This window comes from Streptopelia decaocto (assembly GCF_964273445.1).
Source record: "Streptopelia decaocto genome assembly, chromosome: 5".
NCBI lineage: Eukaryota > Metazoa > Chordata > Aves > Columbiformes > Columbidae > Streptopelia > Streptopelia decaocto.
Window position 1 is genome coordinate 59,830,932 of NC_138659.1, and position 71,385 is coordinate 59,902,316.

The following is a 71,385-nucleotide window of genomic DNA, read 5'->3' on the forward strand; positions in this document are numbered from 1 at the left end:
CAATTCCTTTGGAAATAATTGGAACAAGAGCATCATGGCTCACAAACACTGAAATACCCATTTTGAAATGAGCCATAACTGGCATAAATAGTGTATTTTACTCAGGAAACAAGAAGTCCAAAAACTTCACTGCACATTTTACTTGCTAAAGGAAATGGCACAAAAGACATTCTTGTTGCCTTCCCTATAGCTGAGTATTTTGAGAGAAGGGATGATATACAAGTATTTATTGAGTTCTCATTGTCTGTGAGTACCTTGTCTTTTGACTTTTAAAGAATTTGCTTCAGCTTTTATATTAAAAAGTGAGAGTTTTACACCTGTTCACAATTCTTGGAGAACTGCCTGCCTCACAATCCTGAGGCAGCTGTCCTTGGACATGTGATTTTGTTTGCACTAATAATACATAGATATATCCCCCATATCACAACAATTATGCAAACTTAAAACTTTATGTAAGTTACCTACTCTATGACAGGAAAACAGGAGAGAGCTTTAAGTCAGCTCCCACATACGCCTATTAACCTGTGAGCCTGGTTTGCGACATCAGCGTGGTCAGTGCCAGACAACGTTGACACGCAGCTATCTCAGCCCTCTAGACGTGACTTTATTGTCAGCAGTATCCAGAGATGGAAAACTCCCATGAACACCACATTCATATTTCATCTCAGGAAAGGCGCTCTAAATTTTTACTTTATAAGGCTTTCTCTAGCCTCAGGTAAATGACATAATTTGTTTCTTAATAACAGGCAGGAAGTGTATTTTTAAATCCTGCTTGCGAATGCTGCAGTTCAGTAGGGAAGGAGGTGCGCTCAGTAGAATGGTTATGTGTTCTACAACAAAACAATAACCAGTGATGCTGCTGAAGTGCTGATGGACACTATTTACTCATGTCTACATTCAGAGCAAATGTGAAACCCCCAGGAGTCCAGGGAGAAGGTAAGATATGCAGCTCCATCTGTGATTACCTGCCCACTGGATGACTTGTTTGGTACCTCAGTTTAATTCACCATGTCCACCCAAGGCCTACAGACTATGAGTAAATGCCCCCAGACTAGCTCGTCTGCACTAGCAAATAAACTGTGCCTGCTTCTCCAGCTTCACTAGTTTCAGCAGTACAGATAAATGTGAGCAACCCAAGAGTTACATGTGCACAGCATGAAATGAACTTTTGGATTCAGTATGTGAGAAAATGAAAAAAACTCTTCGAGTTCCACTACAATCCAAACACCTTTAACAAAAAAATATGCTCAGACCATCACAGATGTCAAGCTGTACCACAGACTAGTTTGGGCAAGAGCTTAGAATTAAAAGGCTTGAATTTTCTTAAAATAATGATCAATCAATTCTCCAGCAAAGACAAGAACACTGAAGGTCTGTTTATTGTTTCCTTTGTCTGGTACAGTCTCGTAAAGACTTAAACTGTAATTTTTGGCATGACTATGTCAGAGAAAATCCCACAAGCTGACACAAAAATAAGAGACAGCCTTATGCCATTCCCTTTTATTAGCACTGTGCCTCACCCTCTTGGTTAATCACACATGCAGCAGCAAGAACTAGAAGCCCATCTCAGCTGGCTCTTACATTATCTTTTGCAATGGCAAATCACAGTGCCTCTCAGCTACAATAAATTATGTCAGTATTTTGTTTTCAAGACAGGTACCTTGAAAATTGAAGTAAAAAATAATGGCTAGTCTAAGCAAGCCCCAGATGTAAAGCAGAAAAGGCAAAAAAAATTTACTTCTGCTTTAGCTCCATGATGGTGCCATTCTAGTGACTTCATTGTAAAATGGACACTTGCACCATTATGAGCACAGAATCTATCTCCCAAGGACAGGTTTTGTTGTAGCAAACTCGTTTTACTCCAGGAATCTTGTCTATAAAGCCCTTCCCTTGATATGTTTACATGGCTATAAGCAAGTCAGAACATATTTCTGAGGAGTGAATTGCAGCCAGCAAAAACACAGCCCTAGGCCCATGCTGAAGTGGGTAGGATTTAAAAATTTCTGCAGCAGTTAGTGGTTAGGCACATAAAAACACTCCACCCTCCTGCCTCAGGCAAAAGAGAATATGTAGACAGTGCAGAGTGTACTTCATGCGTCAAGATGCATCATTTGGCTCTAAACAAGATCAACAGATTTCGGAAAAATGAGAGAAGGGGGTGATGCATATGTGCCTTAAGACTTGTATGTTGACTAACATCTCAGTCACTCGTTAGCAATGGCTAGGGACAAAAGGCCTGGCTGTTGTGCCCAGCAAGCTGTTAAATAGAAGTTTTGTGGTGCTCCTGGCATTCTGGAAATGAATAACCCATAAAGGTCAAATGGAGTCTCTAAACCCAAAGTCAGTAACCTCTACTATTACTCTCCATTTTGGCTTTGCTACTACAGATGATGCCCATGGGGGAATAGAACATGTTCTTGTCCTGTCAGTGCTGATGTGTGAGCCCCAGTGCTATAAGATTAATGAAAGAGACAATATACAGATAATATCTTCCAATTGTGCAGACACACTGGTGTAAACTAAAAAAAAAATAAAATCTAATCACTGAAATGTCATCACAAAAACACACCAAAAAAAACAACCAGGAAGCACATTTTCCTTTTGGTTGTTTGGGGAAATATGTTTCTCTGAAGGGAAGCAATATGCTCAGCAAATAGAGCTCAGTAATTTTATTACCCAGTGCACAGTTTCTTACACATTTTTTAATTTTATTTTGCTTGCTCCAAGCTATTCTGATCATAAAAAGGAATTTAAAAAAATCAAACAATAGCATTATAGTGCTTAATAAAGCTTGTATTGCAATGAACTTGCTAGCTGTCTGCACATACCAGTGAGCTTAACTGAACTTTGTATGAGACACGCTCCACAGCGTGCCATAAACATGCCAGTATCAATAATACATGGATAATCTCTTTTCCTCAAGGGAAAAAGATGTGCACCTTTTCAGAGGAAGGTTTTAGTCTCACTGCTGTTTGCCATCATTATGTTGCAGGTAAAATAATATCCAGCACTATTGGGCTTCTGCAGTAAAGGTACTGGATAGTCACTGGATGGTGAATGATGACATTCTAGTTCCCACCTCTGTCAGGGGCCTCGTGCCAGATCTTGGACAAGTCATTTTTTTGCAATGCTACATGTAAGCACCAAGTAAACCAACAATTAAACATGGTAAACGTACCTAAACACTTCATACCTGAAACAGGATCTCTTCCTAGAGTGATTACCCATCAGTGATATTTCCTTTTCTCTATGTGTAGCACATTAAACTCATAAACACAATGTGCGGAACCATCTTTCTATGTCCACAGTCTCAAGCAGACTGTAATCCTCACTTAGGGTGGGGCACGTGGGCGTTGCTCTAATAAAGTAGCAAAAATAATGCACAGGATGACTTTTTCATGTGTTATGCTCCTGTAAAATCTTCCTGGAATCTCAGCTGGCAAATGATCTAAAATCTCAAACTTTCTGTTGTTCTTGTGCAACTCAACCGTTAACATGTCTGTACAACAGAGCGTGAGTAATTTAAAGCAGGGACCAACCTTGAGACAGAAGGAAATAGTTGTGAATCTGGAGACATGCCATCTCAAAGCTCCAGTGTATGTAAGATCCAACCCACTTGATAAATCTGCAGCAGAAGTTCTATTAGCACTTTTACTGTTGCACTCAGGAGTCCATTTTTAGTATATTAAAACAGTAAAATATTTATGACATTAACTGCAGGTATTAAAACAAACAAGCAAGCCAGCCTCAACAACCGTTGAGGTATTGTGTGAGTTTTTTCACTAGATGGGTATAATTGATCATACAATTTAGTCACAGGATCTAACTTCCCACATTTGCTACTGAGAATATTATTTCTGAAGCAATTTCGCCCATACATAGTCAACTCCTATGTAAGGAGTAACCTAGAGACCCTAAATTCTCAGATTTCCTAAAGTGACTTTAGACGGGCTTTGAATGCTTAGATACTTTTTACTGTAGGAGAGAAAAAGGTTGCTATAATCCTTGCAAAATTCTATTTGAAGTGAGTTAATCTATGTAGACTTATGGTCAAAAGCACAGCAGCTGCTAACACGTTATCACACCTACACTCAGTGCTTACTCACCTCTTAGCCCAAGAGTGTATCTTGTCTCAGTACAGACTGGAGTCACACAAGGCGAAGAGAAAATTGCGCATTCTCATCTGTCGTTGCAAGGAGGAACCAGACAAGAAAACTAACGTGTTTCTGCTGCACAAATCGAAGGTGTGATCAAGCAGGAGCATGCAGGTGCGTGTATTCCATGTGCAGCACTGAGCGCAGCTGCGAGGCCTCGGTGCGCAGGACGGAGCGGTTCACCGCGGACAGCACTGGAGGAACCACCGGCACATCACCCACATGCGGTGGGCTGGGAGTTGCCACCGGTACAGCTTCCACAGCTCATTTTCTCAGTCCTGACAGTTATATTGGAAAAGCATTTTGTACAACTCAACTCTGAGAAACATAAATCCACGTGGGGAAATCAGGTCTGCAACACAGAAGGGAAGTTTGCCAACAAAGACCTGAAAATCGTGCTTGATACCACAGCGCCTTTGAGTGCCAAGGCCCTCCCTAATCCTGCTCTAGCCTGTGTGACTGCAGCTATGGCTGAGGCTGCTCCTTGTCACCATCACAATCTATCTGCCATTTCTTCCAGTCAAGTTTCTTGATTTTCACTTCTTTTGTCTTCCCTCACAACCAAGACAACACTGTTCAGCCTGCACTTTTCCCAGTGTGCACCTTGGGTACAGTTTTTCCCCTTTTGTGAGGAGACAGTACCTGAGGTAGAGACACCTGGTGGCTTGAGGTGCAGAGCTGTGGTTCCCTTGGCTGTGCCAAAAGGCTGAGCCTGCCCTGCCACTCATGGTGGGGAGAGCCCCACGTCGAGGCTGGAGCCTCCTCCTCAGCATAGGCACCAAGATAGCAAAGCCCCCAGCCATAGGGTGACATGCTGGCCTAAGGGACACCCAACAGCAAAAGAAGCACGTACGAGGTTCTCAGAGACGCCCCGCACCCCGGACTCCACAAGCCCTGCTCTGTCCCACACCTTTGCGCCCGAGCCCGCACCGGCCGCCCACAGGAACAAGCTTCGCGGGCCCACCCACACCACAACGCATCCCCAGCGTTTCCTGCTGTGCGCAGGCGCAAATCAGCCTGCGCCGGCCGGGCACGCCGCGGCGCATGCGCACTACTGACGCGCCACTCGCCCCGCCCCTTTCCCCGGAAGCGGGAGATTGAAGCGCCGGGCCCGGCGGTCCCCGGAGGGGTTTGTCGACTCGGCCCCTTGTCCTGATCCCTGCGGGGAGCGGGCTCTGCTCCCCACGGCTCAGTGATACCGGGGCAGAGAGCTCCTCAGGGCTGCCGCGTTCCTTGACTCCCACCCTGGGTCCTGGCCCGGCTGGCTCCTAGGGGCGGGCCAGGCCTCGTTAGGGCCGGGGCCTCAGCCCCGTGAGAGGCCGCCCCTCGCTCCGCGGCTGCGGGCAGCCTTGGGCTGGGGCTGTGCTGCGGGGCTCTCCTGTGCTCCGTTTCTGGGGTGCTGAAGGGCTGTGCAGGGTGCGGCACCTCAGAAAGCTCCCCAGTCTGTGGCTCTGCTTCTGAGCTGCCCGCCCTTCTTGCTGCTTCTCTGGAGGGTGGAAAAGTGGGTAGGGGAAAATGATTACCGAGTGTTAATGGAGCCTTTAGCTGGTGGGAGGAGAGTGTTAAAGGAGTGAGTGCTGTGACGCAGTGTAGCTACAAGCAGGAAAACTGAGGTAGGGGACTGAGCATCAGGGACTTTACCCAAGTGCAAAATCAAGTAAGTACTGAAGTGCAAAATGGTCTTTTCCCCTTCTAGCCCAAGTTTTCCTTACTTGCTGGATAGAATTATTTTTCTATGTGATTGAAAATGTGAAGGATTGTTAGGCTGAGATCTTGGGGAAGGATTTTAAGAGTGCAGGGGAACTTTGTGAATGTGGTGCCAAAAAGAGACTTAAAAGTAACAGCATCATTGAACCACTGAAAAAAGTATTAGTTGTAGTCATCCTCATCTGAAGACAATTGGCATTAGAATGTAGAGAGTCACAGGATTTTTTTTTTTTTAAGTTGAGCAAGTCTGTTGAAGCTAGCTCTTAGGCTTCAAATTATTTTGCTGCTTACTAAGATTTGTTACATATTTGTGAGGTACTGCATACATGGGCATGATGTAGCTTTTTCTAGGCTCTTGTTTACATGAAGAAATAATAGTGGTAACTTGCATGATATTTAACAGGTGCTGTGAGTTTCCCATTTAAGTAATAGATTGCCAAAATACTCAATTAACTAGACATCCTTTACTAAAGTCTGTTTTTTTAGTAGACTACTCTGTTGAATTTTGAACAACTACAGGGAATATTGACTTGTGAAATAAATGAGGACCTGTGTCCTTTGGTCGAGAGCCAGGCAGACCAGGGTTCCTGGGTTAGTAAAGCTGTGGCATAGCAAGGCTTTGGTATGTTTAAATCTCTGAAGAGGAAGCCTCTTATACCAGTCTTGTGTTGCCTAAAGACTTGTTTGCAGGATTTTACTTTTAAGAGGCTTCTGTTTTGAAACTCCTAATTGCAATTTGCAGGTAAGCAGAGGTGTAGCTGACAGTTTTCCAGCTACATTTTGGTCATTAGCAGGTGGTTCACAAGTGCTACACTAAGTTAAACATTGCCAAATCAATTTGAGGTTGGTACATGCTGAGAGGTGTGACTTATTTTAATTGAGGCACTTTTCTGAGCAAACTGGGGATGCCTACTTTTAGTCTAAAATTCTGCTTGTATGAGTAATTACTTTTTTTAAGCAGCATCCCCAGAAGGATCAAATGAGAGAGATGGAGGAACCATTGTTTGATAAATTGACGTCTTTATGCAATACTCCAAAGGATTCTGGGACAACAGCTCCACAGGTGACTGGTTCTGGGAAACAGGTATGAAAAATTATTTGTTTTTCCAGTAATGTGACTCTTCATAGTAACAAAAATGCTTGTGAAATCATCAGGTAGTTGGAAGTTACTAAGATACTATTTGCTGGAAAGCTAAAAATAGGTAGCTTGTTGTCCAGGTACTTGGTATACTTTGCTCTGAATATGCAGATGTTTGTTGTAAATAAAAAGTGATGGAGCAATATACGCCAAATGCCATACTAAAAAATATAAATACTATGTAGTGTTTGTGGCAGTTTTTCTTGCTTTGTTTTTTCATCTGTCATCTTCAGTTTTCTCAAATCCTAGTTCTCTGGGTTGCTGTGTATGCAAAGGAACTTTTTGTGACTTCTGCTTGCACTGGAACAAAGTACACTGCTTTTGGTTTGTATATTCTCCGTCATGCTGAGCTCTGCTTTGGTGTCCATCCCAGCATGCAGGAGTTATGGTGATGCTGTCACATTTGGCATCTGGATCTATGCTGGGTAGGGCTAGTTGGCAAGTGTTCATTAAGTAATCCCTCTCTCCCATATTTTAGCTTATTTTCACAGGTAAAGATGTTAGACACGGGTTGTAAAACAAATTGGTAACTTCTTTTGAAGAAAAAAGATAACTTTTTAGTTGCTTATCAGTGAAGGATCTCAAAGCATGAACAAGTCAAAATTATATAGATAATTTCTAATACTCTCAAGTAGAATACAGAAGTTTTATACTAGTGGTGCTGATGTAGAAAGTGTATGTGTGGTGGGATGGAACAGAAAAAAAGAAGTCTCTTATTTCCATCAAACTAGAGGGGAAAATTGAACATGATGCAATAAAATCAGCCAAGTTGAAGTATGCATTATATCTTCTGCACAAAGACTAGACAAGTATGTTTGCCTCAGTGGAATACAGAATTTCCTCCTAGAAAATGTGGAGGTATGTCTTTCTATATCTTGCAGCTGTGTGTGCAAACACAGGTGAAAGGAAGAAGTTAACTTTGTTAGGGTTGTGAAAGCTACAGTGAGAATTGTGAAGTCTGGCTTTACAATGATCTTTACATATATGACATGTAAATAATAACCAGGGTAAACAGTTTTTTTAGAATTTGATCAAAAGATCAGATGTGATCTTTCTGGCATTTTTGTTTGGTTTTTTTCAGCCAATGAGTGCAGCTCTGAGGGAGCGATTAAGGAAAACAAGGCGTTCATTTAATGCTAATTTTACAGTGGCAAAACGGCTCAAAATAGACACTGAAGAAAAAGACTGTGCTGATGCTGACAAAGGGTGCCTGCCAAAGACAAGTACAGACTGTTCCAGATTACAAGATATTTCTGAAAACCTGGAAAGAAATTGCACTGGACATACATGTTTCAAAAGTCCCTTACAGGAAAATGATCTCTGTGGATCAGCAGAGAATTGTCCTGTGCTACAGGCTGATCATAGTCACCAACAGTCCCTGGGAGAGAAAATTAGGCTGGAGAAACGAGTGCAAGAGAAGGAAGAACTACTTCGAAGGCTCAAAATGGTTAAGATGTACCGATCTAAGGTGAGGTGAATCTCTGAAAAAAAAAATTTAAGTCGTTCTTTGAAGTAGAATTAATGCTGTATTCCTAATTTGTTGATTTAAGCAACAATACTGACTTTTTCTTGTGTGGCGTTTGCGTGTTATCTCAGTTTAAGGTGTTTTATAAAAATAGATCTGCAGTGTATCAAAACCCCCTACATTTCAGCAAATGACAATTTTTTTTTTTACTTTTTGTCCCAATTTCAGAACAACCTGTCTGAACTACAAGCTTTGATAGTGAAATGGAGAAGTAGTACCCAGCTGATGCTGTATGAACTACAGTCAGCCTTTTCTGCAGATGGCAAGAAAGTGAGCCTCACTCAGCTAATAGATACTTTTGGGTTAGAAGACCAATTATTGCACTACAACAGAGCAGAAGAAGATTTTGTAGATGCATAATCTGCAGGTGCAAAGCTTTCAATTACACACATGCATAAGCAGAGCTGATCAGACAGTGAACTTCATGCTTTGAGGTTAGGAGGTTTTCTCAGGAATTATTTGTAAAGCTATGTACTTAGATACAGCAGGCACTGTGAAAGGCATTGCTTAATGGAAAAGATAGAACTCAGGCTGTTTTGAAAAATCTGGCTTGATAACTTGATCAGTGATTTGTTATTTAATAAAAATAAAATTAAATCAAGTCATACTCTAACAAGTCAAATGCAGTTTGTTCTTTGACTAGTCTTTGTGTGGTTACTTGTCTTGAAATAATTAACTCAGTTGTTATTTCTGTTGATGTTGAGAGGGGGAAGAATTTAGTTCTTTGTTCATCAATATATCCCCAATTTACACACATCTTCCTGCTGCCAGTCAGCTAATGACAGCATTTTGCGAGTTAAGTGAAGATAACCAATTTTCATGTAGTTAATATTCTGAAACTTGCAATGAGTTGTCCTCAGTAGCTTTAATTATTACCGAGGGAAATGTGCCATAACCCACTCATGTTCAGATACTGGTCCAGACAGTTGTCTTCAGGAAAGGCAAGAAAATTGCAACGAACATCTGTTTACTACTTCATGTGTGAGTCAAGGTGTTTGCTCTCTTCAAATAAATAAGAAAAACAAAGCCTTTTTTAAGGGGAGTGCTTCAACTACAGCATCATAAAGCTGAATAGAACTTCAGCATTTCATTTATCCTGCAATAAATGTTGTATCTTTAAAATGTTGTTTTTATCTTAACTTGCTTATTTTCTCATCATGGCCTATGCATATAATGTGGGGACTTCTGCTTTTATTCTCCTCAAAATCATTGCTCATAAAGTGTAACAATATACAAATCTTAACTACTCTACAACTCACACTGCTATGAATATTATCTTATATGCAATCACATTCCTCATTGGTTGTAACCTGTTTTGTTTACAGGTGCCATTTCCTTAATAAGGGAGTAATTTCTTACATATCTCAAGGGAAAAGAAATCTAAGATCATACAGACCCTTTTAACATCAACAGGGCTCATTAGACTTAAATCTGTACCCACAGCTTGCTCTTAAGAATACTGAATGTTGCTGTCCACAATGAATTAATGAAGAACAGCCTTCATTGCAAATCACTTTTTGAGATTTAAGATATTATTTCTTCCGCCTCTTTACATTAATAAAAAAAGATAATGGTGAAAGGGGTGGTTTTCTTCACTGAGATCCCCAGCAAATTTGGAATGCTGCTAGTTCTAGGGAAGTTTAAGCAGGAAAAAAAATCCTGCAAGAAGAATGGGGATGTAATTAGAATCCTTACAGGCCTCAGTTAGAGACAATAAAACAAAAATTGAGGTAATCATAAGAGAAGTAGTTTTCCTTACAAGTGTAGAATTTTGTTAAACTAATGTATCAAAGCTATTAATGCTCTTACAAGGGCATGAGTTTAGATTTTATGTGAATTTATGAAAGGAGAAGAATTAACACACACCATTGAAGACAGAAATAAAAATCATTTAGAATGCATGAGGAAGTAGATCCTACTCCAGCAGCAGTTAATGTTATCAAGGGTTCTTTATCTATCTTTCTAAGCTGTCTTGGAGAGATCTGGCAGGAGACCAGACTTCCTATCAATGTGAAGGGCTGGGAGATAGCAGCAAGTATTTCAGGAGACCAGATGTTTCAAAGCTGGTTTTCCTGTAGTTCTGCCAGTGGCATCAGCCACAGCTACTGGTGGCTGTGGGTAATTATGCCATCCTGAGCAGCAGCAGCTTTCAAGACAGGGCCAGGTACCACACATGGTCATGCATGAGCATACCTTCATCTTGTCAGCAGCCTACAGCTGTGCCTTTGCAGGTGTAAATATATTGTAAAAAGCAAAATGAAGTCAAAACCACAGACATTAATTTAGCAGTTGTAAATTCATGGATTTCTAGCAGCACTTCACCTTCAAAATGTTCTACAATTGCATATTGCAGACTAAGGATATACAAATACACCTGTTCTTCTCTCAGTCTACAATTTCTTGTACCCTTTGTTTTCTGTAATGAGCTATATGGTTCATATAATCAAAACAGCAGAAACATATCTCATGAACTGAAATATAATGGGGATAAGACTAGGTATAAAATATACAATATAGACAAACATGCATCTTTCAAACTGAAGTTATCTTTAAAGAAATTACAGAAGAAATCATTTGTGGAAAGAAAAGTTCAGGAAGAAAAGCTCTTTTTCTTTGAGAAGACCATGGTATTACAAATCTACCTGAAGTCTGATTTTTAAAGATCAGGGAATGTTCTCAATCTCAGTCTTTGAGCTTCTGCCTGAAGTATTTTGAACTCTTCTTCCTGTTTCTGTATAATACCACGTAGGTGTTTCTCCTTCAAAATCTCTTGGTGACGCTGCTTTGCCATCTTTTCAGAAACATGCTTTGTGTCTGCATAAAACAAAATAAAAGGGTTAGCCTGTACCTGTAGGGGATGCATAGTCTATATCAGACCTGTCCTGAGGTTATTGCAAGTTCTCTACAGAATAGGCAGGTGTTTTTAAAAAGGCTCACAGCTGTGTTTAAGAGTCTTTATAGTATTGAATAAAGAAAAAAAAAATATATCAAAAAGGCACTGGGCATGCTTTCTTTTATTTCTAGCAAGTACCCACTGTTTTGAAAATCTGTAACTCTTTTACTAGTGGAAACATCTCTACAGTTTACCCAACAGTGAATACCCTTTTCCACTTCATGTTACTTTGTTCATTTGAATGCGTGGAAAGAAGTTGAACAGTTCTGTGAATGAAAACATGCTGCCTAATGAAGATATTAATGACTCTAATAGTAGTTTCAGCAATTTAGTCAATTAATTTTGGTTACAAGAGCAACAATTTCTAGGTATGCTCTTACATAAATGATGTTAAATTGCTGTGGTAGAAAGGGCAGCGCTAATTGTGCGCATACAGTAATGAACAGGCGCTCCTTGCCCCATAGCTGATGGAGAACTGGAACTTCAGGCCTTGCAGATATTTTCTGAGTGTTTTTTACTTGTGACTTAAAGTGCATTACTGTGACTCACTGGCTGCCTTAAAGATCCACCTCCTTTCTGAAACAGAGACAAGCATTTCTTTCAGCTCCAGGCTGAGCTTGTAGTTTTCTTGTTCTTTTAAACGGATGCATTTCTCCAGCTCTTTCATTCTTTTCTGACGTTTCTTCACCTTCTTCTTGTGCAGCTGTCCGTTTCCAAATGAATAAAGCAAACATGTGAGTTTATACAAAAGCTGTTCAGACAAACTTTTGATGGAAACCTATAATCTTAAGCGCTGCATGGTAGCTCAATAAGCTTTTATGTATTTTGATGTGACTAGTAGCACATTCTAGCTTTACTTCATATAGTGTCTTTCACACACACTGTATTTCAGTTTGCTTTAGGGAATTCTAATATAGGTAGACAAGAAACAAAGGGAGAGAGATATATTAAAGATAAAATTTGAAAAGCAAAGGGAAGAAAGAAAGTCAATGAAATCAGTGAGTTGAGAATTCTCTCTTGTTCGCCATGAGCTGCTGAAGGAAGGCTGGTTGTGCTGAAGCTGTTGGACTGTAAGAGGACAAGGTAAATGTTAAAGCTTGAAGAGGAAGAGGAGGCTGATGCCAGATAGAAAGACCTGGAGAAAACCCAGTGGAATCACTTAAAAGCAAGGATGATAATAACTTTAATGTTGAAACAGATGACAGAGGCAGCAAATCATATTGTTGTGTCTGTGTTATTTTGAATATAGGGGAGGAGTGTTATTATGAACAGGCTGGTTCTCCTGGAGAGAAATATTAAGCAGTGAGGACTGGAAGAATCCTTCATTAGAAATGGAAGAGTGACTTCTATAGGCGATGCTGCGCAAGAAGTGATAACCAGATCTGCATTCAGGTGTCTAGGAAGGAAAGCATTTGATTCCAGTAACAGAGCAAATAGATTTCTCTCCATAGGGTTGACCTATGCAGCAATATATATGATATATGTATGATGACCACCTCCAAAGACTTCAGAGAACCACTGCTGTAGACAGTTCTGCACAGGTTGAAGAAACTATTAAAAGTCAGATGAATAAATACATGGATATATAGATCCATCCACAAGTGCTGTTATGGCTACGCTCCAACAGGCCCTGGGGTAGCTGAAGAGTTAGCACGCCTATGTCAGGTGCAGTTATTCCTTACAAACACCTCTTGCTAATGAAAGAGAGGAGTTGCATTTAAACTAAGGATGTGCCTTTCAAATGTAGGGGTTCACTTAGGTTTTACCTGATCCATGATGTCAAGAGTCTGCTCCATCACTGAAATGTGGTGGGCGATGCGGCTATTGTAGTTCAACACAGTTAGGAACTGAAGAATTGAAACCAGAAAGAAACCATCTTATTAATTCTGTTTGTTCTCAGCAATTCCACGCTTCTGTAAATACGATCATACTATGTAAAACTCAGAAAACTAGAATTCTGCACAGTGGAAAGGCTTACTACTGATCATAAATGGACATTGTAAAGATCTTCTTGGATGCTGTGTGAATACTAGACTGTACAGCTGTTAAAAATAATGTTATCTGTTATGTGTTAATGGAAAAAAAGACTAAGCAAATTTGTTGTGAGGTTGTAAAAAAACCCAAGCTATACTTTTCCTTTTAAGGTAGTCTAAACTAACACAGCTGGAGGCCAAAGAATTATAGAGTCTGTCTTTAGGCCACAGAAGAAAGCAATTATTTTCTGTCAAGTGGCTTCTGGGTAATTCTTACTTCTTTTATTGTTCTGATATCTGCATACTAATTCAGGTTTCAGATAATTTATTAAAGATATTTTTCTTGGGCTCACTGCAACTAAAATATCTCTTTATCAAATAAAAAATGGTAAAACAGGCTGTATTACCCATAATGGGCAGTAGACAGGTTTCTGTAGACTCGTCTTTCCAGAGTATTGTCCCATCAAAGTGAAAGCTAAAATTTTGTGGACAGCTCTAGTTAGAAGAGGAGAAACAGGAAAGAGCCAGCAGGCTCCTTGCCTACAGCACCAAACAGCTTTCACTTACTACTTCACTAACAGCCCTCGTTCCAGGTGTTCTCAGGTCTTTGCCCACATGCATTCATCTAAGCCATCTTTCTTTCTGTTCCTATTGTTGGGGTCTCAGTTGCCTTGTCTCTCCTACTAACCCCACATTTCTACTCAAAAAGTGAAGGCAAGCCCCTCAGAATATTCAAATTCTGATTAAACTGGTATATGACTTTGCTATTGGCAAGTCTAACTCTCTGAAGGGCAACAGTTCTGCTCATCAGATTAAATGAAGTTTAAGAACTAACATTTAACAGCAACACTGGTGATAAGTTTGCTAGAAGAACTTTTCAGTGTGTTGCACATCACCTCTTTGGAAAGCTGTTTTGTGGGTGCTAGTTACAGAAGTCCCTTGGCTGTGATGCAGCAATGAACAAATAGTTTGGAGAGCAGCAAAACAAATGAAGCCTAAGCAAAACATGTGTTTTGGATTTTCTTTTGATATTTTGATTGAATTGCAATATCTTTACTTGCTTTCCAACATTCTTCATTTCCTTGGTGCTTCCCCACACTGCAATATCTCTAGCCTACCCATCCTTCAACATCCCTTACTCCAAACCTTTATGCCACTCATCCCATCACCACAAAACCATCAGCTTTTCTTGCAGTCCTCTACATGCTATACAGCAATACCCTCAGGCTTCCCCTACAACCTCTCTTCTTCCTCCTCTCTTGTCTCACTGGTACCCTGGGCTCTCCCACAACCTTTACTTGTCTTCTCTGCTTTGCCAGCTGGGCTTGTTCAAAGCTCTGTGGGTGCTGACTTGCAGGCCAGCTGCTGCCTCTTGCCTGCAAACAATTCCCTGTCCTTCTGCTGCTGGGCCAACAAATGGCAGTGAGCGGGGCTCGGTGAGGCTCCTGTAGGAATGCTCCATCTTTGTATACTGAGCAAAAGTTACAGTATTTCTGTGAGATAGCAGATGGAGGCACCTCAGGCCTTTCACTTAAAAGGAAGTTATGGTGCTTTATTTACTAGATCTCTTCCTTGTGGCTGCAAAATCCTGATTCCTTACCCCCAGTGCCAATTTTGAAACACTAAGAGTTAAGGCTAATTATGGTTTTGTTTCCACCCGAACATTCCAAACAAATTCACTGATCAATCTCAACAGTAAAACTTCCCTTTGAAAGCTGAATTGTTGACCTATTAGGCATCAGGTTTCTTCATAGTAGTAAGAGCCTTAGGAGTTATAAACAGTCTTACAGGTATGGGCAGTAAAATTTTCTGTGATCGAAATATAAATTGGAGAAAGTCACTCACCAGCTGGCGGTCTTTTGTAATAGATAGTGTTACGATATCCTGAGCCTTCTGCTTCAGATCTTCTATCTGCATTCTCATTTTCTTGTGTTCCCATTCCAGTTTAAATATCCCTTTCGAGAAGTCTTTATATTCCACCATGCTAGCAATTTTTTTTTCTCCTTGATACTGAAAAAGTAGATTAATCTTCATTAACACACTTTACAGATTATGGAATAATTATTTGCAACCAGATGAGCAAGCTTCCAAAGTTACATTTTTAGTAAGGAAAACATGCTATATGTCTCTTTCCAGACTTTGCTCCAGATGTTTATCTTTTGTGGAATTTTGTTCCCTTTAATGCTCAGTGTCACAGCCTTGAGTCATAGAAGGAGATGAAGAAAATTACGAGTAACCTCTCTCTCCATCTTTCTGTCTTTATAAGAATGCAAAGGCATTTTAACTCTACAGAATTTAAACTTACTCTGTATAAGTCATTCTGCAGCTGTTGCTGAAGGCTTTGTGCAGCAGCAGTAACAAGCAATCTTTGTACAGCTAGAATGCCTACGAAAAGAACTTTTAATAAGAATATGAAGAACTGTTTTAAGTAGGATCACCAATTTCACCTTACATAAAAAGTGTATTAGTTTTTTAAATCTTAATATAAGTTACTGTTCAAGTGCTTCTTAACTATAAGTAAGTTTGCCTTCAGGGAATTTTTGGAATGGTGCCCAGGATATTAGCATTTTCTATTTCCAGTGTGTATGTAAGTGATGGTGTGTCTAAAAACTGTTGCCATTTTATTGATCTGAATTGCATTGATCAAACATCAAGAATGCACTCTGAATTGCAATCTTTGCATCACGATAAGAGACATTACAGAATTCTTAGTTTCTAGATTACAATTGAGCCTACTGATGTGTAGTAATGAATTGAAACTAGATGTCAAACTGGAGAAAAAACAGAGCCCCTGAAGGACAATACATGTGTGTAAAAAGCTTACATTTTCTTCAGATAATGTAAATTACCATGATAGCGCAATTCAGTTCTTCAACAACGCTCCTCTTAATGAGAATGGCATCACTGTACTCTGGGATCTCAGTACTTTCCAGTTCCACCTGTCCTTGTTTTAGCAAAAACTGGATAATCAAATTCAACTGAAATTTCATCTTCTCCTCCTGCAGCCTAAAATGGCAGAAAACAACAAAAAATATTTAGTGATTTCAACAGGATTATATGAATCCTTCCATGATTCTGAAAATGTTTTTATTTATCACTGGTAAGTAGTATATTCACGTCGGCGTTACTCTTTGACAGCCTGTCTCCTATGTGCACACAAAGTGGCTACAGAATTTGCAACTTATTTCCATACATGAAGTTTTCAGCCACTGGGTTCAGTTTAACACACTGTAGCAGATGCTCTGAGACAAAGTATCCTTGCTGAAGAGAAATCTTGGTAAATGAAAAGCAAATGGAGAAGACTGCCAGCCAACACCCCTTTTCTTGTTCAGTTTATTCTAGGGTTTGCTCCTGGATGGCAATGAATGTGAAAATTATATAATGTACATGAAAAAATGAAATATTGCAGGTCCAAGCAGCTCAGTGAAATCAGGTGTCAGGTGACCATGCAGCACATTGCAATTAGGACTGATCACTCTATCTTAGGCCTACAAAAGCCAAATTTAACTGAGCAAGCTAGTGCAAGTATGGCCTCAAAGGCTTTGGGATATTCACTGTATGATGTAGCTTATGGGGCAGTCAGTTTGAATTGAACTGATGTTGTTACTTAAGATGGTAGATTAAGAGCTGCTTTTGCCTGCACACATGCTGCAATAACACCTCATTTCAACAATCCCATAGGTCTCTTTGATGAATCCTAGATAAAAGAGTGTTGGAGAACATAGCTGTGTAATTCTGTATGTAACTTCGGGTCCTGGGTTGGTGAAGTATTAAAATGTAGCTGAACATAAGAAAAGAAACAAAATTACCACGTGAGTTCTTCGAAAATGTCTTCTATTTCTGACTCAATCCTCTCATTGTCATCCATTCTTCTCCGGAGAAAGCCCTGCATCTCTGTCAGTGTTAGAGCCTTCCATTTCACCTAAGCAAGCAACATCGTGACATTCTGAACTTTTTCAACTTCACCAGTATGTCAGGACAAGCATCTTCAAGAACCGAGAAGACAAGTTCTTAAGAAGACATATGTCTGCAAAAATATGCAGCTTGGTATTTTGAAAATCCCAGTAGAGCACATTAGATGTAGAAGTTACAATCCTTACTCTCTGCTCAGAAATTTATTAATTTATGCATAGTTTATTCACATGAAGGGAAATAATATTTCCTTCTCTCTAGGTCAAAGGTCACATATCCCTGTCTCTGGATGATTCAGATTTACACCTTCATGCTTTTAAACTGAACAAATCTCTTGCTAGGACTTTCCAGCAACAGCCTTTGTCAAGAACTGCTCTTGATGGTCTAGAAAATTATAAGAATGCTTTGGTGCAAAGGTAGAATTCTAATGGGTGAGAATTACTCCAACAGATCATGGAAATCGAATACCTTAATAGTTTTTTGGTATGGATAGAGAAAAGGAAAATAATCCTTTTTTTTTTTTTTAAATGAAACTGTGTCAAGGTCACAATCATTCTGATCAAATCCACCCACATTCATATGCTATTTTTTCCTCTGAAGGAAAACTAGACCTGGTTGCTATTGATAACTTTTCTATTATTCTGAATTGAATGTGTTAAGAAACAACCTTCAAACTTAAGTGCAGCTTATGTATGCTGCATTGTCAGCTCACCACTAGCTTGACCCTAAGCTTGAACTCCACAGAAGTTTAAGACCTGAAAATATCAAGAAGTATACTGGCAAAATAAAGAATTTTACATACCAGCTCCTCACTCTCCATTTTATTTCGTCTAGCTAGACAAAAATTTTCCCATATAGATGGGTCTAAGCCATTAGGCATGTGCTCAGGGCTATCCAGTTCATCCATGGCTTTCATTAAAGTGGTAAGTCTATCTTTGTAATCTTCAGCTGATTTTGAACAATCCCTGTATGGGTTAGCACTGTCAAGGAGCATTCGTGTCCTTGGGATCCTAGTGCACATACATAGTACAAACAGTATTTCTTTTTTATTTTTTCTTGCACAAGAGAAGCTCACAAACAACTAAGAACATTTCATACACTCAGCCTCTTACAAAGAGCAAATAGGTAAGACTGCATCTTACACAAAACAAGAAAATATGTTTTTGAGACCGGATGTTTAGTTAGATTGCATTTAAAATAGATAGTGTAGGATGAAAAAGGAAATGTAAGTAGTCAAAATAGCAGTTGTTAGTATGATAGGAAATCAACCATTGTTAACTAAAAAAAAAAAAAAAAGCAGTCTACTAATTATAAAAATAATTTAGACTACTGAAATAAATAGCATTTTCATTCTTGACACACAAGCAATATTACTATTTAAAGAGATGGAATCAGGAGGGATCTTACTTTGGTCGATGTCTGTAAAGCTGGTAAAGTTCATCAAGGAGACTGGCAGGTACATCAGCAAACTCCTTAGCAAAACCATATTCCACATTCTAGGAGGGAAACAGAAGATTTCCTTGTTACCACAATGTTATTTTTAAAAAAGCATCAACCTGCCCATGTCTTAGAAATACAGAATATGGTGTTTTTCCAACTGCTCCCAAGCATCACAGCAATCTGGACTATTTCATAAATTCTTCTATGCGCATACTCTCCTTTACTGCTTCATCTCAGTGATCAGAACTCAGAACTCTTCCCATGCTTACAGTGAAGTATTTTCTTCTTATTATCAAGTAAAGCCTTTGACACAGTCTCCCACAGCATCCTCACAGCTAAGTTGAGGAGGTGTGGTCTAGACAATAGAGTAGTGAGGTGGGTTGCAAACTGGCTTAAGGAGAGAAGCCAGAGAGTGATAGTCAATGGTGCAGAGTCTAGTTGGAGGCCAGTATCTAGTGGAGTGCCTCAGGGGTCAGTACTGGGACCAATATTATTCAATATATTCATTAACGATTTGGACGAGGGAATAGAGTGTACTGTCAGCAAGTTTGCTGATGACACTAAGCTGGGAGGAGTGGCTGACACGCCAGAAGGCTGTGCTGCCATCCAGCGGGACCTGCACAGGCTGGAGAGTTGGGCGGGGAATAACCTAATGAAATTTAACAAGGGCAAGTGTAGAGTCCTGCATCTGGGCAGGAACAACCCCAGGTTCCAGTATAGGTTGGGAAATAACATGTTAGAGAGCAGTGTAGGGGAAAGGGACCTGGGGGTCCTGGTGGACAACAGGATGACCATGAGCCAGCACTGTGCCCTTGTGGCCAGGAAGGCCAATGGCATCCTGGGGTGTATTAGAAGGGGGGTGGTTAGTAGATCGAGAGAGGTCCTCCTTCCCCTCTACTCCGCCCTGGTGAGACCACACCTGGAATATTGTGTCCAGTTCTGGGCCCCTCAGTTCAAGAAGGACAGGGAACTGCTGGAGAGGGTCCAGCGTAGGGCAACGAAGATGATTAAGGGAGTGGAGCACCTCCCTTATGAAGAAAGGCTGAGGGAGCTGGGTCTCTTTAGTTTGGAGAAGAGGAGACTGAGGGGTGACCTTATTAATGTTTATAAATATATAAAGGGTGAGTGCCATGAGGATGGAGCCAGGCTCTTCTCGGTGGCAAACAATGATAGGACAAGGGGTAATGGGATCAAGCTGGAACACAAGAGGTTCCACTTAAATTTGAGAAAAAACTTCTTCTCAGTAAGGGTGACAGAGCACTGGAACAGGCTGCCCAAGGGGGTTGTGGAGTCTCCTTCTCTGGAGACATTAAAAACCCACCTGGACATGTTCCTGTGCGACCTCACCTAGGCGTTCCTGCTCCAGCAGGAGGATTGGACTAGATGATCTTTTGAGGTCCCTTCCAATCCCAAACATACTGTGATACTGTGAAGACACAGCATTAGCTTTTGAATTTCTGAACGTCCTTGTGTTTGCTGAGAGTCTCACCTTCTCTTCATCTATCGCATTTTCATAGGTGTCTATGTAAGCCTCCATTTTATTTTCTGTAGCCTGGATTGTTCCTGCAGTCTTGACCTACAGAAAAACCAAAAGATTTCAGGAGTGAAAGTCAGTCGGCAAAAGCACTGAATGGCAATTTATATACATGGATGAAGCTGACACTTTCTTATTTCTAGAGAAAACCTTGTGAGCTTTTTTTTTACTAACAATATAAAGCCTCCTTCAAGTGGTTACTTGTAGATATTGCTAAAAGGTGAGCAGATACAAAATTAAACTAGGTCACTGCTTAAGAAAGTAAGAAATCTGTGTAAGAAATAGCTTATTCAAGTGATTATAACTCTTCCTTTTAATATTTGAATGCAAGAACCTATGTTGATACTTGTTTTCTGTTGCAGAGATTTCCTTTCATGTCAGCACAGGTAAGACCAGTCAAATGTTCTCAAATGCTGTTCAAGACCAGGCAAAAATTCTCAGATGCTGTTCAGTGGATGGTTCTTCACTTTAGAATGCAGTTTCTCTGTTGCCATGACATAGTTCTGCTATGTGTCAGAATAATAAGCTTATCTGTTTTATCAAGGCTGTTAAATGCTTATACTCTGCTAGGAAGTCCATTTCGTTGTGTTTGACAAGAAAAAAAAAGTCAGTGACCATGTAAATTGTCAGAAAATCAATTATGGCAAAATTTTGATTTGGAAAGAGCAGCTTCCACAAGAAAATATACTGTAAATATTACACTTTTCCTAAGAAAAGCATTCTAAAGAATAACTTGCTTTTTCTTTCTGCTTTTTCGTCAGGAAATCATGAAGTCCAGCTTCTCTAGTGTCCAACTCTTCATCCAACAGTAAAGCATAAACAAGATTGAGTATTTTGAGTTCTTCCTGTGAAAAGATTGTAATAGAAAATCTTACCGTTCCTCCTGCACAGAGGCAGAAAAAAAATTAATGTTCTTTGCAATACCTGATAGAGGACCATCTCTAATTTCACTTTCCTTTCAGAGAGTTTGCACACAGTCTTATCAAATTGTTGCGTTGTTTCCTGGATGGAATCTTTAAGTTTCTTCAATTCATTTTGCAGTGCCTGGGGAAAGGAAGGGCAAAAGCAGCAATATTATATCTGGAGGAACAAAGAAGCTCTGATATAGTATATAAGATACTGGAGAAAGCACAATATTCAGCCAAAAGGTCCCAGAAATTATTTGTTTGGAAGGAGAGTGCTGCCAGGCTACCAAGTTATGTTGTCCAATTACCATTTTGAAGCATAAATATAATGGTATTATTTGTGTATGGCATCAGCCACTCTCGGAATAGAAGCTGAAAAAAAAATTAGGAATACTAGTACATTTGTGAAGGAAAGTTACCTTTGGTCATATATCACAAATTTTGACACATATTGATTGGTATAAGTAGAGATTGCCTTACTTTACTAAGTTAGGACTTATTTTATGTGCTACTTGATCTTTGTTCTTCATTTGTTCTTCATATATTCTATTTATTAGTATTCATTTTTAGAAGTATCTCCTGAGAAAGATCAGAAGCTTTGGTCATGAGCACTGTGAACAAAACCACTCATTTTAATTTACCATCCTATACTTTTCTTTTTCTTCATTCAGCTCTTTGACTTTTTCCTCATGTTTTGCAAGTATTTTCTTTTCTTCATCCGTCAAAAGATGCTCAGGCTTGGATATAAAAGCAGGTGGAGGAATATCCTGGAAGTATTAAAGACAAATATGATTCAAAAGCCATATTATGTCTCCATCAGCACACTAACAAACTACAGCACACACCAAACTCAGTGAAAGGTATTTCTTAGTGCCAAGTAAGATAAGTAATGTAAATGAGCCTTAAGTCTAAGTAACATATATGTTCTGTTTCTCTAGTCTGTTGGTTGCACCAGTAGTTTTCATGTATGTATACTGTGCTTTTCTCTTTCACTTGCTTACAGGAGTTCACTGCTCCATCTTGTAAAATATGAGTATTTTGTACTCAAACATACTACTATTGGTACAAGATGTATCACATTTTCTCTTTCAGAACCCCAAATCTTACTCCATGCTAATGTACACTTCTAAGTGGGGTCCTAATTTTCCAAAATGGATCAATTCCAGGGACAGTGCTTGGGTCTGCCCTATCCTTTTTCTGTGACACTCCTTGACATTCTTTCCTTCCTCTACTACTGTACTATCTATCTTTGCTGAGTTAAATGGAACACAGTGTTCTTCTGTAAGATCGCAGCTATGGATAATAGACCCTTCCCCCAGCAATACAGTTCTACAATTCTCTAGTTGAATTTCACGTTTCCTTGAAAGCCCACAAACTACTTCAATTATATGGCAGAAACACAGCTCACCAGTTTCAAGATGTCCTCCTTTTTGACTTCTAGTACTCCACCCATCATGTCATCAAGAGCACGCAGTCTGTCATTGTCCTGGGAACGACCACAAAAATATTTTAGGGTGCAAAAGGAATTGTAGTAAATGGAAGTTTTGGGAATTATAATAGGGTAGTTCACCTCTACATCACCCATTTGATTATAAAGCATGTCACTAGGAGATTAAGGCTCTTCAGTGATGTATGTGAAATATGCTAAAAGCCTCAGAGATTTTTTTTTCTGGTGGACGATGTTCATATGCCAAATAACTTACTAAAACTGCCATTCCAGATGCTGCCATTCTGGCAGGTTTGGAAAGAATACACAGGCATAGACTACTTCTGGTCAGTTGGCAGGCTAGGATGAAGGAAGTGGTAGCATTACTGTCTTATTGCGCATCTCTTTTGAGGCCAGAACCATCTTAGGCTTTTCACAGATGCATTTTAAAGCCAGAGGAAAGCACTATGATCTTTTGGTTTGATTCCTGAAGAACAGAGGTCATTCAGTCAACAAATACATATCAAGCACAAGGCCCTTAGTTAAGCAGTAGAATGTATTTAGAAACGTATCTAGTCCCCAGTCACCTGATATGGTCTTTTTAATTGTCACTAAGCACGTTTTTTAAAATTGTGAGCCTAACACTAAATCTTTTCTTCCCCCTGCTGGTCTGTGCAGTTCTGATTGTAAACGGTAATAAGAGAGAAAAGGCACACATCATAATTACCTACCATCTTAAATCTATTCTCCCACACTACATGACTGGAATATTCCAGTGCAGCGTTTCAATAAGCCTAACAGGCAATAAATAAAATAAATAAATTTGCCTAATAGGCAAAGGCCTATGCAGTAAAAAGAGTACTATAAGTACCTTATCAGCAAAGCGTCTTTCCATTTCAAGCTTAGCCATCATTTCTGCTTTCTCTCTCTCTTTTTGAGTCAAGTATTTTTCAGCTTTAATCTGAGGGAAGAAAATGACATTCATATCAGGATTCATTTCTCCAAATGTGATCACACATGGACTACGAACATTTGGAAAGATGGTGTAATACTAATTCTTAATGCTTTTAGTATCTCTGCCCTATGATAATATTTCTCAAGTAAAAATTTTCTTTTTAAAAGCTCCAAAAGCTATATTTTAAAATACTAAAATACAAACTACCATCATTTTGGTTGATGATGGCTGTGTTTTGTGCATACCTTTTCTGACAGTGGAATAACTCAGACTAGTGGTAGAGAAGAGAGAAACGGGGAAAGACTGTCCAAAAAAGCAGATAAGATCAGTGGAATATATTACGTAATAAATATGGTGTTTCTTTATAAATTAGCAATTGAATTTATAAGTACAGTACTAAGTATGCTTTGGTACCTAGATACTTTGAAACTACTTAGTTTCAAAATGGTGCTCATAGAAAACAGAGAAATGCTCATCTATGGAAATACTCCCTGCAAGCCTGGTTTGAATCTTACAGTCAGGAACAAGGGAAATTTCTACCTAATTTATGGACAATTAAAAACTTTTAACAATAAATGAAGATTGTATACATTTTATTCATTTCAGATTGACTTATATAGAGCTTCTACCTATTATAAAAAGGAAAGAGAAGCAAAAGAGTCAAAAAGATGATTTTAAGTACACAGACACATCAGTTTTAAGGCTTTTCAGTACTGACACAGTGTCTGGAAATGAAAAGAATTTGAGAACTGTATCTGAGTGGGTGAAAGAGAAGGATTTATTTTTCAGACACCTCTGAATCCTGAACTGTGAGTGCTCGCTCTGGCATCTCGTCATCTGTAAGAGCTGGCTCCCACAATTCCACTTGGAGCTCAAGTTGGGCCAAGATTTCTTGGATCCTCAGGTTTCTTTCTTTTACTCGTGCGATCTCCTGCTCCTTCTGTCGTACAACTCTGTCAAATTCCTTGTTAAAAGCAGTTTTCAATTTGTAAATTATGTCCTGAAATACCAAAAAAGGAAACAGAAATATTGTGCAACTCTCCATTGTATAGCGTGAGCATGCCCAAAATCTAACAGTGGCTGTGGCTGCTGTGACAACCAACAGTGTCACCGCAGTAATACAAATTTAAGAACATATCACCTGCAATAATATTATCTGATTGACTTTCTGCTCTCTGGTCTGCAAGTCCCATTGCTGGTACAGGACAGATGTGTCTCCACCATACTGAGAGCTCAGACTTCCAACCAGGCAGTAAGATGCACTATCATCAGCCATCTCATGATTTTTCTCCTGAACCTGAATATCACAAACACGATAACTGTGTTAATTTTGTACACAATCCAGTGGCACACGGATGAAAAAATTCTAGATGTTATAGTCTGCAATTAAGTTCAGTGATCAAAATAATACAATAAAATAATACCCACAGAGGTTATGGAATCTTCCATCCTTGGAGATATTACAAACCTGATTGGACACAGCCCTGAATAAAGTGCTCTAGGAGTGTTGGACTAGATGACATCCAAAGGGCTCTTCTAATCTCAGCTATTCTATGATTCTTTAATACTAATACATTTGTTCTGAGTAAAACCACCACATTTCATGTTTATTTATCTTAAAAAATATTTTGACAATTTCTACAGCAAGAAAATGCACCTTAGAAATATACCTATGTAAACAATGGTTAAGACGCCAACTCAGAACATCCTGTTTTGAAGTGCCTTTGTGCTGTAATTCAGAGAGACTGTACCTTAGGACCAACTGTGTCCATCTTCTTTAACCGGAGAACTTTCTCCACAGTTTCCAGCTCTTCTTCACTACGTTCCTTCAGTGGATAATTCTTCACTTCACAAGCTGTATGGAAGCACTGTTCAATTTTTTTTTTTAAAAAGAATAAAACCACAAAGCTCTTCAGAATGCATCTATCAATTCATTTGTTCAATACCTGAATGCTAAATAGTTATAAAAGCTTCTTAAAATCAAGAATAAAATTGAGGATCAGTTAATAGAGACAATATAGTAAAAATACAAGGGTAAGACAAAAAACATTTGTCTTTATGGTAGTGAATTTTTTTTTTCTAACATTCAATGGATATGGCCTCTTTATCCACAGAATTCAACTAGAACTAGAACTAGATTTTTTGTAAAATGACTTGGTCTTTCACCACCCTGGAAATAATCCAGTACCATCAGTTTGAGTGATCTCCCTCTGTTTAAAACAGGCAAAATGAGGGTTAAATTTTGCCTTTATGCTCTGTGTAGCAGAAGTCATACTGACTGCACACAGAAGAAAAACATTTACATTTCCTTTTAGCAACACTGCAGAAAGATAGTCTCTGAAAAAAATGAATTAAAGAGTTACCTATTTGCTTATCAGCACTCTTATCCATCTTAGAAGGTAAAATCAGCCAGGCTCAGATAAAAAGAACAGAATAAAAGATGTGCATGAGCCCTGGGAAGAAGTACCATACCATAAGCAAATCAGAAATGTGTTAAACTTCTATTTATTTTGCCTCTGTGCCTTAAGGAATCAATAAACTACTGCAGAAAATGAGTTAGAAAGCAGAGGTTACCTTAACTGCACGTCCTTTTACACACATTGCATCCCAGCATTCCTGTTTGATGACATCCTGCAAATAGCGGTTGGCTAAATTCTCCATCTCAATCTGCTTCCTCACCTTTCAAGACACAGAAAAGAAAGTAACAAGATATTGTGGAAAACAGGAAGATATGGGCAATTTGTATTGAGTTATTGAAATAAACCTAACAGATGAAATGAATTACCAATATTTCATCACCTTAGACTATTGCACCTATCTTCTCCAAAAACTATATTGCATATTACTACTGCTACTGAAAGGCATCATTGTATATGTGAAGAAAAGCATTATAGAACTTAAGAAATATTTCCAAGGCCACAGTGTCGGACTTATAGTTTCTGGCATAGATCATGTTCCAATCAGCAACGTTTACATCAGCAGCTTCACCTGCTTCAGAAAGTGACTTAAAATACTTTTAACTTTTCCTATTTCTCAGCAGTGAACAGCAACTTTGAGATCATCCTCTGTTCTTCAATCATTTTTTCTCCTTTTTACTGCTAGTTTTAAAATGTTCTCTCCTCATTCTGTCATACCCTGGCCACTTCTTCTTCAGCCTTTGCTTGTGCTCTTTCCTGTTCTTCTGTATCCAGGTTGAATTCCCGCTGCTCCAGTTTCTCAATGTCTGGCACCTGTTCATTTTCATGCATCATTTTCTGAATCTGTTTTTTTAAAAATAAGGAATTAAAAGTAATTTGAATGTGAATAGAGGAAGTCCTATTTTTAACACTGTAGAACTTGATATCAGATAACATTATTTTAATTGCCTCCACTTTTAACCACATCATGGTAATTGATAGAATGTGCTGCCTGTAGCTAGTGACAGAGAGTACTATGTGAATATAGTTCATCTTTCTCTTAAAGTTGATTTGGATGTTATATGTGAAGTTGTGCATCCTTTCTAAGAATGTGTAGTGCACAATTCTTTATTCTCTGGTTCTGAAAGCTTCATTAAGTTGTTATCACTTAGTCATTATCTACCTCATACAGTTCAACAAAGGGAAGCACAAAATCCTGCAACTGGTGGGGAATAGCCCCATGTACCAGGACATGCTGGGTGCTCAGCAAGTGGAAAACAACTTTGCAGAAAAGTAGCTGTGGTCCTGGTGGACACCAAATCGAACATGAGCCAGCAACACATCCTTGAGGCAAAAAAGGCAAATGGTGTCCTGGGCTATACTAACAGTGTTGCCAGCAGGTTGAGGGAGGTACTGGAGAGAGTCCAATAGAGGTGATTACAGGATTGGAGCATCTCTTGTACAAGGAAAGGCTGAGAGAATTGGGACTGTTCTAAAAAAGAAATTACTTGCGGGGCATCTCATCAATGTATATACATACTTGTAGAGAGGGTGCGCAGAGGGCAGAGCCAGGCTCTTTTCAGTGGTGCCCAGTGACAGGACCAGAGGCAATGGACACAAACTGAAACACAAGAGGTTCTGCCCAAACATCACGAAATGCTTTTTTTGCTGTGAAGGTGACTGAGTACTGGAACAGGTTGCCCAAAGAGGTCATGGAATCTCCATCCTTGGACCTAACCAAAATCTGGCTGGACATGGCCCTGGGCAGACCGGTCTAGGTGACTGCTTTATCCTCTGGCAGACAGCAGTTTTATGGAAGGAAACAGAAGGAAGAGGAAAGGACAGTAATTTCTATAATGGAAGGTTGTTAGACAGGCAGAAACTAGCTTGCTGAGGGTATCGATTGTTCAACGTATAAAAGTGGCACAAAATATTTATATGGAGCAAAGGAAACCAAGACCTAGACAGTAGTTCCTGACGGGTTCAGTGTACAGTCCCTGAAGAAACGCATCTCTTTATTATCTGTCTGCTCAGAGTTTATGACAAAAATGTAACTGAGTGCTAGAGCTGATAGCCATAAAGGAAGTGTACTTATAATCAAAACTGGTAAGCAAAGCCACTACCCTTGTAAGAAACTCACAGTTTTACGCAGCTCTTTAATTCCCATTTGGAGCTCGCTCTTCTGGTTAGCAAATCTCTGAGTCTCTTCTCTAATGACCTGACATAAAACAAATATATGGTTGAAAGACAAAAATAAACGAGAAGAAAAGATTGAAATAATCTAAAGGAAAATTATCTGTACAGAAAACAAAACTCAAAGGGATTAATAACAGAAACAGACAATCCTAATTCAATAAGATGATTCTTAGAATTGCTCAAGAGAAAAAAAGATTGTACAATCAGGTCACATTGTAAACTACTTGTACAGCAATAGAGCTTAAAAGAAATAAAATATTGAAGAAGTAATTACAAGTGAAATGATTACAGACACAACAAACCGGGTAAAACCTACTGCCAGAATAAGATTTGTCATTGTCACTAGGCATTTCCTGTGGGACGTTTAAAGACACAAGTAAACTAACATCTATCACTCATTCTGGAAGCAGTGAAAATTTCTTTGCCGCTACAGCCTTGGCAATTCATCTCGTAGGGAAAACTTTGCAATTAGTCTGCACCTCTGGAATTTGCTTTCTAAAGTTTACAACTTTAAGTAGGATGATGGCTGTTGATTGAAAGGAAGGGGTGTATAATTCTGACATTGGATGGAATGCATCCTCTAAAAGTCAGATGCAGTCTCTCAGGACATTAATGAGAAGCTTAAAAAAACTGACAATGTTGCTACCCTTCAACCTTTATTCCTAGCTGTCATGTGGTACTTGTGTGTATGCACAGTCACATGAATTTGCCAAAAAATCCCAACAGAGACACCAAAGTGTGAGTGTCAGCATGAAAGCAGAAACAGGAATACATGTCTGGGAGGAGGATGGAGATGATGCCACTTTCAGTGGCAGTACGTCTTAGATTGACTTGGGCCACTTGTGAAACTGCATCCTAATTTAGAAAGTCACTCCTGAGATCACCCAGAAAGCAATGGTATTTTGCTTTGTCCTATCATTGAACCCCAAAAGCTGGACAAAATACCAGGGTCTGGCTCATATCAGAAAGGATATGCTAACATCCGTAAAAAAAAATCATCTATGCTAACATTAACACAGCCATTTCCAGGCTCACAAAGCACTAAATCCCCTTCTCTGTGGACAAACCTTTGATAGACTTTGACTTATAAAAACTTTGGTTACACAACATATTCTCCTCAACCTTAACCTGAAATAAACCTCAAGGGTTTTGTAATTAATGTCATATTGTTAACTATTGATTTATCAGTGCTGCAGAATTTGTTATTCTGGCCCTTGGGCAAAAGAAAGCACCTGCTTTGTATCTGATAATAATCTGTGCAACTTTTTGACATTTAGAACAAAAGAGTCTTTATAAGTTTCTAAAGGAAGACAATTTCTCTGGCTTTTTTTTTTTTTTTTTAAGTTTATTCCTTGTGCAGAAGTGGTCTTTTGGTCTTTAGAGCTCCTATTGTGCCAGGTACCTGCAGAGATGTGTTTATAACCTTGACCTAGGATTTCTAAAAGTCTAGATCACAATGTCTTAAAGAGAGGTCCAAATATCAGAGAAGCTTTAGAAAATAGATTTCTTTACAGCATATAATTTGGCACCCCAAATCACTACTGACTCCTGAAAACTCCGGCTTTGATTAATACTTGTTCTACGAAAGTACCTTCTTTATTTTCTGACCTAGCCATGTCATTTCATCGGTACTGTCTGAATCCAAACTGGGGATGTTTCCATCTTCTGTCACATCTACACTGGAAGATTCCTCCTGAAATTAAGGATATAAACATCCATCTCAGGTACTTAGAGAGAATGAAAGAGAGACAGAAGTAAAATAAAAAATGGACACACATTAGAAGTAACACCACCACCATCAAATTCCAGAGACTGTTTCAACATTTCTATTCCCTAACCAGTCCACAGATTTGATCCTGCAAACTCTTGCTCTTATGCAAAGCCTTTGACCCAAAAGGGTTGACTGTAATCACTGGTTTGCTTTTTCAACAGAAATATATACAAGAAGTAACACACAATGTATAGCACTAACATCCCACTGGGAATGACACATAACTTCCCATGAGGAGAAACTGACTTTTCACAGAGTTTTCTGTGGCTGAAGAAACCAAGTGAAATTGAAGATGTGAATGTTATCTTCCCAAAACTATTGCATTTCTTTGATAATACTATTCCACAAATGGATAACTAAGCATATTCAGCCTATTCTCAGGGCTATTCTAGTTGTATAGAAGGATCAGTGTTTGTTTTGAGGACAGTTTTTATGATGTGTAATTTTAGGATAATGATCAAATATTCTTTCCCCATGAAAATAGAGAAAACACCTTAAATTTCTCTTCTGGAAGTGATCCTGATGTGGATTCTGGTTCAGACTGCCACTCTTCCATAGATTGTAAAGCAACATTTTCATTTGAAATAGACGTGTTCAGTATAGCAAGAAGAGATTGCCAGTGAAAATCAGCTTCCTTAACTTCAGTTTTCTTCATCTTCCTAGTAAACAGAAAGGGAACTAATGTATTTTTTGTGTATTATGGTAAAGGATGAAGTATGAAATATTATTATACAATTATAAGTTGTTTAAAAATGTTTATATTTTTACTTATGATTCAATATTGTTTGAATTCTAGAATTCCATAATTAAATGAGGCTTTTACAGAATTAGAAATTCTGAAATATGGGCTACCCAGATTTGAGATACTGCTCTGGCAGAGCCATCTTCAATCTATGCATCTACCTAAGTATTTGTTCTACCATAGAAAAGCTGTCGTTTCAAGTGCCTCTTACTCCTAATGTCTTCTAAGAGCTGTCCAGAGCCATAGTTCAATTCCCATTAAAGCTGTAAAGTCTCCAAATCACTGCGTTAAAGTAGTGTCTCATGAGATTACATCCCTTACATCCCCAGAGAGCCCCTTCCAGGTGGTTTATATAGGGTCATGAGAAGCTCACTGTGGGTAATACTTATCAGAAGATATTCCTTAATCCTGTATTTGCAACCACACCAAAAAAACAGGTCTTTTCATGAGCTGGGGGGGCTGCTTCTAAAGACGAGAGGAATTATTTTATCTCTATCCAATTCTTCTCCTTACTTTGGGACTAATAAAAAGGAAGTCTAAAATCACAAGTATGTGCAAAAATTAGTCTGTCAGGATACAAGAATTTACACCACCAATATAAATCTGCCACTTTATACATACTTCCATTGCAGACACACAAGGGCACCATCAGTTTTGCCATTAACGAGGATAAACTTGCCATCCAGTGAAAATGCCATGGATCTGATTCCCCCTCCTTGATATGAGTGACAATGTTTTTGAGCAAGTATGTCCTAGAAAAGTCATAGAAGCAGCATCAGCAAATATGTTGTTCTAATGGAATATGTTTGTAAATTATGGTTCTTTGTTGTTTGATAAAAGTCAATCCAAAATGTCAGTCCAAAGCACATAAAAGACTAGAATTTATGAGTTTATAATTTTTGACTACAGATGTGGAAATTTTCTAGTAAGTTGATTTTTCAGGAGATAAAGAAAAATAGTAAAATTATCTACCCTAAGATTTACCAGACAAGAAAGTAAGTTGTTTGTATGATCATATACATGTTCATTATAAAAACAATTGTACTGTATTATGTCAGTTAATGTTCAACATACATTTTTCTGGAACACCTTACATTCAAGTGAAGACAAGCTTACAGTGGAAGAAAGTAGCTTTCACACCTCTTTCTCACATAAACAAAACAAAGCCTGTGCCTTGATGCCTACCTACCATAGTAGAAGTATGATAGATGATCAAAACACCATTGTTTGCTGCTGAAGCCAGCCACTGGCTGTTGGGTGATAAACAGAGGAACCCTGATCCAAACTGATTGCTCGGAGTCCTTTTTGTTGATGAGAATACTGACAGATCTTTTGACATATTCTGCCAAACAAATAAAACATTAGCAGCAGTTCAGATGATAGAAATATCTATGCCTTTTTGAGAAGAATAATGATAGCTTTGTGGGTTATCACATGCAATTTAAAATGTTGTTGGATTACTGAGCTCAGAAGCAGTACCGTTGCTATGCTGCTGATTTGCAGCTTATCTCCTCAAAAGGGTCTGTATTCAGTATGTTAGGGCCTGGAGTTTCCTGGCTTAAAAACTGTGAGACTTGTCAAGGAGAAGTGTTCCCCTCTGGAATCCATGTTCTTCCCTGACTTGACTCTTTAACTGAGGAAGACCTATGAGCTGCAGAGCTCCAGTTGCTCAGCAGGCAATGACAATGGCTTCCTGAAGTCTCCATTACTTCATTGAGAGGCAGAACTGGGTTTGCAGTTTTGTTTGAGAGTCATGGGCTCACATTGGCTCAGTTCTTTCAATAGCTGGATATTCAGGTTTCTCAGCAGACTGCACAAAAACACAGCTCCAATACAGAAGCTTCATGTGAAGTGCCTGCAAGCTGCATGAGTTTTAAGAACCAATATTCGGCTTTCTCTGTAATAGAACAAGGAGACTGCTTTTACCAGGTTTCTGAGCAGGTGGTAGGATGCTGAAAGTTGATGTTTATGGATGGAGTAGATATTTTTAGTGCAGAGAGGAATTTTTTTAACATAATGTCCTGCTATATTCACTTCATTTACAGCCTTTGTTTGCTGGTATTAAACCACTACCCAAAATAAAGCAGTTTCAGAGAATTACCTCTTCAGAGAGATGGTATTTACAGATGAAAGGTGCACAGGTACAGTAGCCATACACAATGTTATCCTTCAATCTGACTGCTGAGCTTAAAGGGCAATCCAAATCATATTGCTTCCTTTTAATGGCATTAGCATTAAGTATTCCGTGTTCATTAACACACTTATCATTATCTAAAAGATTAAAAGAGAAACAAGGAGGAAGAGGCATCACTACCACTAATGCAGGTGTTTCACCTAACAAGTAATTATGAAAACCTACACAAGGAAGGAGCTGATGTGACTTTTCAAGGAGGAGACTGGGAGTTCCGATACCTGTTTTCAACACAAAGACTTTGGGCTGTGCTGATGGAGCCACTGCAGCCAAGCAGACACACAGTTCTACTAGATCTAACGAAGCACTAGAAACAGTTTAACCACTGTGACGTGACAATTTGTATGCACTAATAAGAAAATACTAAGATTGTTAGTATTCTGTGTTAAAGAATGACAATAATATGTTCTTGCATTAGAAAAATATCACATAGCATATATTTCAATTCTTACCTGTTGTGAGTGCTGAACATAGACAAAAAGTTTCCAGTCTTGCTCGCTGGACCTCCGCTACATTAACAAGTACCATCACTTCCACTAAGTCGCTCTTGAAGTCAGAAACTACAGAAAGATCCAGCACTTGATCCTCCAACACTGAAGCAGGTAGGGAACACCAATGCAAATTGTTACTGAAGCACGGTAACATTGTTTTTATTAAGATATCATAGGAAAAAAAGGAAATCCCTGTTCAGCATACTTCTCAGTTTAACAGTTTTGAACTTGGATTAAAATGTCAGACAAGCCACAACCTGGTTTCAGAAAATGCTGCATACACACAATTTCAGCTTGAGGCATCAGATGCTGAGAACACCGAGCACCAGAATGTTATTACACTAAACATTAAAATCTGAGTTCACATCCAGCTTGAATTGTAGCAATTTCAAGGCTGTCTGATGATAACCTCCAGATAAAGCACAGAAAAGCCCTCATCTAAGAAGGCAGCCAGATAATGAAAACATGATCAGGCAAATTCTGAAAATTATCTAATAAGATGTAATTCTATATTTGTCAAACCAATTAAAATGATAAAATAATGTCCTTTATACTTAAAAGGATAATGAAGATCTGTATGCATAGATGTGATCTGCAAGTATAATGTTACTGGAATTGAGAGACTGCAGAAACAAATTTACAAATTTCAGATTTTTTTTTTTGTGAGTTAAAATGCCATAATTTTTTATTCTTCAGTATCAACCATCAAAGCTGAAAATTGCAGCAGCGCCAATGTTAAAGATGTCTGGGATGGCCATTTGTAACAGGAGATCACACCCAGCTATCTACCCACAGTGTTTTAGTCTAAATTCTCATATGGAGAGCCACTAAGGTCTCAAGTTCTCTGCCAGCACTATTACTTTTATGCTGGAGTTGTGATCAGTTGGTCAGCTAATCCAGCTAATCCATTCTCTCCCCTGTGACTTATATGTGTCCTGGAAGAAAAGCTGGTGCATTTGCTAACTAAAATTACAGAGGAGTAGAAAAGGGGGAGGGGGGGGGGGGTGCGCAGAAGTTGGCCAGGACAACGGGACAAAACACAGTTGGAAAACAGGTGGGAAGAATATGTCTAGTCCTCCAGAAAAATAAGTAGAATGAAGGAGAGTGGCTTAGTCTGCCCAGGAAGTATCCATAACGTGCAGCAAATAGTGACAACACCATGTAGTTAATGTTGTTGCATATATTACCTACATATCCAAGAACCTGGAATAATTTTGAAGGTCGAGCATCTAGAATAAATATATGTCCTTCTGCAGCTCTAGCGATGAGGAACTGGCCACTCTGATCATAACTAGGTGAAATATAAATCCAAATAGAATACAGTTCAATAAAGTCAGTAAAAGGGGGCAAATAATTCCATTCCCATAACTCTGCTGACTTCACTGCTAGAATAAACACAACTGGAGTTTCAGCTTCTGGGTTTACAGGGTTCAGGCCAGATATAAAGCCCAGTGCTAGGAGTGCAATTTCTAATTGCAGGATGTGTTAAAAACTTTATCGAATATTTCTTTGAAGTATTTTAAAATAAAAATTTTAAAATAAAAAAAATTTTTACTTTGTAAAAGCACAACTACTATACACATTTTGCTATTATTTTGAATTGATATGCCTTTGCATTCATTTGACTTTGAATAAGTTGCTTTCTGTATCTATTTTTAGTGTTTTATCTTAGGTAACTGTGAAAAGATAACACATCTAAGTGTCAAAATAACAGGCAGAATTATATTAAAGTTTAACAGTTCAAAATCTGTTCTATTTTTTTAAAAAGTAGAAGTAAAATATCCTCAGATTTTTTCAATAACTGGAAAAGCAAATCAAACCAAACCAAACAAAAAACCCAACAAAACAAAACCAAAAAACCACCACCACACACATACCCCACCACCAGCAAAAAAAACCCAAAACCAAACAAACACAAACAACAAACAAAAACACTAAAAAAGCCTTTTAGATCACTGACTACAAGAGGACTGGTAATTTCTGGAACTGTAAGCACATGAATAATTAACAATGGTAATAAAAATCCATCACAAACGAAGAGATGTCCAATGGCTTAAACTTAACTTCATAAAATCTCAAATTTATATTCAGTGAGAAATAACCCTCTAAATTCAGATACATGGAAGTGTACATAATTACTCCATATGATAATCTGTCAGAAAGGATCTTATACATGACTATCTTCAGTGCTCAGCTAAACTTTCTTAAAATACAGGTTTCTTATATTTTTCTCATATAAATCCTCCTACTACTCCTCTTGAAGGCAATTCAGAATATGTTGGAAAAAACTGAAGCTGTTAAAATATTTCACTTCGTTATTTTTAGAATAAAAACTTTTTTTTTTTTTTGTTCAACTAACAGTATTACTCAAGCAGCAAGTTGACAATATTCCTGTCCCTGTTACTACATACTTACTGCAAAGAAAGCACTGGAAATGTGGAAAGAAAAATTCTGTGAACAACCCGTGGAGCTTCAACTTTGGTAACGTCAAGGAAATAGATGACACCTCTTTTGGTCCCTACAGCAACGCTGTTGGAGGAGGGAGAACAAGCCAGCGCAGTTGCCTAGTTGAGAAGTAAAAGATACTTAACAGTTCCATATCTTTTTATATATTATGCTATAAGTTAGTATGAAGTTTCTTGCTATTTAAAAGTCTCTAAAACTTGGAGAAGAAACCCCAAGTGGTTTATCTAAAACACTTTTTTTGTTTTCTTTTTTAACAAAGAAAGGATTTCAGAGACATCATAGGAATTTTACCTATGATCTGTACCTACATACCAAAAGCTAATTCTACACTCCTCAGGAAAAACACCACCACATTATATCCACTATCCAGATTTTAAGTGAAAGAAGTTCCACCTAAATAAACAGTGAGTGCAATTACATGTATGGATTTTACAGAAAGGGATTTTTTAATTACTATGTTGGATTTCAGGGTCTGAATGCATCTTAAATCAGGAAAAAGCATTAACAATTTTAAATACCTTATCAACTAAATTCCTAGAACCTGTTTTTCAGATCCATCAAGGCATTTTGTTTTTTCACATTTGAAACTTTTCTTTCCGTTCTGGCACTCATTAAAAATAAAAATGTAATAGAGTAATATGATAACAATTTAGATTGTTATTTACAAATATATGCTTAAAGACACATCACTAGGACATGAGTTTAAAATGTTTCCTCTGCTTTATGGTTAGATTCATGATTAGTTCAAGGAAACATTCTAAAAGACAATCTTTTTGAAATCTCTTTCATGGTTGTTCAAAGACAATACTGAGCTCTCCTCAGCACTGTTTGATGCAAATCCCTGTTATATTATGCTATGCATTGAAAAATATTAAAGAAAATTTTAAGTATCAGTCACTATATAAACTCCTTGTTACATGTACCTCCATATTAAGGTTTAGCTTGCTGAGGCAAGTTCCGTCTTCCAGGAACCAAACTTGTACTTCCCCTGAAGTTGCTACAGACTGTTGAACAGGGAAAAACATAGTCAAAAGTGGTGGAATAGCCAAATAGTCCCAATAGAATATAGTAGAATAGAATATACAGTAGAATATAACCAAAAAGTCCCAATATAGAATATAAATTTAACTAATGTCTGAGCACAGCAGACCAAGTCTTACTAGTTTTGCTTCGAACTCTCTTTTCCTTTAAGTCCAGTTGCTGCAAGATACTCTTGCCATGGGAAAATGTTTAATATTTTTTTGTGAATTGCTGCAACTACAGGAATGGTGTTTAGGCAGAGAGAAACAATCTAGGGCAAAACATGTAAGCTTGATCAATATTAGCACTTCCAGCAGTCAGCCAGCAATAGAAAAACCTGCTTATAATTTTCTTTGCATAGGGAAGGGCTTAAGGAAAGGTCTTGTTTTCTCACAAGAAAAATAATGCATATTATAATAGTACTTGAGTTCTTCTTATATCCAGTCAATTTGATAATTCCACAGGAAAGTATGGCTAGAGATCAATCAACCCTCACATTACTCATTCAGAGTCAGGTAAAATGTAACATTCTAAAGCTAACAACAAACAAATGGATTCAGCAAACCTAATCGACTAAGATCCAAGGGTTCCCAGGCTGGCTACTTGAAGAATTCATGGCCTGGAGATGAATCAGACTTGCTGGCTAAAATACAAATCTTGCAGCAAACAAAGACATAGGAGGAAAGCAAGGAATTCCTCTGAATGGAGAGATTCATAAATAAAGCCTTCTTTGTGCCTGGACCCAGCAAAGAGGCTTCTCTCAGGCTGTTCCAGTTTGCGCTGAAGGCTGAAAAGATCAGTAGGAATTTCTTATTCCAACATCTGTTCTCTGAATTGAATCCACATTTTGCTCAGCTATGTTCCTGTCCTGGCTTTGTTAAAATCTGGGGCTTGTCCGGGAGAGGGCAAATGCTGACGGTTCCCCAAAAATAGAGTCACATAAATCAACAGCAGGACCAATATTACATTTCAGCAATCTGCAAATTATCCACCCTTTATTCTAGGGCAAATTCTGACCCTTTTATCGGCCATACCTGAATTAATGCCATTTACTTCCTTAACGAGAAGTTACACAACTGTAACAAATATCAGAACAGCCTTAATCTCTGCAAAGCTTTTGATTTTGTGCTTTGGCAACATATTGGTTACCTGAAAAGAGCCACTATTATATATAAGAAAGAATACCATTTCTTACCACACAGTACTCATTCCCTGGAGTAAGAAAATCAGCTGCCAAAAAATAACCACTGCATGCATCCAAGAGTTTGACAGCTTCTTCACTGTGGGGAGGTTTGTAAGTATAGACTGCACCCTGACAAATAAAGAGAAATAATCCATCACTAGGTCATGAAACTTTTCATTAAAAGCTTTCAAAGACTTCAACAAAAAATATCCATTTTTTTGAGCTTCACTCTTTAAAGCTTTATACTTGATTCCAAATTGAGGTAAAAAGTGCCCAGTAGAATTCAGCTGAATGTAGTGGATTATATTAGTTTACACAGTGAGCCAGCTAGTCACATTTTCAAGAAGTTTTGTTTCTCAAAATTGCTTTAATAAAATAATGTTACTCCAGGAATCAATAAATAACCTAAAACAAAAGGGACCCAAAATAATAAATCTTAAATTTTAAGAGATCTTTTTGTCTAAAGATCTCAAAGCCTCTTAGAAACAATTCATAACTAATATTGACAAAGATTTTTGAATTCCTCTACTAATTTTGCAAATGGAGAATGAAATCAGAGGGAGTGTGACCAGAGTTACCATTGCACTCAGAACCTCCTGACACACACAAAAACATTTTAAGAGCTTTAAAAATGCCAATGTAAATGATTAAAGGTCTGAAAAAACAAGTGGAATTGGAGGATTTGGGACTCTCGTGTATGATTTCTGGACATTAGGCTGGTCAAAGAAGGATTTCGAGCTGGGTTTCCAGACAAATTCAGGTACATATACAGAGCAACTCTACTGCATAGCTACGGCAGGTCTGATGTACTCAAGCTGCACTTCTTACTGTGCAGGCACACATCAAGCCTAGAGCTCATGCACAGTGACCTGGACCCACTGATCATGTGCTCTACTGTACACACACAAGTGTTTCTGTTGGGAGATCTCAGCATTAGGTACTTTATAATCTCCCATCTGTGGGAGACAATTCTGTCCTTCAACAAAAGTCTTTCCAATCTCTCATTAAAAACACAAGATGGACTAAGGTCACCTCTGATATAATTTGTTGACTTGTGTGATTACAGTACAAACATTTCATACTAAGAACATCAGCATACACATACAGAATCACAGGTACATCCCATTATGTAATGCTGTTATCTCAAATGCTATACCTGGTCAGTGACAAGAAGAAGCACAGTGTAATCAGGAGAGAATATGAGGCTGGTTATCGGTTGCAAGATATCAGCACAGATTTTCATCTCATAGTGCAGATCATTGATGTAATAAAAGAATAAAATGCCCCCCTGTGCAGAAAAGTACAAATCCACATCAAGTCTAGGTCATTTACCCTGCCCCCCTCTGGCAAACTGAACTGCAAGAACTTCTGAAAGTCTCTACAGTAACAGTGTTTAACTGTACCCCATCACTAATGGTGTTGTTTGCTTTTAGTATGTTTCAATCCAGAGGACTCTTACCCTGGATAATAAATCTATTGAAAAATGAAGGTGTTCTTTAATACAAGTCTTAGTAACAGTTTGTGTTTGATGAAAACAGTCTCATCAGTTAATATTTAAGATTTCATATTGGGGTTTTTGAGACGATATAAGAATTTGTCCCACTCTTAAGCAGTAGTGTACAATGGCATTGTCAGTTTGGGTTAAATATTGATTTGTGTATGGCAATTCTCTTGACCATTTTCTCTGCTTTCCTCTTTTTTTGTCCATACTTCTTTTGTGTTCCTCTAGAATACTCTCTTGTTAAAAATAGCATTGTTCTCTTTGTTTTGCTTCTTTGACTACAAAAATGGAATGTCTTCCCACTCTGCTCCTCCCCAATATCTTGTCTCATGTCTTAACAAAGAAAATATGTGCAATACCAGAGATGACCTTTATAGTTCTGCAGCCCTCCACTTTTTTCTAACTCCTGTCTTTGAAATGAACTCTGTGAATGTTCTTTGATTTTCATACAATAAAAGTAAGTTAAGAGCATAAAGGATGCCTTACACTTCCAGTTGCATACAGTCCATCTTTACAAAATGCCAAGGAAGATAAAACTGGGTTCTGCAGATCCTTTGGTTTGCCACCTGAGAGCACAAAACCAATGTAAAATATAAAATTTAATTTATTGCAACAATGTGTCTCAACTTCAAATCTGGGATGATTTCCTACCTATGAGTAAAAAGGCTCCATGTGCTATATATTTTTTGGACTTTTTGTGGTGATAATGAAGGAGAAGACTGATATACAGAATTTGATGTGACAGTACTATTGTGGTCTGATGAACTAGAAATTAATTTGAGAAAACACTTCTTTTGTAAAAGCTGCAAACAGCCACATTAAAGTATGAATAACAGAATCATAGAGTCATTTATGCTGGAAGGGACCCTAGAAGGCCTCTGATCCAACTTCTTGCTCAGCACAAAGCCAATTTCAAACTCAGAACCAACTTCCAAGTTAGATCATGTTATCCTGCTGAGGTCTGAATACTCCCAGGAATGGAAATTCCACAGCTTCTCTGGGCAACTTGTCCCAATGTCTGACTACCTTCATTGTGAAAATATATATTTTTTTCTAATATCTACCCAAAATTTCCATTGATGCAAACTGTGTCCTTCACCTGTGTGGTTTTATCTTCCCTCTAACATTCCATTAGGTAGCTGAAGCCATAGTAAAATCCCCCACAGTTCCCCCAGCCCATCTCTGTATGTCATGTACTCAGACTCTCCAATAATCTTTGCGGCCCTGTGCTGAACTTTGTCCATTATGTGTATATTGTGGAGCCCAAAACAAAGTGTTTGAAACAAACACTCCTAAATCCTATCTCGGCCAAATTACAGGTGACTGCAGTTCTAAAAAAAGTCACTAAAACTAAACAGTAGGGAACTCATTCTAGCATCACTTATTCCAATTTAAATTAGAACGATCAGAAATTATTTCACTGCCGCTTTTTCTCCTGAGGCTATTCATTTGTCTGTCTATTAGCACAAAAGTTATTATCATTTGTCATGTAAACATAAAAGATTGTCATCAATGTTTCTTACAGAGGTCAGCGTGAGCTGAGTTTTTCTAACCAGTGGCTTCCAGCTGTGCTCACATATTATTATTCCCAGATCTCACTGGTGTTGCCTAAAAATCTATTAGCTTGATTTGAACAAGGAAATACCTTTCTTTTTTTGTACTTCTTTGTGAACATATGACAGCACGTCCGATATTTTACGTATGCGTTCTGCACAAAAGAAAACAATTTATTACATGAACCTTGTTTACATAAACATTGCACTACAAGTCAGTTGTGTTCCAGTCTAATAAATAAAAGGCCAGGTTCAGTATATTGAATCAAAAATGTGTGTTCTTCGCCAATCTCCACCATTTCTATAATTTATGCAACTAAACAGGCACAGTCTTTCTGTGATTCAGCTTACAGCTGTAAAAGGGAGATCACACTTCTTGGCACAGAGAGTGTACAGATGCAGATTTATGTATCTTCTAGTGCTAAGTTCTGCTATTGTTATTTCTAACCATGTTTTTTAAACTTTTTTTTACTTACAAATAAATCTTCAGCCAGTCTGAAAAAATTGCCCAAGTGGAATGTTGGGGCTGCTTATGATGCTGTTTGCAACATCATAACAGGAATTTCTCATGTGCCCTAAGCTAGACATGCACTTAAACATTCTGCAGTAGGTTTTAAATTAAGCAGAAGCTTCAGTACCATATGAATACAGACAATTGTGTTACACAGTTTTAGGACAGAAGACTCAAAGAAAAATATACAGGCCAAGGAAAAGCTCGAATGGCAAATATTCTTGTTGTCTTCTACCAAACAGGCAAAAACTTTTCTGGTCACACCTCAGCTTTTTAATTTTTGATGATTTCCAACTCCTGATTTGGTAAACTTAAAACTCTAATAATTTCAAAAGCAGAGAAAGAATGCTGCTTTGCTGGGTTTTTAAGAGCAGCTTTCATTTCTGTGGTAACTATCAAAACTGAACAGAGATACAGTACTTTGGGAAACTTGCAGCTTGTTGCAGCTTGAAAGATAATGTATTACATGGCAAAATAAGAAAACAAGCTTAACACCAGCCTGTCCATTAACACTGATTCCATGTTTATTAAAGAAACAGTTCTATGCTGGTCTACAACAGAATATCACCCAGCTCTAGTGTCAGGGAGAAGCAGATTCCAGTACTCCTCACTGAACCAGTGAGCTTCACTTGCACAGTAGGACTGACACCTTCCATCCCTGTAAAGGATGACAGGGTACAAGTTGACGTTGCCAGAACACTTGATGCTGGCTGCATCTCACCATCCTCTGTCTTGGGAGCCCTTGGAATGTGCACACAGGGCAGCACATGGCATGTAGCAGGGGAGAGACCTCAGGATTCCCAGAAAAGAGAAGGTGTGGAATGGGCTGCTGTTGCCAGAAAACTTTAGTCAGTCACCAGCTTGCCACAGATCCCCACAAAAAAAGACAAGTGGAAATATATATAAGGCAGACAAATCACCTTGGCAAGTTGCCATCAATCTGAGGTATATATACTGAATCCTCCCATTCTAGAATAAATTAAAAGCAGGTTTCTTTGTTTGAAGCCAAAGACGTCTTCTGTTCACTCTCTGTGCTTTACACTTTCTGCAGTAAGGTCTGATAGTCTTTACAACCTTGTTTTCATTAGAAAATAGTTTATGTAATAGCTGGAATTCTATTAAGCAACAGTACACTAAATTCAGTTTTGTTGTCTTAAGACTTATCATGAGTCTTCAAAGATGTGTTCTAACATTATCTAACACACCAGATGAGGACAGTCCAGTATTTCATGCAAAATAAAATAAATTATTGGTACTTAACCAATAGTAAAAAGACTGTGTATAGCTGGTATATTAATAGTTTAATGTTAATCTAGTAGAGCTGGTTAGTAAGATCTGGGCTTCTGGAACTATTTTATCAGTTTTGATCTAGTTAGAGCTTTTTCTCCTTTTTTTCCAACGAAAAATGAAAGCCAATAATTGGGTGCTAAAGAAACCAATACAGAAGTTCAAAAGACATTCTCAAATGTTAATCATACTAATAAAAGAAATATGGCTCTACAGTATAGCTTTACAACTTCTGTAGGGTACACAATAGAAGAAAGCAAAAAAAGCTTTCACCTATACACTTTCCTCCCTACTTGAATAAAACACACAATGCAGCTATTTCTTACCGGGTAAAGGTTTTTGTTGGAGAACAGAAACACTGTATGTCTCAGCATTAACTGTCAAAATATATCCTTCTTCACAGCTCACGTAAACTTCTGAGGTTCCAGTCCAGCAGTGGGCAGTAGGATGCACTGTAGGCTTAATATAACTTCTAGGCTTCAGCACAAAGATAAACAAGGTCAATCAACAATTGACAAGTATCTGTACAAGAATTACACACATTTTAAGACAAAAAAAAAAATCTTATAGAGTCTGACCACTTGTATAACATCAGCCTTATTTTATTCAGTCATGCCTTCACTGAGGCCAGTAACTTGAGAAGCAAGAACATTTTCAAGGAAAGTCTGTGATGTGAGATAGTGGTGGAGAATGCAGCTCTCTACCTAGAAACTTGATAAAATGATTGTGATTTTGTTTTAAAACTATATATTTAAAAAATTTAATTATTCTGGATTAATTCTCCAGCACCTGAATCTGTTACAGGTTTGTCCTCTTGCTTGGGAATCCCTCCAGTATCTTCCCTAACCTTGCAAAGATCTTGACCCACAATACCCAGGTCATCTCCCAGTTTTTTCAATGATAAAATTATGATAAAATTCAATACACTAAGCCCCTAGATTTTTTTTTTTTTTAATGTCAGAATAGCATTGGAAGCCCAAATTGAAATGTTTACCCACTATGGCCTTCACCCTGACAAATGCTTTTCAAACTTTTTTTCAGAATAGTCTTCCACTTTGTAGACATAACCTGCACATGTGGTCTTGCATACTTCGCACTATTAAAACACATTTTGTTTATCTTATCATATAAGAGTTTATCTTATCATATAATCCAAATTACTCTGTAAAACAGCTCTGTCAACCTTTGTGTCATCTGCAAATTAATTCTAGAAATATCCCTGCCAGACTTCCCATGTGCCTTGAATTTCATTTCACTAAATCTCATAAATCCTTCATCCATATAACACAAAGCACAGAACTTCTCCACCAAACATTATTAAAGACAGTGACCTGCTCAGATACAACAGTAATAGGGGTCATATAAATATCATGATAGAAAGAACCAGGTTGAAGAGAATTCAGGGAAAGGGAGAGGGGAACAAAACACAAGAAAACCTTGGGAGAACATTTAAAAGAGAAGATTCGAAGAAGCATGCATGTCACCAGAAGTGGTGAGGAACACTAGACAATATGATAGATCAAAAAAAAAAGAGACTATAATTCTGTAAAACACCTGCTGTGTCACTAAAGTTTCCATAAAAAGAGGAAATATGGATGGACTTGTGATGAAAACACAGGACAGAAATTCACAAGTACCTGGATTTCATTAGTAAAATATGCCAAGGACTTGCTATGTGATTCTGGGTAAGTAACTTACTCTTTTTTTATGCTTACAAAGCATTCTGAATTTCTCAGGGGAAAATATTAGAGAAATAAAGTATATTAACACTCACTTTATAAATCAAATGGGACTAGCAGTAATAAATCTATGACAAATGGGGCTTTACATCATACAGAGAAACTTTTAATATAGGCATTTTCACTGATTTTATGAGGCTTGAACATCACAAATCTTTGGGAAGGTTGTCACTGAAATACTTTGAATCAGAAGCTTCCTGTATAAAGGCAACTACTGCAATGTTCTTTTGTACCTGCTGTCATTTACATACTGTCTTCACACATAAAACAGATAAAATATGCTAATCCAAGAATGAGATTATGTAAATCTCAAACCAGGGTGCTTCTTGAACTATGCATTGGCACAGAGGTGCATAATAACAACAACAACAACAACAATAATAATAATAATGCCAGCTTCTTTTGAACTTCTCTGCCTTTTGAGTGGAACCTCTTCAGGGAAAAAATATCCAGGATGGATCCTTGTCATGAAAAGTTTTATAAAAAGACAGTGGAATAAAATTGGTACTGGGGATGAAGTGGAATCAAATGGACTTGTAGATCTGTAAACTTGTAAATATGTAAAGCATATTTAGAAAATAGGCCCCAGCTGTAAGAAATATTGAAACAAAACTAAATCATTCTAATGCAAGAAAAGGATTGAAAGCTGTAGAACATTTCAATTCTTTTCCTTCTGCTGCCCCACTGTGGTTACACTTCGGTACATACCCGGCCCCAGCATGTTCTAGAGTATGGAACCCCAACACATTTCAAAGGAGAAAACAAGTGCCCTGGCAATGGGCTCACTTTTCTTACTTGTGTCTCGTACATTCCTTAGGAGCGGGCTACAGCCTCCAAGGACCATGGACAGGCTGAGGACAACTCCTTTAAATAGCAGTCTAAATAAATAATTCTCCACTTTAGATGCTTACATCAACATGAAAAACATCCATTTTAGCCGACTCAGATTTAGTGATAAAGAACAAAAATCCTTCTGCCAAATTCTGCAGAGATGGGGAGAGCTTCATCAAGCCATGATACTATTCCCACTGCATTCAACTGAACGAAATTCATTAACCACCACAGGAGAAGCAGATTGTCTCTTACTAATTAAAAAAGTACTGATGATAGTAGAGAGAAAAATAACTCCAAGGTATTTACAAATGTCAAGGCACAATTTTTAGGCCAGAGTCACTTAACTGCTCATGGACATGTGTAATGGTATACAAATTATCAGCAACAATAACCATTGATACACCTGCTGCAGCAGGGTGTCAGTTGATAAAGACGGTGAGGAATGGTTGTTATAGCACCTTTATTTCGGACAGGCTGGTCCATTACAGCAACTGTAGTCCAAAGACATCTGGATATCTGAGGAACTCAGCAAGTTCAGTCATTTCAATCTCTCTCAAGCGCATTAGGCACCTTTTGAAGGGTCATGATAAAACAATATTTCAAAGAAGCATCTTCTCTATCAAGTATATTCTGACCAACTTGTGCAAGAATTGCTTTGCTAAAGCCATATGTTCCATGTTGGGGTGCTGGAAGGGGGTGCTTAACCTGACAAGATGTGTGTGGTTCTGCCCGCAGTGTGGGAGGTTACAAGATTTAGTAGTGGCTCAGTTTTTCGGCTAGGTTACAGATGGAGCATATGTGCACAGGCATGCATGGAAGGGAGAATCAGCGAAGTAAGGCACAAAAAATGCAGGTCCTGCAAAAGATTACTCACTTATCACAGTCTTGAGAAAGGCAAAAAGATGCCAGGAATTGACTCAGTGCCTCCTAGTGCTAAACTGTGCATGTAGCACCTCACAATTTAGTACACACGAAATTACATACCACCACAACAGCAAAGGGAACAATAAGAGCTTGCATTCCTGCAAAAACTCTGTATTGCTAAATAACCTGATGTTCATTATTTTGTCAATATTCACAACCAAAATACACTCATCTAAGGAACTTGGACAGTAAATAAGTATCAAAATATTTACCATGCAATTTGAAAGAAAAGGAAATATTTGTCAAAGACAATCTACTCTTACTCCAGAAATATTTCTGTATAAGGAGAACACAATCACCTTGGAGGTACTAAGAAGAAATACAGATTTTTCTGAAAGTAGTTGGGAATGCGAATACCCCATAGCGGTGTCTAGTATGGTTGAAAGCACCAACATGTCCATGTGGAAAAGTTCACTGCATGGTTCTGCAAGCTCAAGAACCTACCATTCCTGAATGGAATAAAATCCATTCAATGACAGACAAATTCTATGAAGCCTCACAGCCCTAATATGGCAGTTGTTTTTTTCCCCAATATCCCTTGCAATTTACTTTACAGACTAAAGAACAAAGTATTTTTTTGCAGTTCATCATCTGCACATAAGAGGCAGTAAGGCAGAAGAAAAAGGCAATGCCCCTGATGAGCATATATTATCTTCATTTTCCATGTTCTAAGTGATCTGAAATATAAGCAGCTCATGTGTAATTAGAGTCAGTAGAGGATGTTTGTTTGTAGCTATCAATTGTCCCAGAAACCAAGAGCATCAGCAGTCACACAGTTAAAAACCTCTGTGAATCTGAATGCATGAAGCTGTGAAAAGAGGATGAGGTCAGGAAAGTGTAATTCCCTGGTTTTATTTTTTTTTCTGCTTTACAAGAGAAGTTTGTGGCAGAAACCTGTGGTATACTAATTTGATAATACAGAACTCACATTTGTCCCTTGAAAAGATGCAGTATAATGCCAGTGTCATCTTACACATGTTAGTTTTGGTGTCTCATATCTATCACAAGTTACCAAATAGAAATTGATGGTCTTAATTTTAGAAGAGAATCCCAGATTTGCAAGTTAAATGTTTTCACACTGGCAGATGGTTGTAGTTGGTAGTCAGGTGAAAGTAATTTTCAAACAAAATGTGAATACTTTTGAAGCATCTCAAAAGAAGCATCTCAAGGGAGGCTAACAAGTAAATGATCAAATACAAGTGAGACAAATGGGCAGATCCAACATTGACATTGATATGGAAATGCATTTCAGAAGCAGAGGTTGCTGTCTGGAATAAAGCCTTCAATGTTTCCATAGTGTAAAACACTTTCAGAATCAAAAAGAAAACAATTCCCAAAGGGATGTAAGGTTACCCGAAGGAGAATAGGTTTTCAAGGTTTCAGCGGCTCGTATTACTTTGGGCATGCTTAAATGCTGATGTGTTTATGCTGCTTCTGAGATATAGATTAGTACTTCTGCTGCACAGATATATTACTATGCTAGGACCAGTGTCAGAAATCTCTACATTGTACTGCACTGTGCAGCAGCAGCATGCCTTGTAAGTCTCCTATCAAAATGGATTTTTAAAATGTTGTTGAGACAACTGATCTATTTACTGGGTTGTACCTGTTGAACAGACATTAAAATTATTAATTTATTAACACCTATTCGTATAAAACCCACAACAACTTGGAATAGTAGAAAGGAAAAAAAAAAGCAATAGCTACCATGAATGTTTCTGCTTCATCTCCTACCAGTCCAGCAATGGCTGAAACTGGCAAATCTGGGCCATAGTATCGATTTTCACTATGAGAAACTGGGAAAAACAGCTCTTCATGAGGATTCACGGACCCTCGTTCATCGGGCAGTTTCACAGGGCTGTGAAAAAGCAAGAGACACTGTCTGAGAAGACATTATGAATAGTAAATGCTGACACAAAACTGAGAAGCATGTTTTCAAAACTTTGAGACACCAACTCAGTTAAGTTCCATTGCTCTGCAAGAGTAATGGAAGATTGTTGTAGACAATCATTCTACATGGCACATTCCATTTCACTGAAAAGTAATAGTAATTCTACAACACAAGAGGAATGTTCCTAACCGGCAGAAACAGATTGCCACGTTCTAGCTCAGTATATTTTCTTGTTGCCTTGTAAAAAAAAAAAACTACTCTATGTTGCTGTTTCCTTATTAACCAGGATTAATAAAGTCACACACCTAACTTGCATATGCTGTGAGGATTCATGCTTAAGTTTATCTGGAGAAAGCTTAACGATGATGAAAAATTACTTGTAGTATTTGCCTGCTGTACCCTTGTAATTGGCATGAGTGGCTGTTACAATGCAGGACTTGAGGATTCTATAGTTTACAAACTATGTTGATTTATAACTTGGAAAAATATATGTAAAATACACTATTCTCAGTGGAGGTTTAACCTCTACTGAATGGAATGAAAAGTGAGAAAAAAGGAGTGTATATGTATTTTCACATGTGTACTGTATAATGATGAAAGGCAAAAAAACCCTTCAATAGTCTCTTCAGATTTCAAATTAAGGTCTTGTCTATATTTTCACTAGCATAACTGTGTCAATGGCAATATGTTGGTTATATTTGCAGTTAACAAGATGAAACACACTTGGGAATTGTAGAATAGCTGTCACTGAAACAGCTTAGATATTATATTTCAAGGACTCTAACTTGAATGGTACATAATATAACAAACATTTTAGCAAAAATAAATTCTGTAATATGTTTGCTGTACCAAGCGCATTGCATTCACCAAGCCATGCCCTCTGGACCTGTAAACTGGCCACACAAGCTGGAAATAACACAGAAAACTGATACTGCTTTTGGTACAATTTGTGATCACAACAACATATGGTTTAACTATGCTAACTGTGAAGCAACTTGATCCAAATTTGGTGGTTTCATAAGTGCAAAAGTAATGCTCAACATGGCCACTTGCAGGAAAGCAGTCTAGGCACTACCTTAATTCAGTCATACAACTTTCGATAGAGGCTGCCAAAGCAGCTGATTAGTATTAGCTTAATGATGTGCATACTCTGGACATGTGAGTGCCAAGAAACAAAATCATAAGTTCAATTCACTTGATTGACTAGACAGATTCACACTGCTTGTGATTAAGCAATTACTGGTTGCAATTGCGAGGTGAACTAAATTGGATTAAATTATTTGCGAACAGATGTAGGCTAGTTTTAGTTATTGAAATATACTTCTAGATCTTTCTCTTAACCTGAAGGGTGCTCCGCTTACTTTTGCTTAAGGAGATGTTCGTCATTACTCCTTTCAATAAGCCAGATAGTAACAGAGCTCTCACTAACAAGACACAGTTGTTGCCAATTCGTAGGGTTAAAACTTAGAGAGGTTGCGGTTACCCCTGGCTGAGACCCACTGCACAGGAGGAGATTTTCTTTCCAGTTCCTGTATTAAGAAGAGTAAAAGAAAATAAAATCTATTAAATAAGTCAAAAGCATTCAAGCCAAATATCTGGATGTGATTATGACTGACATTCAAGATCAAGACTGGAAAACAAATACGTCATCACTGATAAAAAATTTCTGCTGTCAAACAAGCTTGGTCCTCTTGAGAATGAAAAGGAGGTAATTAATCAGCCACACATATAATTAGTACTGCTACAAAAAAAAAAAAAAAGAAAATTGAAGAGTAAAATAATTTTGAACACTGAAATTTTAGAAACACTATCATGCACTTCCTTTTCTGAAAAGACCAACAGAGTCAAGAGACATGGATTTTTTTTCATCAGTCCCATCAGTGACATGAATGGGCCCAAACAATTAACTCTTCAGCACCCCAGACATCAGCCTTGCTTTTCCAATCCCTAAAATAATGGCTATGTTTGCAGGCTTGCAGCTGGAAGGTATTGTAGTTAGGAAATAAAACACAGTCAGCTTGTGATTATCTATGGATGAATTACTTAGGTAATACAGTAATTGTGTTGTGAATGCAGACGTACAGTCTGTGGCTGCATTAACTAACTTGAACACAAAAGGGAGCAGAATTTGTGTGGGGCTGTTACATATAGCTGACACAAGCCTGGGAATCTGCTTTCCACTGATTTTCCTTTGTCCACTGCAACCTATGTTCTCACTATCTAATTTGCAGATTTCTCTGTTATCCAGATAAATTCTTCACTACATTTGCATTCTTAGGCGCTGTCCAAGAACTGATTAACATCATTTGAAGAAAATGGTTTTGAATTTTTTTTTTATGTCTTAGAGAATATATCCGACTGTTAATCCAAATAACGTTTATAACTTTAGTATTTTTCATTACTGCTGATAGGAAAAAAAAAAACAAACTAAAATGCATACACTGCTGTAAATGGACTTAGTATAATCCTTTTGTTCTGGCCTACAATAACTTCACTTACGGAAATAGATAAGGATGCAAGACAATGGTGAATACTGATAGCATGTGCAAAAGAAGAGAAGTACTCACACATACACAGTAACTCTCATTAAAATTTCAGAAAGCTGTAAGCTGCAGTTCTGACTTTAGAGATATCAGTGTAGCGCTCTCTCTAAAGATCTGTCAGCGTGTTCTCATCTCATGCCTAACAGATAGTGCCAACACTCTTATAGAAGATAATTTGTTAAGATCTGAAACTATATGGTACGTGTATCTGAAAAATAATCTGGCATTAAGCCTCTCCTTTGAACAAAAAAGGATAAATATCTAGGGATAAAACATCTCAGATGAAAGGCAGCTTTTAATTATCCATAATCTTTCTATATTTTGAGACTGACATAACTTTCACATCATCTCTTATTCTTCTGATTCCAAAGTATCTGCTTATAATACAGGAACTGTGATTGCAATCACACATTAAGAAGCCTAAACATTGAGATTTCTTTTATCTGTACACACACTTTTCTACAATGAATGCACAATATAATCCAAGTGCAAAAATGAAGGTCCTAATCTCACACTAAATTGACAATCCACTGTTCAATTTATTATAAATTCTAAGTTTAATACTGTAAGGTAGTTCTGTTTTGTTACTGAATTCTTTCTGACTGGAATCTAGAATGGTTCTTTTGTCACAATTAGCTGCTGATCGTAACATTCATGCTGATTCAAACAGGTTTAAATTGTTTGGCCTTGGAAATTGCCACTACTGTGAAGCATTTAAACATTTCTACACATTTCCATTTTTAAGAACAATCTAGAGAAGTCTTTCAATATGGTGGATTTTTGTTTTAGTGCACACAATGAACACATTAGACCATGCGTGTTGTTTCTGCTCTATGTGATAACACATAAGCTCTTCAGGCCAGCAGGGCTCTCTTGTTGGCTTCTACTGTGACATACAGAGAGACATCCTTCCTGAACTACTGGCTACAATCAGAGCTCACAACAAACATTCTTCTTCATAAGGGATAAAGAAGACCCATCTGCAATGGTGTTTACTGTCATCACTAAAATTCTGAAGTTACAGGAGTTTCTGACTCTTCCCTAATTATTGTACAAGAAAGGTCACATTTAAATCAGGAGTATACAGAATATTCCTTGCATGTCCTTGCTTGCCTGCCTCCTACTCCACCCTCCCTATCTGTTTTGAAGAAGTGCTCAGACTCTAGTGTAAACAGGGACTTGCTGACAATGGAGATAAGAGCAAGATTATATTTTTACAGAACAATGTTTTAAAAAGAAATATTCTCCCTTTCTGTATCTGCATTGTATTATATAATATTTCTTTTCATGACAATGAGCAGTATAATTATGATCTAAACCAGTGAGCCATGGTAGTGTAATTGCTGAGCAAAACTGTCAGACAGAACTAAGATCAAGCACAAGTAATTAAGAGAACCACTGAACAACAGGGAGACAAAAAAAGTAGAAATAGACTTTAGAACTCTTTTCCTCTTTTCAGCAGGCAACTTTATTTCATAAACAGCACGGTACTCAAATTCCAAGGGTGAACAGATAATTGACTGACACCGAAGACTTTAGAAGTACTCCAAAACCACAGAATTTCGAAACAAAAAGACGACAGTTGTAGCAAAGTAATCATAATTTTGACTTATGGTTACCAATGCTAGAAAATAAACAGCAAATTTGGTACAGAAAGTTTGCAGACAATGAAAGTTTGCAGAAGAAGAAAGGAAATTAAGGGAACCAGAGTGAATTCTACATTTGTTAATTTATGCTAAAACAGCACACAGGCAAAACTACGAATGAAATGTAAATGATATTAGAGAACTTTTTTTCCACTCTTACCATACTGAAAGAACAAATTCTGGAATTGAAGAGTAACTGGCTAGATATGGGCCTGTGAAACTAAACGCAAGTAAGGTGTAGTCCAGTTGAGTATTACCTGAAATGTAAAAATAAAAAGAATGGTCTTTAATTGCCCTGGACTTTACTGTATACTATCACAGATAGAATAGTCTTCTCGTTTTCTCTATATCGACTTCCAACTTTTCAAAGACATTCTTCAGGCTCCTGATTCCTTCACTCCAGATTATTGTTTTGATTTGATCATTAAAAAGTTCACTATGTAGCACTGCTTGGAATTTTTAAAAATTTTCAATAATACCTTAAATCTGTAAAATACCCTAACATCCTTTGCAGTCATACTTTCATTCATACACATGAAATAAGCAAGTAGTATGATCCTTATTTAAACAGCAAGGAAACAGAAACATAGATAGGTTGAGTAATTTAACTAAGCAGAGAAATGTTATGAGGCAGGCAAAAATATACATTGGATCCCAGGCTCCAAATTTTAACTGCAAGAGCCCCCATTTCTCTCACATCTTAGATTTCTCAATGTAGCTTTCAGCAGCCTGCTTGGGAGCCTACTGCAGCATGAGGGTTTTTTTTGTTATTCTGACTGTATTTTCCTAAAATGAATTCCATTTCATTCCATTAGTTTTCTCTTTAAAACAGCTCCATTCTATATTGTCATATTCCTTAGCTTAAGCCTAACTAAAAGTAGTGCAGTGGAAAATTCCTCCCACTGCTTTCCACACATGTTGTCATGATACAAGTTTCCTGTCACACTGTTTTTCAAGTCTTACTAAAAAAATCCTTCAGAAGCTAGAGGATTTAAGTATTGTTTCAATGAAATGGTGACAGGGATGGTTACCACATTACTACCTTTTAATTCTGCCAGTTTACTCAGTTCTGGAAAAGTGTAGATATATATGATGGGATTCAGCTTCCGGTCTGAAAAGGCCACCACTTGTCTGTTGGCATTCGCTGCAAAGGCTCCCACCTGGCCAGTCTGACACTGCAGCACCGTCGTCTCCCTTGTTTCAATGTCCCGGAAGAGGATGTAATTGCCACAGGGGTAGCAGACAGTTTGATTGTTGATAAAGCCAAAGTTCTTCTTTGGGAATCCTTGAACCCAACTTAAGAAAGAGCAACTGAATGTTATAACATTAACCAAAGACATACACATCTCAAAATACTGTGATAAAGGGTATGTTGTAGCTTAAGTTACACTGAACTGATGCTTGGGATAGGTTAGTCTCATCCTCATACCAATGTTGCAAAACCACAATAACTTCAAGATTTAATATTATGAATCATTAGTTCAGTGTTTCCAAAAACATAGTCAATCTTACCCTGATGGAGCAAAAAGGACTGTCACAGGAATGTGAAGAGATGCTTATATTTCCTTCAGTTTTCACTAAAAAGGAAGTTAACCAGTTCACAGGCTCTGTTCTTGTTTTCAGACATCATAGTAACAGAGTATACCTTTATTATGAAAGAGGTACACAGGTACAATCCATACCTTGCACCTTTTCATATTGCATAGTTCATCTCATTCCCATAAAATAAAAACTACAAAGGCATGACTTGTGTTTATATGAACCTAACCAGAAGGTCTGTTCTGCTTTAAAGATACTAGTACTTTAACATGGTAAAACTTAACATGGTGAAACTTTTGCTACACAATGTAAACAAGATGTGTTACACAAGAACTGAAATAAATTACTGAAGAGGAGTCAGCTTACAAACTTACAATCTATCAACAAATTCATCACTGCCTGCAGATATTTTTGCCTTTCAGAAACTGTGTGGATGAACAGCAAGGTCCTCTTACAAAAGGGATTTGCATTTACCATTAAGTGAAGATGGCTGACCAAGCCACAGCTTAGCTGGCTAGCTCCATGACAGAAAAGTTTCAGTTAAGTAACACACTCCCTCTGTGTACAGCACAGCTGTTGGCACCTTCCAATTTCTATCCAGAAACTTTCCATGTCCTCTTCCAAATAAGCACATTTGACTGGAAGAGATCTTCGTCCCCTGCGGTTGCAAGCAGCATTTTTACACTCCTTTCATGAACATGTCAGTCATAAGATCAGATCAGCTGCCGATCCTCTCTACTCCTGCTAGAAGATTGTACTACACCCTCAGCACTTCATAGTTAGGAACATTTTTAAATGACTAGTCTTAAGATATTTATATCTAGCAATAACTTCTCATTATCTTTTCGGAGTATTTTCTGCTTTTGGCCTCTTCTGCTACACACCAGAGGAGTAAGTGTAGCCAGAGGGGAGTGGGAGCACACTGACTACGTGCTCGTGCAGATGAACTGAATGCCATAGCAACAAAGAGGAGACATTTCAGCTGACAAATGTTTTTTCCAGACCTTTTACACAAAGACAAGATGTATGAAGTGCCACAGCACATAAGCAGACCTTTATGAACACGCTCAGAGGACCAGCTCTAGGCTTTTCTCTAACACTAGATCTGAATCAGTGGAAACGAACCATTTTAACTTCTGTTTGTGGGGGTAAAAAGAAATCTAGAAAACATTTATGCAGGGACAAATTAATGGGATGACAGTGTAATTTATCATCCTTATAACTAGTAAAAGCTAAAGGGGACAAGGATTTAGGTTGTTATCTGATATCAGCTATAACTGGTGCAGTACACACTAGGTCAGATAATTAGCCACAGCTCACCCACATGTTTACCATGCTGTGTCTGTCTCCAGTTTTGTATAAGCATTGTGTCACAAGCATTTGTCATAAACTTTGCTAGCTAATGCAATGTAGATGGGGCAAAATAATTAGAGTTGCTTGGAAATTACCTTACACAGCATTTTGCCACTGAAAAACAAGTTTTACGAAAACATGAGTTTTGTCAAAGTTTCATGTTTTCTGCAGAAACAAAACACAGAATTGCAATTGACCACTGCAAAATAATTTGTCACTTTCTTCTAAAACTGATATACATACTACTGCTGATAATATTAATTTATAAGAAATGCAAACTTTAAGCATTCTGTTCTATGGAAATTGGCTTTGCTTCACATTCCAAAGGGCTTAAATTATTTTTAAATTTTGCATAATATTTTCATTTCGCAATGGTGTTTCCACAAAGCAGAAAACCTGGGTAACAGCTCTTCCAAGTAACACCATTTTGCAGAAGGGACCTGCCCTGAATAGCAATGACACACTTCAGATGGTATTTTTCTATTCTGCAAGTATCAGAACAGTTAAGGCTGTAGCCTGTTTCTTCCATTACTAGAACAATTAATTTGCTTTCCACTGAAAAGTGCTGTACCTATAGTTAAGGATTTATATCTCCCATATTGGTCATAAATGTTGATGAAACAGCTGAAATACTTAAAACAGACAAGGAAGTTTAAACATCTGTCCCACAACAGAAAAAGTGACCAAACATCCTTGATTGCTGTGAAGGTCTCAGCCAAGGTGGGGTAGGAAGGGCTTAACTTATCTACGGCTCCTGTTTGTTCAGCACTAAAAAGCAAACTGTTGGACTGCCAAGAGCTCTGAAAGTGTTATTCTATACATAGTGTTGGTTATATTTGTGGAAAATGGAAATCTGAAAGTCTCTGATGTGCAGGTTAAGAGAGAAAGGCAGAAGTGAGGACTTACAATACCAGGAAAACTAAGAGCCATGGCAGAAGATAGTGACAGTGAGGTTTAGGAGGTACAGAACAGCCAAGGAAATTCTAGAGGTTGAAGTAGCCTGAGTAAAGCAGAAGAGAGATGCGGTCATGGGCAGACCTGAACTGCATGGGTTCGCAAGGCCAGGCACTGAGAAAGAGAACCCAACATGTTCCAGGAGTTCAGCAGGATTGCACAGGGCCAGAACCACTACACAGGAAGGGGCAACAACTCAGGCCAAACTTCTCACCAACTTATCAAGCCCCAGCTTAAAACTAGTCAGGGTTGCTCACTCCTCATTTCAGAGCCTCTCTGTACTAAGGGCGGAGTACCCAAGTTTCACCCGTATCCACCAAAGGACAGGACACCCCGCCAGGGCCGAGGGGCTCCGGCATTTACGGAGGTCCGAAGGGCGCGGGTTGTTCCGGCCGCCCCCACCTCACTTCCAGCGCAGCCTCCTCGGCCGAGGAGCAGCAGCGACCCCCCAGGGGCTCGGTACGAGGCTCCCGACCGGCCGGCTCCATCCGCTGCTCAACGCCACCCGCCCGTTTACACCGGTCTCTTAGAAACAAGAACGGCCCCTGCCATTAGCTAAGGCACCGCCTCCCGCCAGCCTTAAAACAGACAGTTGATTGGCCTGCACCCCTGCGCCAACCAACCAATGAGCACGGGCGGGTATTTAAAGGGCCAGCAGCCCTAGTGAAAGGAGCGCGAGAGCCTCTTCTGCTGGGCTAGAGGTGGCAAAGTGATGAGACCAGCTATCTGCAGCAGATCTCACTGTTCTCACCCAGGCACCGACCTGTGCCTAATGGGGTAATTCTGCCTGTGAGTCATCATTATCTGTGGCCTTTAACCTGGGTATTGTTTGCTGCTGTGTTTTGAAAGCAGGTGGCTTTACCTGTCATAGGCATGAGTCTGCCTTGGGGCAATGACTGTGAGTTCTTTCCCATAGCCACCCCTTCCTGCAGCTCTGCACTTTGCTATTCTCATCCCACCAGCCTCCCACTTAGTGAGACAACTGTACCTCTTCTCCCATTGCTTCTCTTGCTTTTCCTCTATGAGGTACCACAGTTGTTTTTGGGACATGTAAGACTGTTCTTGAAGATCCAAAGAGAGTTGAGGAGAAGCTGACTACTGGAAAGAAGAAAAAGTACAGCTATGGTTTTTCTTTATATCTTTAGGGCTTTTAGCATGATAACGCAGTAAGAAACCTCCATCACTTTTAGAAGCAAAATTAACAATAATATCTACTTTTCCCTTTCCTAAAGGGATAAATGTTATTTACAGTATCTCACTGTAGTCAGTTAATTATTACTTATCTGTACAGTGGCCATGTGTGGCTTTGTGATATTGCTGCACACCCACAGCACCCTGCAGCAAGAGTGGAGAGGGGCACACCTGTCTGGTGGGTGCAGCACAAGCCTGTGCCCTACATCTTACCTCCACAGCTGCTCTGCATGTCATGCAAAACCAAGATAGCATGAGGAAATGGGTTTATTTTTTCCATGGTGGCTTTGAGGGGCTATTGTAGCTCTCATATTTTGTGAGGCTGCTTTAGGCTCCTATGTGCCTGTCTCTGGGCTGTGAGTTAGCAGACTGCCTGTGTCTTTCTTAATTGCTAAAAGAAACTTCAAATGAATTTTTTTGATGACCTAAAATGTTGCTGAATCTTTCCTATGTGCAGGCTTTCAGAGGAATGAGAAACATGTCATCTAACACAGTTCTTTTAACTGTAGGAGAAATTATTTTGTTGACAAAGAGCATCTTATTCACAGCTTTGCTTTGCCTAGGGCATGTCAGGCTTGTGCAATGAGTTGCCACTCCCTTTCATTGCTGAGCTGCTTGGTAATTATAAAATCAAACAGCAGTGACTTAACAAAGAATCATGTTGTTCTTCCATTCAAATGGATTATGGTGTCAGGTTCATGGGCACTTTACTAGTGGCCATCTCCCTGTTTGCCTTGATCTTTGTGACCTGATGCCCAAACCAAAAGTCACCAATAGGCAAAATTTCCTCACTGTGCAAGCATGGATACACTGAGAAGAGTGGATGAGCTCCCGTTCCTCTGTTAGCCTTCGGGGCCTGACAGAGACATGTCCATTGCCAGGAGGGCCAGGACTGTCCCTTGCTTTGGCTATGGCTGCCCTAGCTCTCTGGTGCCTATAAATGTGCCATTTCCTAATAATGTACAGCTTGGGTGGGTGGGTTGGTGGAAGTGTGGGAAGACCTGGGAAGTGAAGCATTTTCCTTCTGGGATCATAAGTCAATTTAGACACTGTGAAATGCATTAAGAAGAAATCTCCTCCATTTACCACTATTATACCCCAGGAAAAACTGGTACAAAGGAGGCTCCTGGTGTCCTCACCTCCACTGAAAAGAGTGCAAAAGGGATGGAGAGGACTTCAGTCTGCACTTCAGTTCTCTTTTGCTCTGTGCACATCCTGATGATCCCACAGGTCATGCTTGCAGAACCAAGCACTAATCCTTCTATGAGTGCAAGGTAGAAATTAAATTAAATTTAACATTTGCATTGGGTTTTCATCATGAAGCAGAACAGCTGCAGGAGAAAACCTCCTTGTCATCAAGGTGGGATTTTATTGGATTTTAAAGGGCAACAGGTGATGCAGTGCTGCCATAGCGGGACAAGGCTGCCCAGGAGGCCATGAGGGATGTGGAGGGACGCCTGATGCAGGAGGCATCACTTCAAAACCCAGTCATATGGGTGGAGTTCTGCCACAGGTTTCCCATTTAAACGGGAGTGCCAGCTGGGGTGGGTTATGCTGCGGTTATAAAGAAGAGAGCAGTTTAATAGTGCCTGGCTCAGCGACTGGGTCAGCGTTCCCGGGGTGCGCGACGCTGCTCCCACCGAAACCCAGGCTTTCCCCTCGCCGTGGGGACCGGCCATCCGAAGCAGCCCCTGGGCTGCGCGCTCCCCGCTGAGGGCGCTGGTTCCCGCCGTGCCCGGTGTCGCCCCTCGGGCGGGGCCGGTGGGCGGGGCCGGCAGCGGGTGGGCGGGGCCGGCGGCGGGGCCCGGCACGGCACGGAGCAACATAACGCGGCACGGCGGAGCTCAGCGCATTGGAGCGCATCGAGATGTCGGGCGAGCACTCTCGCAGCTTGGCCAAGGGTAAGCGCGGGCCCCGGCGGGCAGGGAGCGGTCGGGCTGCTGCATCGCCTTAGTCGGGGCTGCGCGCGGGGCGGGTACCGGCTGTAACTGTCGGAGTTGTTCTCTCCTCTCTCCGCAGGTAGCGCGGCCCCGGGGCCTGTGCCCGAGGGGCTGATCCGGCTGTACAGCATGCGGTTCTGCCCCTTCGCCCAGCGGACGCGTCTTGTCCTCCGCGCCAAGGGCATCAGGTGAGGCCTCCCCGGCGGGTCGCTGTGCCGCGGGACGGGTCAAGCTTCCCCGCCTACACGGGCATCCTAAATGGCTCTCAGTTAAACATCCATGAAAGGAATGAATGAAAAAGGGTTTCTGTGAGTGATTTTGTTATAAAGCTTGAACTTCTTAAGGCTTTTTTGGGAGCAGTGTTTTGCTGATGTGGGAAATGAGCAGGCTGTGTATCAAATACATTGTGTAAAGGCCCAAAGTAAACCTGTAGCGAAAAACTCCTAAGATGATTTTTATTGTTTCTGTTTTTTTGTTTTGTTTTTTTTTTTTTCCCCCACTTACCTGTCATCCTGAATGTTTGCAATAATATTTGAGCTTGTCCTGGGTAAATGTGAGTAGAGCCTTATTGTTTGTTTTTTGGTTTTGCTCTAAGCTGCAGTGACAACCCTGGGAGATGAGAATACTGTTTCTGTTATGTTACCACTTAGCAAAATGCAATAGTGAGTAGTCTTTGCAAAAAAGGCAATGTACTATGTTCCTATAACATCTTATTATTGCTGTGCTGTAGTAAGTTAATGGAATTCAGTACTTGTCTTTGTTTCTATTTCAAGATAACCATTTTGTTTCAGTGTTTTTACATGGGGACTAATGCTTCCCTCAGTTTACAGCTTCGAAGGTTTTCTGCCTGCTGATTCCCACCAAGTCCCAGGCCTGACAATGGTTTGTTATGCACCACTGGGAGTCCATGTTAGTATAGTGAATGCTTACCACTCAGTTATCCCCATCACAACATGGGAGTTGGGTGTGTGTGAGGGTTTTGTGTTTTGTTTTGCTTGTTGTTTTTTTTTTTTTTTTAATTCTCTTGGGTATTTTTTTGTGCGGAGTAGGTATGTTAAAACTTCCAGGTCAGTTTAATTTTGTTTTTATTTAGTGTCATTGGACTGATTTTTTTTTTTTTTAATTTTTTTTTTGAGCACAGTATATGACATGCTTTGTTAATATAGATGTATTTCTTGTGTGTCTTCTTTATCAGTATCTATTTTTGTCTTTACCTTGCACACTTGTTCTATGTGAGGCCAGAGGCAAGGAAAATAAGTAGGTGGGATGCTCTCCTGATTTGTTCTTTGGTGTAAACTCAGGCTGAAGCTCAACTGCGTTTCTTAATTGGAGTGTAGCTTATTTGCAACCAAGTGCTTCTTTCTTAGAATGTCCCTGAATGTGCACATGATAAGTGTGCTGCATTCTAGCTTGACCGTTGTTTTTAGCCTGACTCTAAGGGTTGCCTCTGTGTGTTTGCAGACTGCTCATGTGTAACTAGTTTAACAAACAACTCATTGTAAGTCTGTGCCAATTTTCTCCAGCAAAGGGAAGTGCTCCCCATCAGTATTTCTAGGTGTCAAATGGTTAGTTCTGCAAAGGACTGCAGGGCAGGCTAAGCAGAGCAGGGGAACGAGGATTCAGCCTCTTGAGTACTGTAATGGAGGTGTAATGACTGTATTTCACCATGGAATGGAACATGAACTGAGGCTGTTTGGGTCTCGTTTCTCTCATGCTTTTAGCCATGAAGTAATTAACATCAATCTGAAGAACAAACCTGACTGGTTCTTTGAGAAGAACCCCTTTGGGCTGGTTCCTGTTCTGGAGACCAGCAAGGGCCAGCTGATCTACGAGTCCCCAATCACTTGCGAATATTTGGATGAAGCATTTCCAGGGAAGAAGTTGATGCCTTCAGACCCATATGAGCGAGCCCTTCAGAAGATGCTCTTGGAACACTTCTCAAAGGTACTTGTGTGATCAGGGTGGGATTGTCTTTCTTATTATAGCACCAAAAACTGCAGCTCTGTTGCCAATGTTGCTTTTGTCCCTTAAGAGAGAGGTAGAAGCATTTGAATAACCAAAGGGGTTATTTGGGGTCCCTTTCTGTGAGCAGCTACAAACCACTGTGCATCTGGATTGCTCCCAGCATTTATGTATGGGGATGGATGCAGGAAGATGGCCAAGGTAGTGACTGTATATGACTGAGACAAGATTTTGCTACTATTTGCTATTTTTTTGGTAGTATGTGCAGATGGGAAACATACCCTTCTTTTCAAGACTAAAATTAATTAGTATTTGCATTCATTCTTCCTGTAAGCCTTTGCTTACCTTTCTGAAGGATAAAAGATTTTTATTAATGGACTTTATTTAACTCTTTAAAGTTAAATCTTATATTAACATCTCAAGCTCTGAGTGACTTGTATTATTATAATAAGAACATTTAAAACTTTATCCTTTCCTTTGTGTAGTTAACACCCATAGTTTTCAAGCATGTTGTGGCAGTCAAAGAAGGGCAGGACACCACTGCACTCAAAGCAGAGATTGCTGAAAAGCTTGACAAATTTGAAGAGGTAAGAGCATTTCATGATAATGAGCAAATTGCCAGTCATTGTGTGATTTTTTTTTTTTTTTTTTTTCTTTCATGCTTTGGCCTTTGTAGCTAGATCTCTTCTTATTCAGTTGGTAGTTCTAGCAATGAACAATCTTTCAATTTACTCCCTCCAGCCTAGGATGCACAAAAGCACCATTAGAGTAAACTCCAAGTAGCTAAACTAAACTTCATCTGTATGATGAAGGCTGTGTAGACTTCAGGAGTTTTTTGAATTCTAGCTGACTGCTGTTGTCTTGGATACCTTTGAGCGCTTTAAATGTGCATGTTCTTGCAGCATGTTCTAAGAGCAAAGTGTCTGAGTGGCTGAAAAGCATCAGTGCAGATACACTGGTGATGAAATTAAATCTCTTTTTGTTCGAGGGCTTGTCTTTGGGGAAGCAGAAGGTGGCCTGTCTCTTGCAGAAGTCCAGCTCTGGGCCATGTTCTGCTACAGTGGTGTAATGCAGCTCCAGCAGAGCTCCAGGAAGCATCACGTGGCTTTCATGCTGGATAAGCAACTTCACAATCCTGATTTAGTGTCAGCAGTGGTTCTTGGCTAGTCACACTTGCCTTTGTCATGAACCCATTCCTTCTGTGTTTTTGGCAGCCACAACTAACGTTTGTCTGGCTTGATAAAGGTGTTTCTCTCCCGGTGCAAAGCTACCAATATCTTTCTAGTACCTTCCTAATTCTCCTAACAGTCCTGTGCATTCTGCTTCCCCACTCCCTTGAGCTGCCAAAGTAAAATTGTTTTCTGAGTAGTTCTTGTCTGTCTGATCAGGCTGATGCTGGAGTAGTGCAGACAACAAATGAGTTCTTGAGGGAAGCCATGTGTGTTTCACTTTCCTGAAATGCAAATTTATTAAACATTAAGGAAGAATTAACCTTCCTCCTCCTTTTCTAATGCTATTAAATACTTGCTGCTTCTTCAGTGTGTCTATTTTACTATACCCTGAAGGATTTTGCAGCAGCAGCTGAAAGTCAGCTGAGGATGGGAGAAAGAGTCATACAAACTTCACCCAACCTATTGCAAGAGATATACAAGAAGGGAAGTGTTTTGAAACACTGCTGTATTTAGTTTGCTGCTGCCCGACACAGTGAACTCTGTTCCCATTTCTGTTCCTGTCTCTATGTCTGTGCATCTGGTGGGTTATGTTCTGCTATACACCTGGTAATTCAAACAGCTTGATGCTTCCTGAAGGGCTGCTTTAAATTTCCACTAGGTCATGGGGATTAGGGGACAGGGAGTAAATGCCATAGGAATGTTGTCCAAATTTGGTGTGTGTTTATATTTGAAGACAAAGATTTGTAAGGTCTCCAGAATACCATGTTTAAAATGCCAAAGTGTCTGAAAACAGTGGGACTAGTCTTATGAAAGAAGAGGCCAGTCTCTGGAGGAGACCTTGCTTTGTTGCCCTGTTTTCTGTTCTGAGCTACGGGGATCTTCTTCTGGTGCATGTGGATACTATACTTGTTTCCTGTTCCCTTTGCACCTGGAATCAAATCCAGTTCTAAATGTAATATTGGAAATGCTTTCATTATACTACTTAGCTGCAAGTGCCATGGGAAAGGAATCCCTGTTGAAATTATGTTCTAGTATACCTGGATGTTAAATTTAAGTAGATTTATTGCTCAAGAAATGCATGTGCATAGTTATGTTTGGTTAGTCAGTGCAATTAATGCTTTTTCACAAATCAGAGATCACAATATGACAGATTCTGAGAGCTAAATTCCTTTTTGTGCACAAGCTGCAGCTTCCTAGCGAGTAATATTTTGTGACAGTTTTTGAACCACTGGAGAACAGTTAGATTGACAGTGTATGAAATAGTTAAGCTTGATACTATAGCACCTCTGCTGACTAGCTCTAATTCACCAGATATTGCATGCACAACAGAAGTGTGCTATATCTGCATTATTTGCTGTCTGATCCCTTCAGTATACCTATATCCCACTACGAGGTGGGAATGCTTTGTTACTGTAGGGTCCTGCTGTGATAGTTTCCTTTCTGAGGGCAATTTTCATCTCTTGCCCCTCACAGATTCTGTCCAAACGCAGCACTGTGTTTTACGGTGGGGACTCAATCTCCATGCTTGACTACATGATGTGGCCGTGGTTTGAACGTCTGGAAGCATTCCAGCTGAAGGAGTGAGTACATTGTTTAGCTTCTAGTGCAAACTGAAGTGCCTCAGCATAAATATTCTTTGCATACACTCTGCAGCCATGGGGCACTCTTGGGGGCTGCTGAAGAAAGTTTGTATTGTGTTACAGTTTGCAGGGAGCATCTTCTCAAAAGACAGATGAGTTGTTCAGGGATCTTCTGTAAACAGGCTTTCTTTCACCAGGTCTGTTTTGTTACCAAATTATTTTGACAGATTTGGAAGAAATGGTCAAAATACAAGACTTTCTCTCCATCCTTAGCATCATAGATGACACTGGTCTTTATTTGAAGTGGGTGGAGGTATGGAAGCCTAGGTACAAAGTTCTTGGTAGAAAACCTCAAACTTGAAATGCAATCTTCCAGTCCTCTTTGGAAATCCTGTGTTGAGGGTGACTTTTTGTTTTGTTTTGAGATGGGTAAACTGTATCCTACCCTGCTGTAGCTAATATATGTGTCCCTGTTATAATAGTGGTTTTTTGATATATAAATATGTGTCTTGGTCTGTTTTGTCCTGACATAGCTCTACCATGGTATTGCATTAGTATATAGGGAAATGGTATCAAAGAAAAACTGCTTTGTAGCTGGCTTAAAATGGGACTAAAGACTCGTATGAAGAAGTGGGTGGTAAAAGTGGAAGATGAGTATGGAACAGTTAGTCTCACCCTGGTGCCCGAAGTATTCTTGAAGAATAAGAAAGATGCAGGGAATTCTTAGCATTGAAACTTCTGGCACTGTAAAATGAGGGCTATATTGATGAGTTGCTGACCTCCTTTGTCTCCTGTATGGTCCTTGACTGGAAGGGGAAATATTTTAAGCAATATAGGAGCAGAGGTGTAGAGTCATGAAGGTATTTGAATGATTGAGGATCTAAGCTGTTGTATGTTAAGAAAAGGTGCTACCTGGAGAACTTATTGTATTAACTAAATGTGTTAGTTGGAAATAGTAATGTAAAGTGCTTGGGTCAATCTACCAGAATGAAAATAACAATTTACACTGTTGAGCTTTCAATTTGCTACACAATTGTGTTTTTTCGAATGTGTCTGAGTGGGCTTATGGATTTAATCTGGTAGTTGAATCCTCAGTTTCCTCAGTAGACTGGGTTTGTGTTTTGAGTTGCTGGGTTGCAGAGTAGTACAAACTGCACAGCTTGTCTTGGTATGTGAGAGAAAAGAGAGCTTTGTGAGTTGTGGAGGAAGACTCAGCCCCTGCATGCAGCATTTGCTTCAAGAATCGCTATTAACAAAGCATTCCAGAGGGAGGCAGTGGTGCACAAGCCTCTACCCTCAGTGTGGCTTAAATAGTAAATAGGAACTGTGTCTTTTGCAGCAGAGATAATGTAGTCGAAAACATGCTGGTATCTTACACAGTAAGTGCTCATTTATGTTTTTGCTCAGGTTTGCAGAGTGCACAAGCTCTGCAAGAAATATTTTGCTTTTTAAATGCTCATCTGTCCTCTATGATCTGATGTATATTTCTGTTATCTGCTCTGAGCAGAACATTATACTGGCAGGAAGCAAAACAAGCAGTAAAATAGAACCTCTCATGCTATTTTACTTCTTTGATGCCCTCCCTTTTTCCCATTTGTGTTACTCAGTCTCCTTCTTTTTCCTGTAGCATTTTGAGTCACACCCCAAAGCTCCAACACTGGATGGAGGCCATGAAGGAGGACCCTGCTGTCAAGGCTACAATGACTGACCCCCAGATATACAAAGATTACCTCCAGCTCTATTTGAAGAACAGCCCTGAGGCATGTGATTATGGGCTCTGAGGTGCCAGTAGGCACATGCTTGCTGAAGTGTCAGTGCTGCTTTTCAGTGTGAGCTGTGGGGATCTTCTGTGTGGACTCTTCTGTGGTTGCATTTCATAGTGAGGAGTAAATCTGTGCTGAAAAGGTTGAGGAACCTTCTTTAAACTCCACTGTCAGGAGGAGGGTGTGCTGGCTTCAGGCAGGAGATGGAAAGTTGTTGCTGGTCATGGATATCGCGTGAAGGAAAATGTTGCCTTTCCTCAGAGGTGATGTTCTCTTATCTGTGGCCTTTTTGCAGACATTGCTGGTGGGCAGTCCCTGAACTGACCCTGTTATTTGGTTTAAAACTTGTAATACTGGTGTCTTGAAAATAAATAAAAAGCAAACAAAGTTGTCTTTAAATGTGTTTGGTTTTTTTCCTTCTTCTTTCCAGGCAGCTATTAGTCACTGGACTGGTTGTGCAGAGGGCACCGAGGCACAGTAAAGCCTAAAACAGATAGCACGGTCTCTGAAGTTAGGGTGCAGTTATCTAGTACAAACTGTCCTCCTCTTTAGACATCACTGCTGCTGAACCACTGAACTCACTTATCCCCGCTGAAGTCACATTTGCAGGGGCCACATAGGGCTTCCAATGTGGGCTAGATTTGCTGGGGGAATGTGTCAATTCTCTGTCCTTCTGAAGTAGGGTTGCATTTAGTCTAGATCCTAACCAAAATTATCCTAAAGGCTGGAGTATAGACTAAACCTAACAGACACCATATCCTGAGCAGAAGGACATTGATTTTCTGTCCTCCAAAACTCAAAGTGTTGTTACACATGTCAAGATGTAGGCGAAACTGGAGAACTGAAGTAGAAGCAGTTCAGTCAGAGCATTACCTATTGGTGGTGTCTTCCTGCTGGTGAAGCAATGAATATGTTCTGATCCTGCCGTTTGCTTGCTGGAACAGAGATTTGCAGTTGTACATCTTTTGAAACTGTTGTGTATGCTGATATAGTAGAGTGGGGACAATATTATGTTAATCAAAAGTAGTCCCAGGAAAGACTTTTTGTTGTTTTTTTTTTCTTTTTAAATCCTCACAGTAGGGGACCAAAAGAACTATGACCCATTCTGAAGTTGCTCAGCTGTGTAGGTCTTTCTCTAACAGACCACTAACCACCCAAACTGGCCATTGTTCCAGGAAATAAGCATGCAGAAAGAAATCAGGCAAAGCAGTTTGTTCAAAGACAGGGCTGTGGTTCCTGTGGTGCTGAGGCAGTTGCCATGAGATACACAAGACTGTTCGTGTCTGTGTCCTGTTGCAATGAGGTAAGGTAGCATAGCAGAAAGTTCATGGTTTTCCTGGTAGTTGAGGCACTGAGTGTCTTGGAGCTTTTCTGGAGGAAAACTGGACTAATCTGTTTTTGCCTTTAACATGTTCTGCCCCAACATGCTAACTCTGAAGAGGTGCATGCTTGTGTAACTTTAAGTAGGAAAGCACATATGAAAGATTTGATGAGGAAAAATAATCAGCAAGAACTCTCTCAGCTTATGGCTGTTGGAGGGGATTGTTTATGCTCTTACTAGCTTTAATTCAAACTATGCAGGTTTTTCCCTCCTGTTTATCTCTGTGGCTTTTAAACACATCTGGCACTACTTAGAGAAATACTAATTACTCTGCTGCTCCAGAATGCTGATGTTCTTTAAAAAGTTTCCCAGTCCAGATCTGATGCTGTACACGTTTTGTAGATTGTCATTAGAGAACCCAGAGGAAGCATAAAGCTGTGAGGTGTGCTGTCAGAAGATGGATCTAGGCTATTTTATAAGACAAAAGTGGGATTTGAGCTTGATGAAGGCACTATGCCTGAAATGGTGTTGGTGGGATTTCAGTGGCAAACTTCCAAGTATTAACTGAAGAATATTTTGGTTTTATTAGCTGCTTTGCTTTGTGTAGTGCTTGTTAGAGCTGTTAATATAGCAGGCTCTAAGTTGGCTTCCATAAACATGCTAGAAATATGTTGCAGTTTGCTCCAGTGTATTACTGGACACTAGTGGGAAATGTGACATCGGGGAGATCCAGTAATGCCTTCAGAGCAGAGACCGGCATCCAAAAACTGAACTGACTAGGGACAGGCCATGGTAACTCCATGACTGTCCAAACAGAAAGTTTTGTTTTCCCTGTCTTTATTTAGTGGCTATAGGGTGTACCATCATAAATATGCTGCTTCAGAAAAAAAAAAAAAAAAAAAAGAAAAAAAGTAAAATGAAATATTCTACCTCATAATTTAGTATTAAATATCAGTGTTTTAAATCCCCAGGCAGACAGCTGGGGTCCTGAACTCATTATGGCACACCAAGAAATGCAGGCCTCAGGCAGAGCGTTCTTGATGTGGTAGTGAATATGCAAGACTCTGGCCTAGTCTTCAAAGGAAAGGAAAAGTTATGTAGAATGACTGGCTCTCTTCTTTCAGGGTGGATGGGTGTAAAGTACACATAGTATTAGTTTGAAGAGGCCAAGAAAAGAAAACACGTATTTTCAGTTTTAGTCAACAGAGGAAAAAGATAGTACATAATAATAAAAGCATCAAGCTGACTGAAGTGCAGAGCTGTTCATCTAAGCTTTCCTTAAAGTCTTCTGTAGATAAGATTGCACAGCAAGTACTGTATTTACTCACCTTCTACTCCATATTTTGCTCTTGAAAGTTGTTGGTGCTATTGCTTTCAAAAACAATGGTGATTGTTTGTTTGTTCGCTGTTGTGCCACCTAATACAAATGTTCTCAGCAGAGGCTTAAAAAAATAATAAAAGTTTGGTGTCAGCCAAAAAAGCGTGGAGGCTGTTTAGTAAAAACAGTGAGTTTAACAGCATGATGGACACTTCAGATTAGCAAGGCACTGGCCTTGTTCTGTCCAGCATTTGTAGCATGTCTCTATATCTTTACTGATGTCATCGAGATGGTTGTTGTTACCATAATGCAAGACATGGTCCAGCCTCTTGTTATTCAAAATCATTTTAGGACCCCTTGTATCTGTGTTAAGAACAAGGTGGAAGGGAGCCAAGGTGGAGGGAGAGATGGGAATCCCAGGCTATAAATCTGAGAAGGCTTGCTGAGTTTTGGGTAAGTTGGGTGAGAACTTGGTGAATGGGACTGTGACTATGACAGAAGGTCCAGAGGTCCTCCTTGGACAGAGTCTGTCCAAGGAGGTGTTAGAAGATTGTGTGGTTCTTGTGCTGGAAGTGGTAGTGGCTGGAGATACTGGTTTGAAAAGTCTCAAATGCCACATACTAGGGATACCTGAAACACTTGTGTGAACTCCAGAGAAATGCCTGTGGTTTTCTTGCTTTTTCTAATCAAAAAGGAAAAGGAAATTTCAGCATCTTGCTGTGTTTCACTTAATCTCAGCCTCTTGCCATGTTCGTTTAACAGGTATCTGTTCTGCTTGTCAGAGGTGCCTGACTGCACATGAGCGCATGTGCTAGGCGTGTGTTGCTGGCACAGTGTTTCATCTCCTAGGCCTTCTGTCCCCAGTTTTCCGCTGTTGCGGAGTCTGTAATGTTCCCCTGTACTATCAAGGTTTGAGAACTTGCTGTTTCTTAACCTGTCTCCTTTCTTTGCTAGTAGCCTGATTACTTCACCATTCTGCTCCTTGGACACTGGTTTCACTTGGGAATGGCCGATGAAAATGTAGTTTCTTTACAGTCATGAGAGCAGATGCAATTTTACTAAACCATTCCCAATTTCTGTAAGATGGAAGCGGTCTTTTCTTCTGTGGGTCCAAAGCCAACAGGAGTGGCAGTTCCTGATTTAGCTGAGTAAATTAGTAATGCTGTGTGATGTTGTTTGGGTTTTTCCCTCCTAAAAGAATTTGCTGATTTGCTAAAACAGGAATTTTAAAACTTGTCAGTGAGATGCAACTGTGTCTGGGGTGGAGTGTGACAGCTGTTCAGCAGGGTGCAGTAACACTGCATCTGAGTCCACGAGAAAGTAAGAACACAGCTCATATTAGGGGACCAATGTACTGAGCCTGTTCTGGGCTGTTCACAGACATCTTCTGATGCACAGGAGGCAGTCTGTGAGAGTTACAGCACGTGCTGCAGGTTTGCGTCTTAGAACCACTATTCTTGGCAAAACTGATTGAAAAAGCCATCCCTCCAGGGAAAAGGAGGCAAAAAAGGAGCACTTAACAGCTACAAGCTGAGTAGGGAGCAGACAGTGTTTCCTGTAAGCTGCAAACCGTTTGCATGAGTCACCTATGTGACTGCACAGCAAAGGCATAGGAGGGCTGGAGGAAAAGGGGAAAAAAGCTTTCAACTTCAGACCACCTGAAGAATCAATGAGGATCAACAGTGAGACATTATGGCTTAGTACTGTCCTTCCTGCAGCTCTCTGCATAAGTTCCCATTTCCCCCAAGAATGCTTTTGTGCCCTTCTTCCTGTCACTCAAACCATCCTCAAAAGGCAGCTCTCAACAGGAACACGCTCTGGGCCAATCCACAAGGCAGATTGTGGCTGTTTTTTTCCCCTCTACATTCATCACACAACTCTTTTCTGTGCCTGTTTAGGCCTGGAAGCAAAGTCCCTCTCCGCTTACTTGTAATAGCTAGGGCAGGATGATTAATCAGCTGTTTCTCCTTGTGGGAAGACAGCTCAGATATAACCCATGGCTTCAAACCCACAGGCTTGGTGCCTTTCAATTACTCTCCATATACTTTATGTAGCTTAGTTGTGTTGTGCTGGTGTATCTCTGTTCTGGATCGAACTTTCCACCTCCAAGGCTATACCAGGTGGGGGCTCTAGCAGGAGGGGATCAGTGTGGTGCCATTGGTAGAAATCTGCCTGTGGACAAGCTCTGTTTTTCTCTAGTTTTACATGCAGAAGCTTCATAATACTGTCATGATGTGATAACCCTGAAGGTGAACTAAATTGCTGGGAATATCGTGCTGACAGTGCAGGACGCCTCTGTCCCGTGGGAACGCCTGTGTGACGGAGGCTGGGCAGAGCTGCCATGCATCTCTTGTGCTTACAGGCATAGGAACCGTCCAGGGCTGCCCTGCCTTGTGCAAGCTGGACCTGGAACATGTTAGCAAGCCAAGTACCATCTCCCTGTGGATTTGGGAAATCCCTCTGTGCTGTTTGATTCCCAACAGAGGGCTAGAGAGCAAGACTGAAGGTTACGAGCAATATAATGAATATCTGCCTTGATGCACCTGGGGAGGCGAAGTGACTGATGAGTCAGGCTGTGCACAGCGTGGTTACTGATCCTAGCTCTGCCTGCTGGGCCTGTATTGCACTGCTTTGCATCCTGCATGTTAGATTGTCTGCAGAACGGTGCCTAATTGGATTTCCAACGACATTATAAGTGTCTTGGCACTTCTGGAAAGCAGCACAATACAGACAGAAATGTAATCTTGGCTCCTTACACATCATTAAGTCTTTGCTGAGTTGAGACTGTTAATGGCTGTGGGTCTGTTGGTGGATTTGAAGATTGTTTTGCATCTAAAATTGACTT

At 39.4% G+C, this 71,385-nt stretch overlaps 3 protein-coding genes across 6 annotated transcripts; 2 read left to right on the forward strand and 1 right to left on the reverse strand.

Annotated features, from left to right (window-relative positions):
* The first annotated feature begins 5,232 nt into the window (after positions 1-5,232).
* On the forward strand, positions 5,233-9,140 carry SFR1 (SWI5 dependent homologous recombination repair protein 1). Of its 4 annotated transcripts, none has more exons than XM_082053777.1 (4): positions 5,233-5,811; positions 6,820-6,945; positions 8,148-8,467; positions 8,693-9,140. In XM_082053777.1, exons 2-4 carry the CDS (start codon positions 6,885-6,887, stop codon positions 8,882-8,884), a joined length of 573 nt encoding a protein of 190 aa, XP_081909903.1. In that variant the 5' UTR covers positions 5,233-5,811; positions 6,820-6,884; the 3' UTR covers positions 8,885-9,140. The 4 variants fall into 4 exon arrangements, with proteins under 4 accessions (XP_081909903.1, XP_081909902.1, XP_081909901.1 ...); XM_082053776.1 differs by having other exon boundaries at positions 6,823-6,945; XM_082053775.1 differs by having other exon boundaries at positions 5,808-5,811; positions 8,081-8,467.
* A 1,769-nt stretch (positions 9,141-10,909) lies between these two features.
* CFAP43 (cilia and flagella associated protein 43) lies at positions 10,910-56,798 on the reverse strand. Its single transcript, XM_082053055.1, has 39 exons — positions 56,696-56,798; positions 53,490-53,743; positions 52,608-52,704; positions 49,620-49,787; positions 48,075-48,225; positions 43,197-43,347; positions 41,165-41,227; positions 40,006-40,085; positions 39,175-39,306; positions 38,031-38,147; positions 36,739-36,819; positions 35,765-35,913; positions 34,537-34,640; positions 33,311-33,451; positions 32,769-32,938; positions 31,857-32,009; positions 31,289-31,419; positions 30,419-30,584; positions 29,746-29,847; positions 28,099-28,176; positions 26,697-26,822; positions 26,137-26,241; positions 25,314-25,430; positions 24,704-24,859; positions 24,356-24,562; positions 23,479-23,568; positions 22,590-22,667; positions 21,823-21,948; positions 21,201-21,320; positions 21,014-21,121; positions 20,232-20,318; positions 18,710-18,798; positions 18,105-18,312; positions 17,200-17,312; positions 16,240-16,396; positions 15,236-15,400; positions 13,184-13,264; positions 11,967-12,120; positions 10,910-11,338 (listed from the first exon to the last, which is right to left on the reverse strand). The coding sequence occupies exons 1-39, from the start codon at positions 56,779-56,781 to the stop codon at positions 11,181-11,183; spliced, it is 5,019 nt and encodes a 1,672-aa protein (XP_081909181.1). The 5' UTR covers positions 56,782-56,798; the 3' UTR covers positions 10,910-11,180.
* Positions 56,799-59,235: 2,437 nt separating this feature from the next.
* On the forward strand, positions 59,236-66,300 carry LOC309440694 (glutathione S-transferase omega-1-like). Its single transcript, XM_082054655.1, has 6 exons — positions 59,236-59,385; positions 59,504-59,612; positions 61,146-61,368; positions 61,872-61,973; positions 64,032-64,138; positions 65,766-66,300. Exons 1-6 carry the CDS (start codon positions 59,352-59,354, stop codon positions 65,917-65,919), a joined length of 729 nt encoding a protein of 242 aa, XP_081910781.1. The 5' UTR covers positions 59,236-59,351; the 3' UTR covers positions 65,920-66,300.
* The last annotated feature ends 5,085 nt before the right edge of the window (positions 66,301-71,385 follow it).

Coding starts and splice junctions, on each gene's coding strand:
- CFAP43 (XM_082053055.1), bottom strand. CDS start 56,781: ATGGAGCCGGCCGGTCGGGAGCCTCGTACCGAGCCCCTGGGGGGTCGC. Junction 31,420..31,856: donor TCTATCATACTTCTACTATG/GTAGGTAGGCAT, acceptor TGACTTTTCTAG/GACATACTTGCTCAAAAACA. Junction 18,313..18,709: donor CTTTACAGACATCGACCAAA/GTAAGATCCCTC, acceptor TATGTGCACTAG/GATCCCAAGGACACGAATGC.
- LOC309440694 (XM_082054655.1), top strand. CDS start 59,352: ATGTCGGGCGAGCACTCTCGCAGCTTGGCCAAGG. Junction 59,613..61,145: donor CTCCGCGCCAAGGGCATCAG/GTGAGGCCTCCC, acceptor TCATGCTTTTAG/CCATGAAGTAATTAACATCA. Junction 61,974..64,031: donor AGCTTGACAAATTTGAAGAG/GTAAGAGCATTT, acceptor TGCCCCTCACAG/ATTCTGTCCAAACGCAGCAC.
- SFR1 (XM_082053775.1), top strand. CDS start 6,841: ATGAGAGAGATGGAGGAACCATTGTTTGATAAATTGACGTCTTTATGC. Junction 6,946..8,080: donor TGACTGGTTCTGGGAAACAG/GTATGAAAAATT, acceptor GGTTTTTTTCAG/CCAATGAGTGCAGCTCTGAG. Junction 8,468..8,692: donor TTAAGATGTACCGATCTAAG/GTGAGGTGAATC, acceptor TCCCAATTTCAG/AACAACCTGTCTGAACTACA.